The 68,351-nt window shown below is 42.5% G+C and overlaps 10 protein-coding genes across 12 annotated transcripts; 7 read left to right on the forward strand and 3 right to left on the reverse strand.

Annotated features, from left to right (window-relative positions):
• On the reverse strand, window positions 130-3,221 carry LOC8079046 (EEF1A lysine methyltransferase 2). The gene is made up of 7 exons (XM_002457428.2): window positions 2,770-3,221; window positions 2,445-2,570; window positions 1,488-1,622; window positions 1,316-1,412; window positions 998-1,101; window positions 773-824; window positions 130-496 (listed from the first exon to the last, which is right to left on the reverse strand). Exons 1-7 carry the CDS (start codon window positions 3,048-3,050, stop codon window positions 299-301), a joined length of 993 nt encoding a protein of 330 aa, XP_002457473.1. The 5' UTR covers window positions 3,051-3,221; the 3' UTR covers window positions 130-298.
• LOC8070430 lies at window positions 6,350-8,048 on the reverse strand. Its single transcript, XM_002457429.2, has one exon. The coding sequence runs from the start codon at window positions 7,491-7,493 to the stop codon at window positions 6,627-6,629; it is 867 nt and encodes a 288-aa protein (XP_002457474.2). The 5' UTR covers window positions 7,494-8,048; the 3' UTR covers window positions 6,350-6,626.
• LOC8070431 (eukaryotic translation initiation factor 3 subunit A) lies at window positions 12,175-21,165 on the forward strand. Its single transcript, XM_021456656.1, has 14 exons — window positions 12,175-12,517; window positions 12,947-13,027; window positions 13,748-14,229; window positions 14,663-14,878; window positions 14,969-15,337; window positions 15,423-15,452; window positions 15,878-16,105; window positions 16,200-16,361; window positions 16,878-17,099; window positions 17,186-17,383; window positions 18,387-18,590; window positions 18,674-18,754; window positions 19,286-19,487; window positions 20,195-21,165. Exons 2-14 carry the CDS (start codon window positions 12,982-12,984, stop codon window positions 20,821-20,823), a joined length of 3,069 nt encoding a protein of 1,022 aa, XP_021312331.1. The 5' UTR covers window positions 12,175-12,517; window positions 12,947-12,981; the 3' UTR covers window positions 20,824-21,165.
• Window positions 23,339-25,921, forward strand: LOC110433856 (NKAP family protein UM04995). 3 transcript variants are annotated; one of them, XM_021456719.1, is made up of 4 exons: window positions 23,339-23,356; window positions 23,459-23,588; window positions 24,053-24,124; window positions 24,806-25,921. In XM_021456719.1, the coding sequence occupies exon 4, from the start codon at window positions 24,865-24,867 to the stop codon at window positions 25,693-25,695; it is 831 nt and encodes a 276-aa protein (XP_021312394.1). In that variant the 5' UTR covers window positions 23,339-23,356; window positions 23,459-23,588; window positions 24,053-24,124; window positions 24,806-24,864; the 3' UTR covers window positions 25,696-25,921. The 3 variants fall into 3 exon arrangements, with proteins under 3 accessions (XP_021312394.1, XP_021312393.1, XP_021312395.1); XM_021456718.1 differs by lacking the exon at window positions 23,339-23,356 and having other exon boundaries at window positions 23,412-23,588; XM_021456720.1 differs by lacking the exon at window positions 23,339-23,356 and having other exon boundaries at window positions 23,412-23,588; window positions 24,840-25,921.
• On the reverse strand, window positions 26,168-29,283 carry LOC8079047 (fruit protein pKIWI502). The gene is made up of 5 exons (XM_002457430.2): window positions 28,520-29,283; window positions 27,622-27,721; window positions 27,440-27,535; window positions 27,273-27,353; window positions 26,168-26,694 (listed from the first exon to the last, which is right to left on the reverse strand). The coding sequence occupies exons 1-5, from the start codon at window positions 29,041-29,043 to the stop codon at window positions 26,632-26,634; spliced, it is 864 nt and encodes a 287-aa protein (XP_002457475.1). The 5' UTR covers window positions 29,044-29,283; the 3' UTR covers window positions 26,168-26,631.
• LOC8070432 lies at window positions 29,882-32,049 on the forward strand. The gene is made up of 4 exons (XM_002455243.2): window positions 29,882-30,241; window positions 30,780-30,962; window positions 31,049-31,108; window positions 31,561-32,049. Exons 1-4 carry the CDS (start codon window positions 29,945-29,947, stop codon window positions 31,846-31,848), a joined length of 828 nt encoding a protein of 275 aa, XP_002455288.2. The 5' UTR covers window positions 29,882-29,944; the 3' UTR covers window positions 31,849-32,049.
• On the forward strand, window positions 32,618-35,951 carry LOC110433420 (alanine--tRNA ligase). Its single transcript, XM_021455528.1, has 8 exons — window positions 32,618-33,073; window positions 33,164-33,304; window positions 33,442-33,554; window positions 33,932-34,024; window positions 34,186-34,288; window positions 34,364-34,438; window positions 35,105-35,200; window positions 35,692-35,951. Exons 1-8 carry the CDS (start codon window positions 32,963-32,965, stop codon window positions 35,749-35,751), a joined length of 792 nt encoding a protein of 263 aa, XP_021311203.1. The 5' UTR covers window positions 32,618-32,962; the 3' UTR covers window positions 35,752-35,951.
• On the forward strand, window positions 36,648-46,477 carry LOC8079048 (leucine--tRNA ligase, chloroplastic/mitochondrial). The gene is made up of 20 exons (XM_002455244.2): window positions 36,648-37,053; window positions 37,299-37,443; window positions 37,536-37,592; window positions 38,264-38,383; window positions 38,587-38,691; window positions 38,799-39,022; window positions 39,142-39,208; window positions 39,285-39,439; window positions 39,945-40,206; window positions 40,289-40,483; window positions 41,074-41,153; window positions 41,385-41,447; window positions 41,533-41,614; window positions 43,417-43,494; window positions 43,572-43,673; window positions 43,760-43,932; window positions 44,003-44,180; window positions 45,084-45,161; window positions 45,431-45,562; window positions 45,989-46,477. Exons 1-20 carry the CDS (start codon window positions 36,707-36,709, stop codon window positions 46,220-46,222), a joined length of 2,877 nt encoding a protein of 958 aa, XP_002455289.1. The 5' UTR covers window positions 36,648-36,706; the 3' UTR covers window positions 46,223-46,477.
• LOC8079049 lies at window positions 46,631-49,264 on the forward strand. The gene is made up of 4 exons (XM_002455245.2): window positions 46,631-47,051; window positions 47,130-47,473; window positions 47,563-47,637; window positions 47,831-49,264. Exons 2-4 carry the CDS (start codon window positions 47,236-47,238, stop codon window positions 49,021-49,023), a joined length of 1,506 nt encoding a protein of 501 aa, XP_002455290.2. The 5' UTR covers window positions 46,631-47,051; window positions 47,130-47,235; the 3' UTR covers window positions 49,024-49,264.
• Window positions 62,993-67,214, forward strand: LOC8079050. The gene is made up of 6 exons (XM_021457155.1): window positions 62,993-63,566; window positions 63,681-63,770; window positions 63,916-64,014; window positions 64,255-64,482; window positions 64,651-64,896; window positions 65,485-67,214. Exons 1-6 carry the CDS (start codon window positions 63,377-63,379, stop codon window positions 66,687-66,689), a joined length of 2,058 nt encoding a protein of 685 aa, XP_021312830.1. The 5' UTR covers window positions 62,993-63,376; the 3' UTR covers window positions 66,690-67,214.

Consider the following 68,351-nt stretch of genomic DNA (forward strand, 5'->3'; position numbering starts at 1 on the left):
AACAAGCAGCTTGTGTTTCTGGTCAGATATGTACCCGGTTTCCACGCTTTAAAATATCCGCATGTCTTGATTGCGTCAGTTCCTTGACATGCTTTCAAAGAGTATACCAAAGTGAAATCCAGGATCCAGCAATACCAAAACAACATATAGTAACATCTGAGCGCTGATGAACCAACCCAACAAGGTAAAGTACTAAAACATTATCCAGATACACCAGTGATTTGGATACATAGTTAATATCGTAGCAGGTATGGTAACTTTCTAGGCCCAACAAACCAAACATACATTTGTGTTTCATTCACTTATGCAGGAAAGCAACGGTCGTGATGCAAGAACTATCCACACTAGGATAACTTTGGACGTGGTCGAGGTAGCTGAACACCGCAGCTTCACTAGCTGGCAATCCTTCTGAGCCCATAGCACCAAGCTTCCTTTGGTTGAAGTTCTCTACCTCCTGCACCAGCTCATCCTTGGTTCTGCTGCATGATGTGATGACCTAAAAAATTGTTGAAGTGACATCAGAGCCTTGAATGGCCAGGGATATGCTATACTACTTTTGTCATTACTAACAGGTAGTCACAAGGTGAAAGCATATAGCGAATTGAGGATTATTGCAGTAAAGCAGTATACCATATGTGCATAGCAGTTTCAAGTAGATACAATAGGGATACATCAAATTTCACTGTCGATGTAAAACTGGTCTTTCATAATTCTGCCATAAATGTACAAATAAAAAGAAAATTCCAGGTTCAATTTGGATGGAAGAACTGACCAATATACCACCAGGGAAAACCAAGCTAGCAACTGACTGCCAATACATCATTCTGAAATGCAGGAGATGAACATAAATTAGAGGCTTAGACATGTGTGCAAACAAGTGATCTTGTTCTTTCCACATTAAAAAGTCTCAGCAATTGAAAACATGTAAGCATTGGTGTGAATACTGCACGAGGACTAAAAGGACACATCAACATCTACACAGTAAACATTCATTTACCTCTTCACAGGTCCATCAGGATGGAGCCCAATTGCATCAAGAGTCCCTTCATCCATTACAAGTTCAAATCTTCTCTCCAGCTTCGACTCTAATACATCATCAACCTGCAGAAGGACCAGTCATATAAGCTGAAATAGTTCTTTTCTGATCTTACAATATTAAGGCTAGTTATGCACCTAAGATAAGATACAACGAGAACCATTGGGGATATATTATAAACTGAAGCACAAGAAGGACAGCAAATGCGGGCATGCAATATGGACATGCACGTCGATGTGAATATACAAACTACAATATATGCTTAACCGGCTGACTCACCAAGAAATTAATGTGCTCAAACCCATCACGAATTGCTAGGTTCCGAGCAAGCTCAATCGCGCCTTCACTGTAGTCAATCCCAGTCAGATCAGAAAACCTGTATATTGTATATTAACAGGTCAGTGCTAGCATTAACAATGAAAAAACAAAGTTTCACACTTCCTTAGCATACCCCTGCTTCGCAAGCTGCTGCAAGAGTCTGCCACTCCCAGTCCCAATGTCAAGTACGCTGCAGCTGGGTAAATCCCTGCTTGAGCACAAATTTTTGGTCCAACCTACACGGATATCCATGATCTCAGTGCCAAACCTGCAAACCCACACAGGTTTTGGCCAACAAAAATATAAGCATCAAATGCATAAAACGAAAGGGGGGGGGGGCACACAATTGAATTTGCATCACTTCTTTTTCTGTTATCGGTATTTACATCTCCTCTTGAAAGGGAAAATTGCTGCAAACAGCTGTTTCCCCAAAACCCAAATCAGTAATCCGATACAAGTGAAAAGAAAAACTACTCAGCATATTTTGATCTCCTATTTCACCAACGGCTGATGAACATAATTTATAACAGCCAAGCCTAAAATAAAAGATAATGATCATCATATTTCCTGGAAAACTAAAAGCAGAGATGGTAAAGTTACACATGGATAAAAGACGGTTTATTATTCCCATCCTGAAATAAGTTCCTTGCAGCGCGAGGTCTTTGGCCAGTTTGTGGTTGCAAAATGTTGTGATGTGCTACATCGCAGCTGTGGAATACAGTCTTTTACGGGAAAATTTACTGGCTCCAGTTCTTTTTTCTGGTATGGATCTAAAAAGATGCTTCAAGCCAAATGCGACATTATAGGATCTAAAGAAAAGGTGCTTTCAAAAACCACAATGCCAAACGCTAATGGCATGGCAAATGTAGAAAGTTTGTCCAACCCAAGGTTGCTCGAGTCGTCTTTACATTCTTTACTAAAGTAATGCTCCTGATCGTTCATATAAGAAAAGGTCAAACCAGTTTTGTTATATAAATGACAATGAAGCAGAGCACTCATCATCCAGGCAAAAAAGGCTGCCACTCTAGGTTATTGTTTATGCCACAAACAATTTTAGATGCTACCAATACAATAGCTTGAAGAATAGTACCAGTCATCAGCGTGGCTGCGTTCATGGAAATTTGCAAGATCCTCAGCATAAGCACCATCCTGAAAATTCTGCAACCCCAGCAACCGAGGCTCAACGTCACTGGAGTCAGGGACATCCTTGTCGAAGCTGTTAAAGATCCAAAGCAACGAGAACTTGAATACACTAGGCCCAGACAAAATTAGATCGTTTTGGACCAAAATACAATAACCGACAGATCAATGGACCAAATTAAGCTTAATCAAGGGGGGAGAGAATTGATGCCTTTGTTTCCCCAAAACTAGGAATCAGATTACTAGGAATCAGAAATGGAGTAGAATCAGTTCACCTGAAGTCGGAGGAGGGGTGGACGGCAACCGACGCGGAGGGCGCGGCCGCGGAGGAGGCGGAGGAGGAGGCGAGGAGGACCTCGGCGGTGTCTGCGTAGCGCTGATCGTCGTCGAGGGTGCTGCCGTAGTCGCTCTTGATCGACCACGAGTCCGCGGCCACCGACCGGTCGTCGTCCGACGCCATCTCTCCCGGGGGCGCGACGGGGATCCAGGCCCCGCCGCTGACCATGCGAGAAGGGAAGATCTCCGGGTCCTCCGGCGGCCACCGAATCCCCGCCATGGCGCTCGCCGTCGCCTCGCCGGAACCCTAGCCCTTCTCGTGCCGCTCGCTCGCGTGCTGGGTTGGGGTTGTGCCGGGAGGAGGGGAACGACGGATGCGAGGCGGCTCGGTGATGACAGGTGGGTCAGCGGAGAGGTTGGCCTACGTGTCGGTGTCTCGGTTCGTTGGGATTGGCACGGGGGTACTGGGAGAGGGACGTCGGACGGTTGAAGCTTATTCAACTGAAATGTGGGGGCACATAACTGCGGGACCATGTATCAGTTACAGGGTAGAATCGGTGGTGCGCACGAGATTGGGTTGAAGGCCGTTAGCCGCCCGGACTGGACCGGTTTTTATTTGTTTCGCCCTGATTAAATATTTAAATCAGCCTTTTTAGAACAAAATTAGTGGATTTCTTTTTTAAAAAAAAAAAGACAAATTAGTCCTACAGTGAAAAGAACATAATGCCTTCGATATCTTTTAAATGCACGTTAAACGGTGAGACTCTTTGGCCATCCTCGAAGTTTTCAACATATTTATATTTTGAAAACAACACAGAAGAGTTTTATGAGGATGAAACTTTCTCTACTCTCATGAAACTCTTATCATCTCTCTCTTCAAGTGTCACATCAACATATTTAATGTGTATGAAACTCTAATGAAACTCCATAGACACTGACCTTAGGCTAGTTTCAATTGAGAGTTTTATGACGTTATTTCCAAAACTAACATAACATATGAAACTTGATGAAATACCCACTCTCAGTAGAGAGTTTCATTCTATGGTTTCACATGCCTTTACTTTCAAGAATCATAAAGAGTTGTTAATCGTGCCAAGAGATGAAACTCATTTTTTCTCTCTTTTCTTTAAATACACTATCATGTCATAAAAAATGCCTATGTGGCATATTATTTAATGTAAATGAAACTCAAGTGAAACTCCTATTGAGACTAGCCTTAGACCTGTCTCATGATCATTAAATATGCTAGGTTTGTTGAAAACTAAGGTATGAAACCTCCGATGACCTTAGGTCGGTCTCAGTGGAAGTTTCATATGAGTTCCATTCACATTAGAATAGGTTAGCACGTACTCCCTCTGTCCCAATAAGAGTGTTGTTTTAGCCTCAGCGACTTGTCCCAGTAAAAGTGTCGTTTTAGATGAAGGTCCGACGTTTGTTGCCTACACCTAGTATGTAGACCTATCCCACTTCCTCCCTCGTTCTGGTCACTCCTTTGCGAAAAGAAAAAAAAAGAAAAGTGACAACACCAACATGGAGCGCGGAGAGGTCCATAGCACCAGCACCATGGTGAAGAGGGCGTCGCAGCCAACCCATCCTCTTCTCCCTCATCGAGATCTGGCACCATCCCTCTTTCTTCTATTCCACCAATGGCCCTCTCCTCCATCCCCAAATCCATGTAGTGGAGAGGAGGTGCGCAAGGGCGGGCCTGGGCGCGTGATGGAGAGGAGGCGCGCGAGGGTGGTCGTCGCCGCACGATGAAGAGAAGGCGCGCGAGAGGAGGCATGGCTGCGCGACGGAGAGGAGGCACACGCGGGTGGCCATGGTCGCGTACTCGCGTGACGAAGAGGAGGCGTGCTCGTCGGGGCGGCCAACTGCGGAGAGGATGTGTGCCTGCCCATGTGTGGCCCATGGCAAAGAGGAGGCACACTTGCCTGTGTGTGGCCCGTGGCGGAGAGGAGGTATGCTCGATCGCCGGCAATCTGGATCTGAGGAGGGAGAAAGTGGGAGGAGGTATTGATTAGAATATAGGGGTATTCATGTCTTTTACCCTTGTCATTGGTACATGTGCCCACTCCTAAAACGTCAGTTTTATCGGGACAGAGGGAGTAGATATTTTTATAACATACCAGTGTATTTAAGAAGAGACAAGAAATAATATTTATCTAAATAAAACTCTCTTGACATGATTATCAACTCTACATGAGTTTTGGAATTAAATATCTATGAAACAATGGAATGAAACCTCCATTAAGAGTGGGTGTTTCATTTATTTTACATTATATGGCAGTCTTGAAAACAAACTCTCCACTTAGACTGGCCTTACACGAAATACTAGTTAATATGGATGTGGCCAGGGTGGCTTCTGTAAAAGAAAGAGCTATTGGATGCTCAGCTCTTGAAGTTAGTATAAGGCTATGACAAAGTCGCAGCCTAGGAATTCCTATTGTAGAGCATGGCATTTTCTTCCTAAAGAAATGTTGTTTGCGAATATATAAAAGTATGTAAATTGCTAGCTTCTTCAGCCAGTAAAATAGCCTGTTTATTAGGAGGCTTGATTATATATGTAAAGTTTATTTCTCTCTAATTCTCTCCCAAGTTGCAACCATTGAGAACCGGTGTGTTGAGTTGTACATCATTACAGACAGATGATACACTGGCATATCATATGATATCTCCTTGTTTGCTTCAAGGCAACCTGACCTAAAATAAGGACCATTTCGAGATATGATGCCTTTGTTGTTCCATAACAAGTTGCATGTACAGCTGAGGTCCAGTCGGCATTCGGCAAACATGTACATCTTGCTGAGCCTCCATACAGCTACGTGCTCCTAGTATTATCTGCAACCTGTGTGCCGGCTGGCTAGTGAATGAAATGCGATAGCTTTTTTTACTTAAACACACTCGGGTATCTATACCTACATTCAACAACACTATAATAAAGTATAAACACACATACTACAAACCATACCCTACAAACACGTAGGTGCATTCAAACTTATGAATCACACACAAATAATAGCACCATTAAAGTCCTATAGTCATAAGCACCTTAAATCTTACTAGTAAAATAATACCCGATTAAGTCCGTCCTAAGATAATTTTAGGAGTTGAACCGGGGTAAGCTTCACTACAAGAAATATGATCAACTGAGCTACACCGAGTTAGCAAAAGTAAAACATATCCATTGCATAGTTGTTAATATCTTGATTCTGTTGTACGGTTTATAACTTTAGGGTTTTAGTTAATTTGATTCTACAGTTCAACATAGTAGAATTTACGATTTTACAATTCTATTACAGTTACAAAGAGACATTTTCCTATGTGCCATTATAAAAGTTATAAACCGTACGAACAGTACTTTCAGCAATGACTTATCAGCCAAGCAAACAGTATAGTAGCGATTTTCGATCATGGTTAGACAGAGAGTCAAATAACCTGTTGTCTATTTATGTTTAATATGAAAATTTATACCTTATTTAAAACAATATATTAAAAAAAATCAAGATACTCATTTCGTTATTAATGTGAAGAAGGCTAATTCAGAAAGCATTTTCAGGATATAGTTCGAGTGATGATTCATTTAAAAAAAAGCTCTCGATTTTCTTATTTCGTTTCCCGAGCACAAAAACTTGACAACCAAATTGCCAGCCGTGCGTGTGTAGACCCGAAAAAAAAAACAATAGCTTTACAAAAAAAAATGGAAAAGGCAAAGAGAAAAAGAATAGCTGGAAGCTAGCTACTGTACACTCGGAAGCCAGCTCAAGCTAGCTGCCGCCCGCCTAACACCAGCGCAACCAAAGCTGCTCACTCCTGTCCTGCGGCGTCCCGCCGGTCAACCGGCCGCGCGCCCGCCGCGTCACGGAACCTCCTCGATGGTGTCCAGCACTGGCTGCCATGGCCGGTGCCGTCTCAACCCGGTGCCGCCGCCGCCGCCGCCGCCCGACTTGGCTGCGGGCCGGCCGGCGCGTAATTGAGGTTTATTGTTATTATCTGCGCCGAGATCGCCGGTCGCCAGCAGGCCGAGCATCGGGTACACCCTGGCGCCATCGCTGCAGGCCTCGTCCTTCGCGGGGCCCCGGCGGACGTGGCGGCGGTCGGGGGCGCCGCGGTGGTGGTGGGGGGCCGTGGTGACCCTGATCCTCTTCCAGGCGGAGGCGGCGGCGGCCGTGGCGGCGTGGGAGTCGGAGAGCGCGGCCATCTCGTCGTCTGTGAGCACGGAGTAGAGCATGTCCATGGGCAGGAGGAAGTAGCAGGCGTGGCGCGGCTGGAGGAGCTCGTCGGCGGCCACCCCGGGGACGCGGCAGCCGACCGCGAGGCGGCGGGCGTCGCAGACGAACTGGCCCGGGTGGTCGAGCATGAGCTCCGACGCGCGCACCGGGCGCGCCAGCCGCGTCACGGTGCCGTCCGCGTGGATCACCTTGGTGGTGGTGTTGGTGGCCGCCGCCGCCGACGACGACGACGACGACGACGAGGCGCGGCCGCCACCCCCCGCGGCGGGCGCCGCCACCGCCAGCAGTATGCACGACGGCGTGTTCCCCATGAACACGCAGTCACCAACTTCGATCGCAGTCAGAGACGAGAGACAGGGGGGGATCAGGAGATCAGAGGATATGAGACGACGCCTTGGGGGCCAGCGAGAGGGAGTATATGTATACGAACGACGCGGCAGGCGCAGGCCAGGGTGGAAGCAGGCAGCCGAGTTGGTGGGGTGCGGCGCATGCATGCATGGAAGAGGACAAGCAAATGATTTTTGATTACTCTGATGGATGCAGACAGGTTAGGAGCAGCTCGCTCGCTTTAATCAACTCCACACAAAACCCCCTCTCGGCTCTCGCTTAGGTTATTTTAGTCGCCAGGCAGGATTAACCAACGCTTGTTGTACGTGGCAGCGAGAGGACGCGAGACAGCTCTCCCCACCATGGACAAAACGTACAGCTCTTGATTCGGCAGAGAGAGCGTCGAGCGACGACGCAGGGCATGCATGCATTTGGAGCCGCTCCGTCTGGGTGGGAGGGATGTCACTGTATATGCCGCTCTAGCATGGCATCTGTTAATCACTTGTTAATTCGGCGGGCCCGGGTCTAAGCTCTGTCAGAGGATCACAGGCACAGGGTAGCTTAGCTTCTTAGTGCTGGCTAGGCTAGCTAGCCAGCTTGCTGTTGCTAATTCTAATCAAACACGCTCTGCTTTTTCTTGCTTGCCTTTTTCAGACCTAACTTAGGCCTTGTTTAGTTTCGAAAAGCTTTTGGTTTTCGGAACTATATCATTTTCGTTTTTATTTGACAAACATTATCCAATCGTGAAGTAACTAGATTTAAAAAAATTCATCTCGTGATTTACACTGTGCAATTAGTTTTTTTTTCGTCTATATTTAATGCTCCATACATGTGCCGCAAGATTTAATATGATGGAGAATTATGAAAAGTTTTTGATTTTGGCCTTAGCTTGCTGCAGCCTGCAGGCGGCTGCTGGCTGCTGCTGCTGCTTAATTAGAATATGGGCTGCGGTGCTTGACAAAGTCCGGCAGACCGGCACCAACGGCCGCTTTGGCAGTGCAGTGCTAGCAAGCTAGCCATAGCCATTGTTGAGTTGGAGGCCACAAACTGATGACAACGTTAACAAAGCTGATTAAGTTGGTAGTAAGCTGGAGGTCGTCTTTTGATCAGATAGAAAAAGGAAAGAGGATAAGCAGAGAGACTAATGCATCATTCTTAGACCACAATGATCGAATTAGGAACGGAGAAACAGGGCTACAAGCAAACTATGCAGAGTAGGGCTGCACGCGAGAACTTGCTGATCGTCGCAGCTCGTTGTATTTCAAGAACTTATCTTATCTAAGCTAAACCCTACTAGATAAATTTTCTCTTCATGCAAAGTGTCCATATCATTCCCCACTAAGTGACCCACTAAATGTTTTATCTATTCATGCAAGGTGTCCACATCATTTTTCACTAAGTCCATGCCATCACATACTAATTACAAAAAATGACCATGTCATCTATATGATATAAAATACTTTAAATTTTTAATCTATTAACACACAAGTCATATACATACACTATTTATTTCATCACCAATTCCTCTATAATGTAACCAAATAATAGTTTTTCTTCTATTAGCTTAGCAATTTTTTTACTAGATCTAATACAATAAAATACATGCAAGTCAAATTCACACACACACACACACATATATATATATATATATATATATATATATATATATATATATATATATATATATATAGTAAGTTATGTATATAATAATTACTTTAAGAAAATTCCGCAGCTAGTTATTATTGTTGTTGTTGTTGTTGTTTTTGTCGTGACGAGCAATTCAGCAATTAATCAGTATTACTACTCTATTACAAATACTTTTGTATTCCACACTAGCTCTGACTTTCGCGGTGGACCTTGAAATTTCTGTACATATACTATAGTGCTAGCTAGTATATAACCAACAGAAGACGATAACGGTTGTTCGAGAAAACTAATTCCTTCCAGCGCGATGGAAAACAAACATTAGCTTCATTGACACGTTGTTTTTTTAAAAAATTGCTAATTGCTATCTCGTTGTGGTTAGCTCATTAAACAAACAGGGTGTGTGGTGTGGGCGTGTGGGGGTTGCGCGCGCTGTGACTGGGCTGAGGGCCGGATGGATCGGCGTGGCGCGAAGGCGACAGATCCAGCTCGCAAAGGCATGCGAGATGGACCTACTGCAAATCAGAGGATTCCGGCGTTTTGCCCCATATATTCCCCCAATCTTTGCTCGCCTGTGAGTCTGTGACCAGTCTAGTGTTGGCGACGCCAATCAAGGCGCTGGAATCTTAGGAGGGGGATTACAGGGTTTTTCTTAATCAGCTTCGGCAGTACAAAAGAAAAGAAAAGAAAAGAAAAGAAAAGAAAAAAATAGAGTTACTACTCGTGTATGTCCTGCTCAAGTGCTGCACGTGTTCGCTCGAAGAGATGGGCATCTTTGCACGAAAGGCGGTACCATTTGTGCTCGCGTTGAGCCAATAGAGTAGGTGTTTTTTTCCCCACGTGAAAAATTTTACAGATGCCATGCCAAGAGAGATATCCCCCACCCTAAGGCCTTGTTTAGTTCGCAAAATTTTTCGTTTTTGGGTACTGTAGCATTTCGTTTTTATTTGACAAACATTATCCAATCACGGAGTAACTAGGCTCAAAAGATTCATCTCACGAATTACAGGTAAACTGTGCAGTTAGTTTTTATTTTCATCTATATTTAATGCTTCATGCATACGATCAAAGATTCGATGTGACGGAGAATCTTGAAAATTTTTGCGAACTGAACAAGGCCTAATCCAGAATTCTGGATCTTGGGCAAGCAACCGCACTGATGCGTGTGCGGACATGATGGAAATGAGCACCACATTGGCACCTTTTCTTTTGCGCGGCACAACACAAAGATCATGTTGGGCGCACATCACACATTATACATCTAGAGCTTGTTTGGAACAAAGGGAAAAAAACGAGGAATAAGAAAAGGTACATATTCAGGGGTGGAGCTAGATAGGTTTTGCGCCCGGTGCTATTTATTGTTGAAAAAATGTTAAACAAGTATCTAACTAATAAAAATTAGACTTGCCTTATGTTAGCTGCAGTTAAGTAAGATTACATTGCTTGGACTGGTGCTACAGATCCCCATACAACTCTGCTCTAGGGAAAAGGTTAGAGTTGTGAGAGTATCTAAAGAGGTGCTTCAGAAACTCCACGTTATTATGTGCAGCTATTATGTAGTGGAGTTTGTATAGCAGAGTTGATGGAGCAGTCACAAACAAACCCTAAATAAACATAGAAAAGGAATAGGAAGAGGTGTTTGCAACGTAAAAATTCAGAATGGTATAATCAAGTAAATTATAGAAACAATGAAACAAAATTTACTACTCATTAGTGGTGTACATATTTCCTCAAACCACAAAGGTGTAGACACTAAGACAATGACTTGCACAAGGTATATGTTAATATTTTTTTGGAGTTGCGGTGACACCATATGTAGGGAGAGGATAATAATACACCTCGAAATATCAAAACACCAGGCCTTGTTTAGTTCCAAAATTTTTTGCAAAACAGGTACTGTAGCACTTTCGTTTGTATTTGACAAATATTATCCAATCATGCACTAACTAGGCTCAAAAGGTTCGTCTCGTCAATTTCGACCAAACTGTGCAATTAGTTTTTATTTTTGTCTATATTTAATATTCCATACATGCGTCTAAAGATTCGATGTGACGGAGAATGTGAAAAATTTTGCAAAATTTTCTGGGAAGTAAACAAGGCCTAGATTGGAAAACCAAAATCCTGTTCCTTTAGGCCTTGTTTAGTTTCCACAAAAAACCAAAAACTTTTCAAGATTCCCCTTCACATTGAATCTTACGGCACATGTATGGAACATTGAATATAGATAAAAATAAAAAAATAATCGCACAGTTTACTTGTAAATTGTGAGATGAATCTTTTAAGCCTAGTTACTTCATGATTGAATAATGTTTGTTAAATAAAAACGAAAGTGCTATAGTAGCGAAAATCCAAAAAAAATTCACAACTAAATAAGACCTTAGGCGAGAAAAAAAACCAAAATTATGTTGAAAAGGATGGCCATATTTTATGGGTCTCTCTACAAGGCCTAGATCAAATTGGGCCAGAGATTTCGAACGCAGTTTTTCTGCTCTTGATGACACATGGTCTCATCCTTTAATTGGATTCGTATGAACATATATCAAAGTGAATTCAATGAACAATGAACAGAAAGATGAGAGCATATGTCTTCGAGAATAGAAAAAACTTTACCTAGAGATCATTTCAAACCAATCCTATGTTTCCCCCTGCCCCCCAAAACGTGGCCCCTACGGATCCCAGCTGCCCGCTCGAAGATCAGACACACCGCAGAGTCCCACCACCTGAAAAGTGAAAACCAACGCCTACAGATCCATCCACGTCGTGTAGAAAGCCAGAAACGCTCACCCCGACCGCCCTGGCATCGCATCATATTTTTCCCTTGCGTCACCGCCGTGTACACCGGCAGTCCCAGATCCTCACCTCCAACCCAGACGGCCCCCTTCCTGTGCTCGTCGCCGGCGATCTACGGGTAACCTCGGCACCCATCGTTCAGTCTCATCTCGATCAGTGGTATCTCCGGTATTTTTATATGGATTTAACGTTCGAAAAATCATGGTCAGACCCACTTGAAATCAAGGGTATTCAGTTGAATACCTATGATTTTTTGCTAATAAAAAAAATCTATAGTGTACTATGCACGAATGTGTTTGTTTTATTTTAATTAAAAAAAATGAAAAATAGTCAACATGTCGGCGAGTTCCTGAATTCAACCCGAACAATCTTCTCCTGATGGCCCAACAAGGTCCAGCTTCTCCCAGAGTCCCCCGCCGCCAGGAGCCCACGAGGCCAGGACTGGTGGAGGCACACCGCGCACGCGAGTGATCGCGTTTTCCTCCTCCTGTCTTCTCCCGTCTCTCTCTCCTCTCCCAAATTTCCCAAACCCCCTAGCGGCGGCGGCGCCGGACTGCGGTGACCTAGGCGGTTGGGCGCTGGCTGCGGGCGACGGAGCCTGACGTGCAGGGCGGGGCAGTCGATCGCCGAGCGGTCAGCGTAGGGTGTCCGGAGGTCTGCCACTCCGCCGATCGGAGCGGATCCCCTGACCCACTGCCGATTGGAGCAGAGCCACCACTCCACCTGTCCTGTCCACCAGCACCAGTGAATTGGATTTGTAAGTTGGCTTCGCGTTTCAATCCATTGTTGGATGCAATTTGTGAATGACTTCGAAAGAGCAGAACTACTACAGCTAGTGAGAATTAATTAATTAGAGCACGTTGGCACTTTGTTATGCTGAATAATTGACACTTGTATGTTAAACAACTCAATGCTATAAAATTATGTTCAAATATGTGTTATATTGCTATATCTATACACTTACGATATGGTATGGTATTATAGACATGCCACATATTAGGTTTTAGCTTTTTTTTTATGACCCTTTATATTTTGAATACCCAACCTCTAAAACCTGGGCCTGCCACCAGTTTGAATCGATCTGTTGCAGGGGAAGCCTTTGCTCGATGGATTTCACGTTACTGATTTCCTGAATACCTGACCTTACCTTTTTTTTTTTGCTGTTTGGTTTGTTGGTGTGGTGCAGGAGTAGATCGCCACCGCAGAACCCTCACTGCAACCATGGCGACTTTTGCGAAACCTGAGAACGCACTCAAGAGAGCTGAAGGTGAGTTGCTGGGACTTGGCTTGATTTTCATCTGCAGCTATGCAGGTGGTTGTTGTTGTGGTAGTGTTGCAGCTATACCTGCCGCATGCAGAATTCACTAGGCACTTGGGAATTAGGATAGCGTGAAGATGAAGCGTTTGATGTGTTTGTTACTTGCTCTAATTCAATAGGAAATGTTTACTGCTGATGAAGCCATTGAGTGTTAGGTTAGGTTCTACATGTTAGGTTAGTTACATTGGCTAAATTGACGCTGTTCCATTAGATACGTGAGCCTCGGTTACTGCATACAAACAAATATTAGCAAGCTGTCTGTTCTGCCTCATTATGTGGGTTAACTTGACCCATTGAGATTTTTTTATGAACAAGTCATGCAATGATGCTAAGCCATGCCATTTTAGTTAAGGCTTCCAGTGGAAGCTGAAGTGAACAGTGGGAGTACTTTTTTCCTTATATCCATGTTTTTACTTGCTATTGCCAACTCCACGAGTACCAATAAGTTACCCCCCCCCCCCCCCCCCCCCACACACACACACAAAAAACCCAAGAGTTTTGACCTCACTTCTATTTTATCTGAACTGGTTTAATTATTGCATGACTCATTGACTCATGACTTTGTACTGATATTGTTCTGAAGATGATTGCAAATTCTAGACATGACTCATATTGGCGATTTGGCGCAAAATATGTGTGTACTGATTGCTTCCTCTGCTTTTATTTCAGAATTGATTCATGTTGGCCAAAAGCAGGCAGCTCTCCAGGCTTTACATGATCTCATTACCTCGAGAAGGTACAGGTCATGGCAAAAGCCTCTTGAAAAGATCATGATGAAGTATGTAGAACTCTGTGTTGACCTGAGGAAAGGAAGATATGCAAAAGATGGTCTTATTCAGTATAGGATTGTCTGCCAGCAAGTAAACGTGTCATCCTTGGAGGATGTCATAAAGCACTTCATGCAGCTTTCCAACGAGAAAGCTGAACAAGCTAAGAGTCAGGCAGAAGCCCTGGAAGATGCTCTGGATGTTGAAGATCTGGAAGCAGACAAGCGTCCCGAAGACCTGATGCTCAGTTTTGTTAGTGGAGAGAAAGGAAAGGACCGATCAGATAAAGAGGTTGTCACTCCTTGGTTTAAGTTCCTCTGGGAGACATACAGGACGGTTCTTGAGATACTAAGGAACAATTCAAAGCTTGAAGCGTTATATGCTGTAAGCTATTCTCTTATGAGCATTGTATTGTTTGTATTTGTTGAATTTACTTCGTATGTGATATGTAATTTGTCCATGATATCGGTACATCACATTTACCATTTATATAGTTTTTTATTTTCTGTTGAATTATTTGTACATTTTTTGCCTCCCCTATATCTATTCAACAATCACCCTATTCAGATGTATGTGATCATACAACCAATTTCTATCTGAAATTCACGTACTTTTGCTATTAAATTCAAAACATATCTTCTGAAGTCAATATCTTAATGTAACATCTAATATTCTGGTTAAATGGTTTGGCATTTCTGACTTTCCTATCGGATCATGTACCTACATTTGCCTGTATTAGTTTTATTCCTTGTACAATTTGTGCTCCGGTAAATACTTATGAGTAGCTTTTGTGACTGATTAACTTCCTAATATGCAGATGACTGCTCATAGGGCTTTTCAATTCTGTAAGCAGTATAAGAGAACAACTGAATTCCGTAGGTTGTGTGAGATCATCAGAAATCATCTTGCCAATCTCAACAAATATCGCGATCAAAGAGATCGGCCTGATCTGACTGCACCTGAAAGTTTACAACTGTATCTCGATACACGTGTTGAACAGCTTAAAGTTGCTACAGAGGTTTCCCTATGGCAGGTTTGTTCCAGAACCTATGTATTTTAATTAATTCTTTATCCATGTAAATGTTACATTCCTCTAATTGTCACCGAATGTACCATCTTGCAGGAAGCCTTCCGATCTGTGGAAGATATCCATGGTTTGATGAGCATGGTGAAGAAAATGCCCAAACCTTCTGTCTTGGTGGTGTATTATGCAAAATTAACTGAAATTTTCTGGATATCTGATAGCCACCTTTATCATGCGTATGCATGGCTGAAGCTTTTCAACTTGCAAAAGAGCTACAATAAGAACTTGTCACAGAAGGATCTACAATTAATAGCATCTTCTGTCTTGCTCGCTGCACTATCTGTGGCACCTTATGACAAGAAATATGGTGCATCTCATTTTGAGACAGAGAATGAGAAGGAGCGTAACATGCGGATGGCCAACCTTGTTAACTTCTCGCTTGATTCCAAGCGTGAAAATAGGGAAATGGTTTGTTCTCCAAACTGTTCGTAAATTAAAGAGTGTGTTCAGTAGCACTTTTTTCACCCTGATCAGTCTGCTATCCTTTTTGCAGCCTTCAAGAGCATCTCTTCTATCTGAGTTGGTACGTACTGTAAATCATACTGTTATTCCTGCAACTGTGTTTTCTAATTTCTGTATTTGGTCTTTGTTACCACATGCATTCCTTTATAAGCATTTTTTTATTATTTTTTATCACTCTAGAAAGATGTCTTGCTCAGGAAGGGACATTTTAATGCGTGTGATATTGTAATTACATCAAAGGGTTCAGCATGGCCATGACACTTTCAAAGACCTTTCTTCTGTGGCAATTGTGCTGCTAAGTTAATTTTTATGTTATAATTAACTGCTTATTTGCAGCACTTAACATGATTCTCCTTTTTACTATGCGAGTTGGATAGCTGAAATTTGAAAGCATTGTCATCTCTTTACTCTGGTCCATCAATATAAAATCAATGCTATCTCTCTTGCTGTCATAAATAGCTACTCAGTATCTTTGATGACTTGTAGGTGTCCAAAGGAGTCCTTTCATGTGCTTCCCAAGAAGTGCGAGATTTATACAACCTTTTGGAACATGAGTTTCTCCCTCTGGACCTTGCATCAAAAGTGCAGCCACTTCTTTCAAAGATTTCAAAGATTGGAGGGAAGCTTTCATCAGCTTCTTCTGTTCCAGAGGTTAAGTTATCTCAGTACATATCAGCATTGGAGAAGCTGACAACATTGAGAGTGCTGCAACAGGTCCTAATTCATGTTCTGCTATATACGTTTGTACATATCTTATATAATTGCTATATGTTGCAATAATGATTTTAATGTCTCTTCCACTTTTCAGGCCTCTTTTATTTTCCAGTCCATGAAGATTGATATGCTCTCAAGAATGATCCCTTTCTTTGACTTCTCTGTTGTGGAGAAGATTTCTGTTGATGCTGTGAAACACAATTTTGTTGCTATAAAAGTTAACCATTTATCAGGAGCTGTTCATTTTGGTACTGTGGTATGTGATCCTGACTCTGTTCATTATCTGTTCGCAGTTGCCTCTTGGTTGTAAGCTTCGTGTAGATCTCTGTTATATCGTTTTCTTTTCATGATTTAACTATTTAAGATTTTGTTCCTTGATGTTTTATCTTCTAGAAACACATGTATGCAGTGCCGCATGGGTCAAGATTTTGTACAGTGGGTTCACATTGTCACCGTGGTCATTACTATTTCTTAATGTTCTTCAATTAATTTACTTTTAATATATAGATACTCATCACCCACTATATGTATTTTATGACTTTATGAGCATGTGCTCCACTGTGGTACCCCTTTCTTTCAGAATATATGTAATAACCCTTTAGCTCCTCAAATTGTGTTTGAACATATTTGTCAAATCTTGAAGATCTTGCTGGTGTTCTTATGTGCTTGAATTTACTTTCCAGCTATCTGTCATATTTTTGTGTGATGCTGAATGCATTACTTCATGATGAGATTGAACACTGACATTATTATGACCAATTTCTCTTTATAGGACATAGAATCTGATGGATTAAGTGATCACCTTAGTGTTCTGGCTGATTCATTAAATAAAGTGAGGAACCATATTCATCCACCAGTGAAAAAGCCGACTAAACTCGGTGAAAGTCTGATTAGTTTGGCTGGAATAGTGGAGAATGAACATAAGAGGCTTCTTGCAAGAAAGTCCATCATTGAAAAGCGCAAAGAAGAGCTTGAGCGCAAAATATTGGAGAAGGTATATGTTATTTGATTACTCTTCAATGCTTTCTAGTTTTTACCTTTTATATTAAGTTTTTGTTTATGGTTGCTCTCTTTTTCCAGGAAAAAGAAGAAGAAACAAAGAGAATGAACAGTCAAAGGAAAACTGCGGACGAGGAAAGGGTGAGGCTTCTCAATGAACAGAAGCAGAGGGAGCACGAGCGGATTCGTAGAGAGATAGAGGAAAAAAATAAAGCAGAAGCAAAAAAGTTGCTAGAAGACTTGAAGAAAGCAGGGAAAAAACATGTCGTTGTTGAAGGGGTAAGAAACAGTTATTGCTTTACAACAACTAGCACTGCTTGCTATCTATATTTGTGAAAACACGTTCTTTATTTGCTTTAAGTTTCTATAAGGATATTAGTGGAGGATCAGATAACCAGTAGGTGAAAGGTGATGTACATGTAGACATGATCAAGGTTTCATTTGGGAATTTCTGGCTCAAACAAGGCGGTGAACTCCATGCTGGGCTCAGATCTTGTATTTCGTGCTTCATTTCAGTATTGTACAAACGTGTTGGCACCTGTGCTCCTTTGCTTTTGTTAGTGTGGGCAACTTAGATGTCTTGCTCCTTTGCTTTTGTTAGTGTGGGCAACTTAGATGTCTGATATGGTGCATGGGATAATTGAATATTATTTTTGGATGCGGACTAAAATTTGATGGTACAAGAGTATGATAGAACTTAATTTCATTTTTCATCCTAAATATGCTACTCCCTCTGTCCCAAATTGTAAGTTATTCCAAGAATCTTGGAGAGTCAAAGCATTTTCACGTTTGACCAAAATTATAAAGGAAAATACTAAGATTTGTAACGTAAAGTGAGTATACTATGAAAATATAATTAAGAAAGAATCTGATGATACTTAGTACCATAATAATAATTATTTTATAATATAAATTTGGTCAAACTTAGAAAAGTTTGACTCTCCAAGATTCTTGGAATGACTTATAGTTTGGAATGGAGGGAGTACATGCTAAGGCGGATGCTTGTATTTATTGATTTTCAGTTTTGTATTATCTTGCTACATGTGTCCCTAATGGTCTATGAGCTTGTAATTACTTGTTTCTTTTAAATTGGATATTGTCACTATATTTGGCCCGCATGTACTATCGATCACATTGTGCCGTTGTACTGAAGTAATGTTGATCACACTGCCAAAAGCCTAAAATCCTCTATTCAGAGTGTTGGCTAGAACTTGAATTACCATTCTATCTTTGAATTGTAAACCTCTTCAATATTCTTATAGATCTGAATATTTGGGTGCAGGAGCTTACTAAGGAGGCCATCATGGAATTGGCATTGAATGAACAGTTGAAGGAGCGCCAGGAAATGGAGAAAAAACTGCAGAGGCTTGCAAAAACAATGGATTATCTGGAAAGGGCAAAAAGGCAGGAAGAGGCACCACTGATCGAGCAAGCTTTCGAGAAGCGTCTTGAGGAAGAGAAGATCCTTCATGAGCAAGAGCAGCTTGTCAGTTTTCTACTGTTCTTTTATTGTTTATGCAGTTCAGATACATGTGAGCACTTTAGTCATTTATTTATTTCTGCTTGCAGCGCGAGATTGAACTCAGTAAGCAACACCATGCTGGCGACTTGCAAGAGAAAAATAGACTTTCTCGAATGTTGGAACACAAGGTTTGTATGCTACTCATGTCTTTGTTATTAAGCCTCTACATCACAATGCAGGTTGCTTCTGTTTGGTATATATTTAACCTGTGATGCTGTTTTGATCCAAAATCACCTCTTATTACAAATGGTTATTTTGATATACACTTGGACTAATCTGTTACCATATAGCAATGAATTTATGGTTGCTTGCTACTTCCTCCGTTCCAAATTGTAAGACACTTTAGCTTTTCTACATACGTTAGTTTTGCTAGGCGCTTAGATAGTATCTTGAAAAACCAAAACGTCTTATAATTTGGAACAGAGGGAGTATTTGTTATACATAGAATGCCTTACCCTATAATCAAGATAAGATTGCTCAGGATCTAATGCTGTCCACTGTAATTTTTCATTGAAATTTACAGAACATGATGCTTGAATTTGAGATTCTTTTGTGCCTCTTAACTAACGAACTGTCAAGCTGGCCATATATTCCAATATCTTTGTTCATGACAAATAACCTTCCCTTTGTCTTCCTCACTTTCTGTTTCGCTGTTGCAGAATGCTTTCCAGGAGAAAATCGTCCAACGTCGTGAAGCTGAGTTTGGTCGTCTGAAAAAAGAGAGAGATGAACGGATCAGTCAGCTGATATCATCAAGAAAGCATGAAAGGGAGACAGTAAGGAAATTGATGTATTATCTGAACCTGGAGGAACAGCGGATTGAAAGGCTTCGTGAGGAAGAGGAAGCTAGAAAACATGAAGGCAAGCGAATTCTGAACCCTCATATTCATCATTCGTTGATTGTACTTGTTGGCACACTTCTGCTTGGTTTTTCCGGGTACCTTTCGAAAGCAAAACTTTGACCAGTAAAATATATTTTGTGTTATCCTGTAATTGTAGTCAAAATGGCCGTGGTGCATTGTTAAGTAAGAATAAGCAAACTGTGGCCTAGTTTACCTTGAAAGTTGCCCACTGGCTATTTCGCCATAGTTCAGTTTGATCTTCTGCGAAACTACGGAAATTGAACCATAACGTTGTAGTTCTTTCACCTAAAGTTAAAAGTTTACTTATAGTTATAGGTATAAATGTATAATGTTAAGTTTTCAGTTTTGCATGCTTTGTTTTAATACTAAAAATAATTGTCTGAATGCTGTTCACATGATTTCATTGGTTTTGATGTCTCGTAAACAATGAATCAAATTAGGTAATGTTCCCTCTTTTTTTTCCACCATTGCAATACTAAAATTAGTTTTTGGTCAGCATATGAAGAGGTCCCTGTTCAAACTGATCCAACGCTAACCTAGCATTGATTTTTGATACTTGATCAACAAATAGCATAAACTCTATTTGCTACTGTGTAACTAAATGTGGCTCAGTCTCTATATCATTCCATATTTGGCCAAATGGAACTTAAGGATTCGAATCCTGTTTCATCCATATTATTGATTATATTGTTTACTCTCCTGCAGAGGAAGAGAGGAGGAAGAGAGAGGAGGCTGAAAGGAAAGCTAAGCTTGATGCTATTGCTGAAAAGCAGCGATTGAGAGAGAGGGAGTTGGAGGAGAAGGCAAAGGCGAGCAGGGAGAAGCTCTTATCTGAGGCTGTGCACACTCCTGATTCTACACCTGTTGCACAGCCACCTCGTGAGCCAGCAGCAGCCCCTGCTGCAGCTGCGGCAGCCTCTGCTCCAGCTCCTGGTAGATATGTTCCGAAGTTTAAACTCGGCAGCGATAGCGGCGGCAGCTCTGGAGGCAGCCAGAGACCAGATGTGCGCTCCCGTGATGAAGACCGCTGGGGTCCACCCGGTGGCAGCCAGAGACCAACAGATGCGCGCCCACGAGATGAAGACCGCTGGGGTCCACCTGGTGGGAGCCGGAGACCATCAGATGTGCGCCCACGCGATGAAGATCGCTGGGGTTCACGTGGAGAGCGCTCACGCCTTGATGAGCGTTCACTCAGGCAAGATGGCCCTCCTGCACGACAGGATGCACCTCCACCCCGCCAAGATGGCCCTCCTCCAGCTACTGACCGCTGGCGCGGTGGACCAAGATTTTCCTCAAACTCTTCATCAACCTGGTCCAACAGGCCACGGAACTGATGCCATGCCCCTGAGATGTTTTGCCATAAATGTCATTGTGGAGACATCCGTGCACAATGTCTGCTAGTGATCTCGGCTAGAATGGTCACTTGAAATTTGTTTTCTGTTTTGCCGACTGCACCCAAATTTTTGGAGCTTGTCTTTTTGGCTATGGCACCTTTCCGGTCAATGTTTTGACGTTCCAAGTTGCTATACTCCATGGATATTTGTGTCGCTGTTTGTCAGTAATACTTAAATCTTGTGATGTTTTTATTGGCTCGTATCCTTGAGTGTGGGTTAGTGTTTAGTATTGTAGCTATTTAAATTGTGAATTCTGTTTTCTACTCATACAACCGTTACTAATGGGACGGTATGTTTTTTTTATTGTTTCCAAGAATTACCAAAACATTATAGTACACGGGATTGGAGATTATAGGTTGAAATTAATGAGACTTGTTACCATGGTGGTGTCAACTTGTTTGGAAATATTGAAACACTATCAGTTTCATCCTATCTCTCAATAACTACAATCAATGCCATGTTTGCCTATGTAGTACTACTTCACTTGCATTGCATTTGATTAGATCGAAACTCCAGGACTAAATAAGAGTATCAGACTATCTCCAACGATCATCACCCAAAATATAAAAGACCCATTTGTCCTTTGGTAGCGCTACAGGTAAAAGGTTCTATACATATTTTTAGTCTTCTCCAACAACAAGACCTAAAAGACAACACTCTCTGCAAATAGGTTTCGAGGAGAGAGGATCTCTGCAAATAGGTTTCGAGGAGAGAGGATACCCAAATTTGGGTTATGCCTCTCCTGATACCCAAAATAGATCTTCTGTATGGGTACTCTGTTGGAGACTATAGGTATTGTGTTGGAGATCCATTTTAGGTTTGGGTTCCTACCAAATGAGTCTCCTGTTGGAGACAGCCTCACTCCCTACATAAAAAGAACTGTATACAATATTATTTATTTTCTCATGGCTTGGTTTGTTAATAAAAGGTTCAAGAATGACTTAAATTTGACTATAAGACCGATAGTTAAACTTGGTGTTAAAAAGGTAAACTATTTATAATTTAGAAAGGAGGGAGTATTTACTTATTTCTAAAAAAACAAATTATGATTAAATAAGAAACTATTAACATTTATGATACATGATTGATAGAAATATATTTTCATAATAATTTATTGAGAGGTATAATTTTTTTTATTTTATATAAACTTAGTTAAATTGTACGACGACATTTGACTGGCTTTATTCGCTTAAACTTATCAACCAAAATTTTATTACTAGTCACTAGTGTTTTTTTTCATGCAACAAATCAGAGTAGGAAATGGTCCTTCGCTTTTGTTGCAGTGTTTCTTTTCCCCATGGAAAAATGAGGTTTTTACATGTATGTCATTATAAAAATTTGTAATTACTTACAAGTCATTAAAAAAAAGTTGAGTTTTTATAGGTGCCACTGCTCTAGATTCTTTTGCTCTCTATGCCACTTCCATTAGATTTGACTCTAACGGTGTTAAACTGCAAGTATGAAAATTTAAAAATACCCTCATGTTTGAATATATAATTAATTTAGTTTGAACATTTTTTAACGATCTCAGATGAAAAAACTCAAAACTAGATAGTTGTAGATCTCATCGAGATCTACAATATTTATATAAAAATATTTTTATTTGATTTCGTATAAAAGACATATTAACCGTATGAAATTATATCTTTTCTGTATAGAAATCAATGAAGATAATTTTTATAAAAAAATTATAGGTATTGTTGAGATTTATAACCTTCTAGTTCTGAGTTTTTTATTTGAGTTCGTTAAAATGCTCAAAAGAAATTAATTACATATTTAAATACGAGAGTATTTTTGACTTTTCATACCTGTAGTTTAACGCTCTCAGAGTCAAATTTGACGAAAGTGGCATAGAGATTAAAAGAGTTCAGAGTAGTGACACCTATGAAAACTCAATTTGTTTTAATGGCTTGTACAGTTGTACTCCCTCCATCCACGAAAGAATCAATTCCTAGAATCCGTACCAGATTTGACTAACTTTATATAAAAGAGTAACCGCATCTATAACATAAAATGTGCATCTTATAAATTCTATGATCTATGATAAATTTAATGATAGTAATCTGATATTGTAAATCTTAGCATTTTTTTTCTATCAATTTGGTTAAAGTTTGACTTAGGACAATACGAGAAATTGATTCTTTCGTGGACGAAAAGAGTAGATAACTACCAACTTTTATAATAACATAATAAAAGCCTCGAAAAAATATCTATTACGATGTTACTAATTATTATATAGCGCTTGACTAATAAGCCATGAGTTTGCTGATTTGTTGTTTGAGAAGCTCGAGCGAATAGAGGGTGAAGTTGCGCGCGTAGCTCGCCGAGTCGTACTTGTCCCTCATCGCCGCCTTCGCCCGCAGCGGCCGGGCCACCCTCCCGGCAACCCACAACCTCCGCGTGCACGACCACCGCCCGCCGCGTACAGCTGGGGGTCGGTTGAATGGAATGTAACGCGGTTCCTCAAACAAAGGTACTCCAACCGTTGGGACGCCGCAACTATGCTCGCACCTGCCGTCCTACTATAAAATAGTCGGCCTTTACCCAAGCCAAGTTTTCTTCCCTCTTCTCTCAGTCTGCGACTAGGCGGCGGCGGGCGGGCGGGCCAAGTTTACTTTCTCTTCTGTCACCAGTCTGCGACTAGGCGGCGACGCGACGACCTTCACGCACGAACCTTCGCCGCCTGCCCGCGCTTCGCCAATTCGGTGAGCCTGGCTCTTGCTCGCTTGTTCTCCGGTTTTCCCCCAATCTTTCCCCGAAAAAAGTCGTCTAATTTCTGAACTCTTATGATGCTATGATGGTAGCGCGCCTAGGCTCAGATCGCGTCTTGTGGTGGCGTTGGCTCCAGATCGGGGTGACTGCAGCCAGATCTGTGAGCTGCAGGGGTTGCTAGGGTTTCGGGGCGGCGGTTCTCCGCTGTTGCTTTGGGTTCAGATCTGTCGTGTTTTCGGGAACTCTCGGGTGTTTGAGCTTCGAATTTTGTTGGCTCTCTGTTGTGCGATGTACCAGCACTAGGAATTGGAATTGAATGCGGTTGGGGTTTGAGTATACTTAGTTGTGCTTATGCACGGACGTGTTTGTCTTGGTCGAGAATACCTCTTTCAAATTGCCAGCCGTTTTCTCTTGATTTCATATTTTCCAACTGCGTTTTTTTTGGCTGCTGTTGCAGGTGAATTGCGGTCAGCAAAAGAAAAAAAAAAGGAAGGATCTTTCTTCTGACTTCGGAATTTTGGACGACAAGGTAAGAAAGTGTATAATTGTGCATAGTTGCATACTTTGTTCGTTTCTTGGTGGCAGACCGCAATTAGCCTTAGCTTCTCCTAGTGATAACCTTCATGCTTGTGCAGTGTCTGCTCGTATTACTGTCATTTCGAATTCTAGGATGTCGGAGTTAAAAATTAGTTAGAAGCCTGTGTCTCTTTTGCTGCACCAAGATTCATAAGCATGATCATGTTTGAACAAGTTCTGTATGAAGAGCCATCTTTCATTTATGGAGGGCAACTGATTTTGGTCTACCATATCTTTTATTTCTCACACATGTTATTTTTTAGGATATTGTGTATAGCTGTAATACCTCTGTGATCCCTTTTGTTACATAGTTTTATGAGCTTGAAAGCTTATAAGCCGTTTAGCTTTGAACATGATTGATTGGCCACTCCCCATAGAAAGTTGACTCGAACATTATTTGAACTGCATGAGTATTATTGAGAATACATTGGTTACATTTGAGGCTTAAACTAGCTCAAAGTGCATCCAAGTAATTTGCTGTTAGGAATTAATTCACCACATTTTGTTATGTCTGTACATGGAAAATTTGTTGTTGAAAGCTTTCAATCTATCTGATTAGATTTACATCTCTACTAGTGCGCTATATAATTTCAGTCATTCAAAAAACTAACAGTGTTTTTGTCTCTTCTATGAGATGCACTTCCTTGCATCATTTCACGTCCCTACAGGTTTTGTGTTATCTGATTTTTCGGGATGGATGCCAAAAGGTTTCTGCAACTGGTCGAGGAGAAGAAAAGAAGGATCCTCGAGAAGAAAGAAGCCCCACTAAAGTGGGAGCAGAAGCTAGAAGCAGCAGCTAAGGCCAAGGCTGATGCAGAAGCGAAGGCGAAGAAGCTAAAATCAAGAAAGCACAGGAGGAGAGGAGATTCTTCCTCGGACTCTGACAGTGACTATGACAGCGATATTGATCGGAAACATAGGAAGAGGAAGGACCGCAGAAGGAACAAGAAGCATGAACATTCTGACTCTGATGCCAGGAGACGCAAGCGTAGGTCCAGAAGGAGCACAGACTCAAGTGACGAGAGCAACAGTGAATATGAGAGCAGGTCTGAAGAAGAACGTCCAAGGAAGAAGCGCTCGCACAGAAGAAGGCATCACCGACACTCTTCAAGGTCAGACTCTGAAGACTACAGCAGTGACGAGGAAGAACAGAGATCTGCCAAGGACCATTCTCAGAGCCGCAGACGCCACCATAGGTCATCCGATGATGACTCGGACAAGGACAAGGTCAAGTCGAGACATGGGAAGCGTCTGAGATCAAGTGACGAGGATGCAAGGTCAGATTCCAACAGCCATAAGCATCTCAGGAGCCAATCCTTGGAGGAGTCATCAGACGATAGAGATGCTGCTGAATCAGAGAAGATGAGAAATGGCAAAAGGTCTCACAAGAATGGCCACCATCACCACCATCACCGTCACCATCGGCACCACCATGAAAGACATCGTAACTCTGCAGAACCTAATGACAAGAGGCAAGTATTGAAAGATGGCCAGAGGGCCATTGGAAGTGACAGCGCAAACTGAAGATACACTGGAAAGATCGATTTTTCATTTGTGATGTTCTCAGTTAATAATTGATGTTGTTAAGGACAGAAAGATCAATTTTTTGTTCCTGATGCTGATGTTCTCCGTTAATTGTTGTGCTGAGAACATATTTCTTCGATTTGTGCTTTGAAACGTTAGAAGATGCTTACATTTGCTTACATTTGGTAAAACTGTTGATAAGCCATCGCAGAGTACTGTTAACTGATTTGTTGTGAGAGAAAAATACTCTCAATGGTTGATAGATTTAGCTGATAAGTTTAAGCAAACAGGCTGAATGAGGCGTGATTTTTTAGGTACGCATTTGGTTAGCTGTTCGACCTTCGAAGGCTGAAGTCGATAAAAGGGCTAGAACGGAGGCATTGTGTAGTGATCATTTTTTTGCGAGATACTGTAGTAGATCAATTTTTTTTGCAAGATACTGTATTATAGATCACGCCATAGTGCGACAGGCTCTTCGAACGCGTCTCAATTAAACGACATACATTGATACGCTACATTCCACTCAATTAACACAAAATTCTGACAACACACACCAAAATCTCAGCGCTGCAAAAGAGACAGCGATCATATCTTGCTCCTTTCTCTCTCCAAAAGGGGACCTTTCTTAGTACATCAGCGCCTTATATCTATATCCCCTGAATAATGTCTCAGAAGCTACAAAACAATCTCAACTATGGCCTTTGGTTCAGATGCTTAGTGCCTGTTGAGATTTACATCAGTCATTCAGCAATAAGCCAATATGGTGATTGTGGTCACATGGGGGGAAAATGAACTGCCCTTATTTGTAACTTGTAAGCAGGGAACTGTCTTCCTGTTGCTGCACTCTCGCTGCTTTAAAGAATAGCTGCTCGATTGTATTGTAGTACAAAAATGGTACAGCCTCCCAAAAAGGATGGAACAGTGTCCTACTAGCGGTCAGAAGTTAGTTAAGATCCTATCTTTTGATAAACCATCGGCAACAAGAACTCTTGTGATTTCCTACATCATACGAACATTTATAGAAGATCAGCAAGGAAGCACGGAAGACAACATTTATCATAAAGAAATTGGATGGGTGTTAATCCTAAATGACAACCATCAAACAATGTGGAAAGAATGTACTAGGCGTACAAATTTCTAGATGTATGTGCTGCAAAACTTGCAGTTCTAGAGTTCTAGTCATTTTTGTCTACCACAAATGGACAGTATGAACTATATATTAGCATAAACAAAATATGGTTCAAAACATGACAATGGTGTGCAACTTTATGATTTATGTGAACTTGTGAAGTAGATGACCTAACAACGAACAGACTAAAACCTTGTAGTAGAGAAAATTCTAAGCTTCCAATAATTAGCCTATATTACATATCGATGCAGGCCCCTATTATAAGAACATTTCTATTGTTTCCATGTTCAGAAGAGAAAAAACATGTTGAAGTAGAGAACATTGTGACACATCAGTACAAAAAAAATAAGTGCTGAATGTAGAAGGTGCTACCAACTTATGTTATGTTGAATAGTTAACTCGAGTGTCTAAGATAAAATTGGGAGGAAAACAAGAGAAATTACCATACCTCAGTCATCTGTTTATGCCCACACAAAATTGCTCCCACTGATGAAGGGTTTACAATATTCTTCATCCTTGAGAACACATTCTACAAAATGCAAAAGGAACTCTATAAAACACAAAAACACAACAAACAATAAATAACACTAACAAATTAGTCAAAGATAACAGCACCTGGACATAACCTCGCTCGCCTGTCCATTGACCATCTGGTCTTGAGAGGACAGGCACAATTTTAACTCCTCTGGATTCCCAATCATCGAACCTCTCCTATCAGAGCACATAACCACCAGCCATCATATATGGAATACGACAATATACAAACTGTACAACTAAGCTGACATAAACCTACCTACCTGATATGCCATCCTCTGAAGATTTCTAACCCCATAAAAGAGGTTTACACCAGTTTTCTTGTTTTCAGCAAAACCTGACTCAATAAGTGACCGTATCGGGCTGCAATTAACAAATGTAAAGGAGAGAGAGACTGAGAATAATTATATATTCCAATGTACTGCATGCATTGTACAAGTGTACTTGTATGTATTTGAATAGATAAACTTATACGTACTTCTTAGGACAAGGGTGTATCTGTGCTGTCATAACATAGATATAGCTTACTTAGAGAGCAGGCTTCTAGAGGCAATGATGTTTGCAGTTGCAGGTAAGTAAATCTGACAAAGCTATTCATGGGAATGGTATTCCTCATGCATCGAAAAGATAGAGCAATCCAATAAAGAATAGGGCATGTCATTAAATTGATTGACATTGCATGTGGCAGCATAGAAGGATAGAACAGACATGCAACAACTAAATGGCTTATTTATCTGAAGAAGTGAAAACCTAATAAATATCTTGCAATTAATGCCTTTTCATGCTTATATCTTCCACTGAGCATGTCCATGTTCTGATTATACCCAAACTCTCAAGAGTACTACTGGTTGGTTAAGCGATTATGAGAAACTTTATGGCTCAAGATTAATTGGAAGTAATACCAGAAATAGCTCGGACAATAGATAATGGATTATATACATAATATAACACTCCAGATGTCACCCCCATATGATTATCGCAATCGCAATTTAATAATTGTTCCTTTTTCTCGCCACGACTCTGAATTGCATCAAACTGAGGATTATTTGAGTAAAATGGAGCAATTGTGCACGGTGCAGTGCAATTGATGCCGGTTTAGCCAATGATGATGACGAAGGATAGTCAGTCGGAAAGGGCAGGTCGGCAAGGATAGAAAGGCACCTGATCCCGGATCCGGTGGCGAAGACGAGAACGTCGCGGGCGTCGGCTATCCTGGCGACGTCAAATCCGCGGCCGACGACGCTGGCGCCAACATGGACGAGGTCACCGGGTCGGAGGTCACAGAGGCGCGCGGAGGGGGTTCCCGGGAGGCGCTTGACGAGGAAGTCGAAGCAGGAGGGTGACCCTGACCCTGCTAGGCCGGCCTCGGGCGTGAGGGGTGGGGGAGGAGGGGACGCGATGGCGAGGAAGATCGGGTAGGGCGCGGCGGGGAGGCGGAAGGGGAGGAACTGGCCGGCGGCGGCGTGGGAGGCGAGGAGCTCCCCGTGCGCGGAGAGGTCAAGCGAGACGTGGAACAGCGAGGCGTCGGCGGTGGCCGGGCGGACGCAGGCAAGCGGAGCCTCGGCCCACTCGGTTGGGAGCTGGGGCGGGGCCGGGGCCGCGGAGGCGGAGGCGGCGGCGGAGAGGAGGCGTAGGTGTTGCGGCCGGAGCAGGTGGAGGCCGCGCGGCGCGGACCGCAGGAGCATGGAGGGTGCCGGAGGGGTGGTCGGCGATCTGCAGGGCGTGCAGGTGCCGCACCGCACCCGACCCGCGTGGTCAGAAGAGAACAGACAGGACGGGCGAGCCGGCGACGGCGAGGACGGAGGGAAGGTGCCGGCACGGATCTCCTCGCTGGCCTCCCGCGAGCCTGGAAAGCTGTAGAGGCCTATGCTATGCGATGACCGAATGAGGTCTACGCCTTCGATTTCTCCTTTTCGTCAACGTGAACACATGGCAAAAATAGAAGAGGAAAAGCAAAAATGTACTCCCCTGACATATATAAAGAAAGTCGTTTAGGACAATATTATAATCTTCAAAATCTAATTTTAACTTTTTATTTTTATAAACTTATTTATCAAAATATAGTATATATATATATTTTTATGCAAATATTTTCAAGATAAATCTATTTATATAGTTTTTACATTTCCAAATTTAACAACTTAAAAATTATTTATAATTTATATTTTTAATATTAAAATTTTATCTGAAACGACTTTGTTAATGAGTATGAAGGAGCAGACGGCCGTCCCTCGTGTAAATAGCGATATGCACAATCACGACAGATGAAACAAAGCAATGATCCAGCGTAAACTGTGGAGAAAGCAATTTTCAGTCGGTAAAGTCTAACACCGATCACTAAACTTGCACCCTAAATTTGTACTGCTGTGTTATTCCATCCCCAATAAAATCATTTAGAAAAAAGAGATTAACTCTGAATTTAAGAAAGCAACGTCCCTAATAAAATTGTAAAATATTGATATGCTCTCAAGATATATTTGAATTTATTAGTACTAAAAATTCGCTATAGAGAATTTTTGCACTACCCTGTGGGCTGTGGGTGCTCTGAGGCAAGGAGCTAAGCTTTGCCCACGTCAGCGCGGTGCCATGGTGACCAAGAGTTCCGCGCTCCTCTCGCGTCCTCATTTCTCAACCGCCACACAAACCCAAGGAACGAAGACGACGACGATGGCGTCGTCTGCCTCCTTGCTCCAAGCCTCCACGTCCTTCGCTCCAGTCTTCTCCCCGCTCCCATCCCGACACCAGCCCACGGCGCCACGCCTGCATCTCCGCGGCTCCCCCAACCGTCGTCGCCGCGGCGTCTCACTCGCTGCTTCCTCCGCCGCGTCGCCGGAAGTCGAGAAAGAGTCGTCGCCCTCGTCCTCGCCGCAGGAATCTCTGTCGGTGAGTACCCACGGCCCGCGGGGGTTGTATAGCTGCTGGAACCTATAATCTGGTGCTCATCTGTGTTCACTCTGTGGCTGCGCGATGTAGGCTAGGCCCAAGCCAAGCGTTTCCTTTTTTTTTTAATTTTCCCCTCAGCGCTTAATAAATTTCTAACGTTTCCCCCTCTGCCCATGTTAATGAATTGCTCGGTGCAGTCGCGATGACAAAGCTGCATACTTTCAGCACTCTCTTGAGCTCTTGGGCACTTGGCACTACTTGGCTATCACAAATTTTTAGCATTAATTAGTTTTACTTTCTGCGATTTCAATCTGTGGTCTCTATCAGGAAAGAAAAAAAAAAAAACATGCTTGAATAATGAAATTTCCTACATACTTGTTGAATTGACATAGTGCATGGTTAATTTCTTTAAACGTAGCATTTAGCCATTTATGCCACTGCCTCATAATTTCTTGAAAGTTTCATGGTTCTTGGCAAGGTGCCCTGTTACTGTTATGCAACCAGTAAAAACCATTTTCTTGATGTGGGTTTAGAGTAGGCTGTCGTGGACAGTGTGAAGGTGCTCAAGGAGGCAGCCAAGACAAGGAAAGTACCTGCGCCGGAAATTCTCTCGGCACTGTCCAAGATCAAGAAGGCGAAACTCGACACATCAACATTCTTTGAGACACTTGGTGGTACTGAGTCTCCAGGCAGGACATGGATGCTTATCTTCACTGCAAAGGTGAAGACAAATTTGTTTAATGGGATTCATGGATTAAGTTTTCTGGTTTGCTGCTTGATTGATTGATTCAATGTCTGTATATGTAGGGTCGGCTGGACAAAGGGCAGTATTTTCCAGTGACTGCAGTCCAGCGCTTCGATGCCGCGGTGAGCTTCTCATGGGCTCATGGCAGCTCCTCATGATATGACAGTTGTGATGATCAGTGGTACCTGAATAATCAAGTACTTGAATTTCCATGTTAATAGTTTGTTATGTCTGTTGAAAGTTCAAACAGTTTCTTATCTGCCACTGTAAAGTTCTTTCTGCTGAACAAAGCGAGAAATCCATGTAGACATCTTTTTTGATAGTCATCATATGTTCACATTTCTCTCAAAAGTAAGCAATGCTCAACAACATGACCACCATTGTGCAATATGCTGAGGCATGAAAATGTGATTGCAACTGCAACAAACATTTTATCTAAACCAACATAGCTCTATGTTCCTTAAATATGAAATTTGCAAATTCGTACACTGATAGTTCACTATAAAGTTTTCTTGTTTGCATTTTCCAAATGTGCTGATCTCTGATATATGACTACTGTAATTATCATCTGCAGGGAAAACGGATTGAGAATGGCATATATTTGGGCCCTATTGGGTGCTTAACGTTTGAAGGGAGGCTGTCATGGAAAAAGAAAATACTTGCATTCATCTTCGAGCGGGTTCGCATAAAGGTTGGACCATTGGGTCCCCTAGAAATCGGCTTCGGAAGCAGCAATGATGATAGGGAACCCAGCACAAAGGACCCGTTCTTTGTTTGGTTCTATGTTGATGAGGAAATCGCTGTTGCGCAAGGCAGAGGCGGTGGAGTAGCTTACTGGTGCAGATGTCAGCGTGTCCCCTGAAGATTCAGACATTCGGTTCGCTTCAAATCACTGTACAAGATCAGGATAATGTAGTCTCTAGTTTGTAGGGTTAATGTTCATCTTTGTACTATCTGCTTGGTCTCCAAAAACGAGAAAAGGCAAGGAGGTGTAGATAATGAAACACTATTAAAATCATACGCTTGTGTTTGTGTGGCTTTTACAGTTTGAGCATGTCAGTAATTAACTAGTACCCCTTCCATCGCAAAATAAGTGTACATCTCACTTATTGAGGAGTTAAATTTGGCCAAAGATATACACAAAAGTAGTAATCTTCATGATGTCGTAATAAGCATTTTTATATCAAAAACATATTTGGATATATAAGTATTGATACTGTTTTCTCCCTGCACTGTTTTCACATGTTTCAATTCAGTGGAACGTCAAAGTTCAAAAAGTTTTGGCCCTCCGCCACTGCTTGTTGTGTAGTAATGGAGATATAGAGCTTCATGGAAGCTTGGTCGAAGTCTCGAAGGTGACACTGACTGGAACTCTGGAAGGTGGAAGCTGTTAGCTCCTCCTGGGAAGTCTGTGGTTCGTCAAAGTTCTGGGCGTCTCCAGAACCAAGCGGAAGCTTGAGAGACAGACACATGGTAATATAGGACTACTAGTAGCATTTAAAATTAGAAAAGGTACTATGCGTTAACCTTTCCCAAATTCCCAGTTTATTGGCGGCAATGGGCTGTCAAAGCCGACAAGCCAACCTGCTCCAGCAATAACCTTGCAAAACCCTTTTTTATCTCCAAGAACAAACTTCAGAGACCAACAGAAAACTGGGCAAAGAACGAAGGCACCTCGAAACCAAGCCTGGCCATGATGAGACCATCTGACTGACTGCGCCATTAAAAGTTTCTAAACAGCACGTAATTGATGAAGCATTCTTCCGTGTAGTAGTTTCTGTCACCGTGGGCTATATATTGCCTGTCAGGCCTTGTTCATTTCTTCAGAATCTTCAGTCTTCCGAGCGTCTCGCGCGTTTGATTTGAACCACTTGGCGCTGCCTGACGGTACTCCTCACCCCAACCCGAGTTTCCCTGTCACCGGCGGGGCGGCGAGGCGATCACTGCGAGTCTCCCACCACCGCCTCCACGTTAACATGGCGCAGCAGGCTGCTGCACCGGCGAGGCCTGCGGGCCCCACCAGGCTTGTCTACTTCGATGATATGGGAGCGCTCCGCTACTCCGCCACCGTCCTCTCCGTCCACCAGGTTTTTTTCCCCTCCCTCCTCTTCTCCTCCGCCGGTAGGCGCGAAACCCTAGGCTGGACCTTTCCTGAGCTGAGCTCCGGGTGTCTGCAGGAGGACGGCGGCCGGGTAGCGGTGGTGCTGGACGCCACAGTCTTCCACCCGCAGGGCGGCGGCCAACCGGCGGACACGGGCGTCATCTCCGCCGGCGGAGCCAGGTTCCTCGTCGAGGATGTGCGGGCGAAGGACGGAGTGGTGAGGATCCGGGGGTTTTCGCTATCCGCAACAAAAGCTGCAAACTTGTTCATGAATCATGATATTGTCGCAGGAATTATGTTTTTATTTTTTATTTTTACTTGCCATGCCTCTCTTATCTTGTGATTACCACCCAGGTTTTCCACTATGGAAGATTTGAGGGCACGGAACAAGGATGTGGGATTGGATTTAAAGAGGGTGAAACCGTTAGCTTGGAGGTCGACGCAGAACGGCGCAGCTTTAATTCAAGGTGATGCGATCTGAATGGTTCTGTGGTGTATAACTGTATACTGTGTACTTGTGGCTTTCCCATTTACTTAGAAGAGCTTTGGGTCTTTAAGAACACCCATTTATCAAGTTATATTTGCAAATTGCAATCAAATTAACTATTTAAGCTGCTTGAACCTAACATTAATTCATAGCTGACATCCTGGCCAGATGATCCATACTTGTATTTCCACAAGGAATGCCTATATAAGTAAGAGGTGATGTATTCAGCTCATAGATGCTCAGTGTAATGAGCAGTTTCAGCATTTCATCACCCAGTTTCTGTCTGCTTGTTACCATTTCATTATTTCTGAATGTCTAAGCTTCACTTCTCATTATGCTATCTATATAATGATACAGGCTTCATTCTGCTGGGCATTTGTTGGACATCTGTGTCCACAATGTAGGCCTCTTTCATCTGCAACCTGGGAAAGGCTACCATTTTCCTGATGGGTATGATTACTTATTTTTAAATGTTTTATTCTTTTGTTCTTTGTATTACTAGCATTTGGGTCCAGCTGTTAAAACTAATTGCTGGCATTTCATATCATTTTAGAGTTTAGTTGGATTCCAGTTTTGATCAGACAACTCTTTTGTGTCTCTGTTCTTTGTAGAGCGTTTGTTGAGTATAAGGGAGTAATTCCTCCAGATCAAATACCGGTTAAGAAAAATGAACTGGAAAGGGAAGCCAATAGGCTAATTTCAGAAGGAGCGAAGGTGGATAAACAAGCTGAATATGTTGAAGCGCATATCATCCATTCTGTCGTCTTTAACTGTTCACCCTTTTTGCAGGTCTTAGCTTCTGTTTTTCCTTATGAGGAGGCAGTGATATTATGCGGAGGTTCTCTGCCTAGTTACATTTCAAAGGTTAGTCCTGTAGACTTCTTGGATGCATTGTCTTTGCTTGTATCAAATGTACATTCCACCAGCATCATTGATTGTATACATTTGAAAGAAATGTACATTCCACCAACATCATTGATCGTATACATTTGAATGACTTTTTATTAAATATCATTACAGTTTACTTCCTACTCAAGGATTGCAGAAACATTTCTTATCTCTTGATTTATTGACATCATCACTGTATGATACTCTACGCAATTCAAAATACATGTTTTTGAGTTGTGCACGGATATTAAGAAAGTGGATGAAATGAACTTATTCTCTCATTATGCCAAAATGGAAAGAGATATTCATTTATCTGTGAGAGTGATGATATTTATTTAGCAAGGGCAAGAAATGAAGTAATGAAGAGCAAAAGGTGCCTAGTAGTTCTAGGACGACATGTACTTTGAAAGAAATTGAGAAGGCTAAAACAGCAATTATTTTGAATTAGAGGTATTATATGTGCGTTTGCATCTGAAAAATGCATAAGGTTGCATCTCTATGTGTGAGTATGTCTTGAATTATCATTGTAATCAAGCATCAATAGTTAGATTTTAATCCAAAATATTCTAGTGTAGATGTCTATTGTTTCAAAGTTTTGTGAGTCTCATTAACATTGTTTGCGACCTTATGTTTTCATGGCAGGATAGCACTCCTCGCATTGTGAAGTTCGGGGATAATCCTGGTGGTCCTTGCGGTGGTACTCATGTTGCTGACATTTCAATCATCAATAGCCTTAAGGTAGTTATTATTATTTATGCCACTCTAGTATTCTCACAGTTGGATTTCCCAGGCCTGTCAAAATTTCCTACAGATTTGTCCACTAGTCTTAGAAACTTGGGCATGAGCTGAAGGATAGCTTCTATCATGGAATTTGGAAATTGGAAGTAGATGATTGGCTTTTGTGAATCCTAAGAATGATACTCGGTGCAAATGATAGTTTTAGTGGACGGCACCGTAGTTGGACATTTGGGTGTTTCTAGTAAGCCAATATACATCGCGTCCTGCTAGTGCATTCATGATCCCCGTTTCGTATGGTTTGCATCATTTTTCTCTTTTTCGACCAGATGGTACTCATGTTACCTAATTTGGCATACACAGAAATTGTCAGGACAGATAAACTGACACAATAAGAGTCAAGAACTTTTGACATATGCTGTGCATCATTTTTCTCTTTGTATCTTACAAGTTAGGACTTGGAGGAGCTGACCTCATTTCCTATGTTCCATCAGGTAACAAACATAAGAGTGAAGAAAGGCCTCACGAAAGTCTCATACAGCATCAGCCCATGATCTTCTTCCAGCAGCTGCAACAGACACCAGGAATTTATCGGAGCGAGAATTATTAATTGAATTAGAAGGCTGTAATTAGTTTTGTGGCATCACATGTATACGCAGGGGACAAATAAATAGTTTCACTGTAGTAATTTTATGACTGCTACTTCCCTGTCCCACTACAAGTGTTGTTTTTTAGTTTTCGATTTCTTATTTAATCGTTCGTCTTATTTATTTTTTTATATATAAATAATAAAATAAATAAATTATTATTAAAGTATTTCTAATGACAAAATAAGTCTTAACAAAATCAACAATATTTATATAAATTTTTTGAATAAACCCAAAAACTTTTTGGCCTATCAAATCGACTGTTTGGATACATCCATATAGCATTAAATATAAATTTAAAAATAACTAATTGTACCGTTTGTATGCATTTTGTGAGATAAATATTTTAAGCTTAATTAGTCATAATTGACACTAATTGCTATAGCGATAAATGTGTTACCGTAAAAACTTTTCTTTTCGTGAACTAAACAAGGCCACGGATGTAAAACTGCTACGACACTAAGGCTAGTCCCAATGCATGTTTTATAAAAGTGTCATGCATATTAAATATGGTGTCACATAAACAAAATTGCTGAATTTGCAGGGTCAATTGCTGACTTTGTAGGGTCATTAAATGAAGGAGTTTTATCAAATGAGAGATGAGTTTTATTTTCATAAAACTCATATGGTTCGGTTATCTAGTTTATAGTCTTCGTAATTATGTCATAAAACTATATATTGAGACTAGCCTCGTACAGCAATTTGAATGAAAGAGATTTAAATTTGCTCTCTCGTTTCGTTTCTCCCCACCAGCCAACACCCCCACCCCATCCCTCTCTCCCTCTGCAAATTCTAAAACCTTATCCCAAACGGGGGCTATACATTTGGCCAGCAGGCTTGGGCGCTCAGCTCCCGCTCCCCGATGATGGCCTTGGCGCTGCAATGGCCACTCCAACTCCACCTCCCGCTCCAGCTGCAGGCGCGGCCTCCAGCCGTCACCGCGGGCCATCACCGGCGCCGCCACCGACTTCTCCCCGTCCGCCGCTCCCGGCCGCTCCTCCGAGCTCGCTGTTGTGCCAGCGCCGCCGCTGCGGCCGACACGGGGAAGGCGCAGGCGGCGGCGAGGAGGGCGTACCCGTTCGACGAGATCGAGCCGAGGTGGCAGCGGCACTGGGAGGAGCACCGCACGTTCCGCACCCCGGACATCGGCGACGGGCTCGACACCTCCAAGCCTAAGTGCTACATCCTCGACATGTTCCCCTACCCCAGGTAGGGTGCCCTCTATCCATCTAATTTGCACCGCGCGGATTTGTGTGTTGCAGTCGTTCGAGTTCACAACGGTTTTGTTAGCACTAATTGTAAATTGGTGCCTGTGCTGCCTGTTTTTCTTTCACGAATTAGAAGAGTACTAGGGTGCGATCGGCAATTTGGTTTATCTAGGAACCAAATCTTCCTAAATCAGCACTAGATAGTGTTGGTTGCGTTGTTTAAGCTATTTTGAAAATGTTGTGCAGTGGGGCTGGGTTGCATGTTGGACACCCCCTTGGATACACGGCAACTGACATTCTGTCAAGGTTCAAGCGCATGAAAGGCTTCAACGTTTTGCATCCAATGGGATGGGATGCATTTGGCCTTCCTGCTGAGCAGTACGCTATTGAGGTCGTTTAGAACTTTCACTTTATGCCCTCACATATCCTTCATCTCAAATAGTTATATGTACTGTAGTTATCTGACATGTACTCTGTGCTCAGACGGGAACCCACCCTAAGATTACCACTGAAAGGAACATTGGGCGCTTCCGCACACAGGTAATATGGTCCATGTATATGTATCGTTGCTGCAAATTTTTCCTCTCTCATGCTTCTTTATGCATTCCCACTTTGATATGATTTGCACTTTTCAGTCATTGCATTACCACTTGGTGCCCTCCCCCCCCCCCCCCCCCCCCCTCAGACTGAGCACTTGCCATTGACAATATTAGTCTATACTAAGAGTGTGCCCTGATGCTTGATATGCATTATGAAATGACAAGGTCACAGTGCTGATATGACCGTGGTACTGTCAAGTGTTCTAGAGCAATACAAACCATGTATGCAGGTCTTAATAAGATGTAAAAAGAAGTAATCTATATATCTCCTTTGTGGATCTTTTTTGTAATGGTTGTGGGGTGCTTCTTTGTGTAATCAGCCTGAAAGTTATTAATGCAGTACTGGGCAAGGTTTGATTTGTATCAACTATACAGTTGAGCATTCGAAAAATAATGTGCTACATTTTCTTTTGAGAAAACACAAAAGAAATGTCCATGTCATTCCATTTAGAAAAAAAGGGTGCTAATCTGCCATTCCATTTGTAGTTTCTGTGAACCATGGAGACAATGTTTACTTTTTTAATGTCTCTACCTACTGAAAGAGAAGTAGAAGTATTATTTACCATACTTTGACTGCCAGTGGTTCATTAGGAAGATTTCTCATTTTTGCAGCTTAAATCATTGGGTTTTTCGTATGATTGGGATCGTGAAATCTCCACAACAGAGCCAGCTTATTATAAATGGACACAATGGATTTTCCTTCAACTGTTGAAGAGAGGACTTGCTTATCAGGTCAGAAATACTAATTTCTGCCATTCTTATTGAATCTTAGGTTACAAATATGCTTATCATTTGTTATAATTCCTGTTTCACACTTTATTTCTAGTGATAAACTATTTTGTACTGTTCATATTTAGGGTTCTATTTTTATGTTCTTAGTGTTGCATTTGTGGTTTTCAATGATTTTTAGGCTGGCATTGATATCTTGCAATCAGGCCGAGGTACCAGTCAATTGGTGCCCTGCTCTTGGAACTGTCCTGGCGAATGAAGAAGTTGTAGATGGTGTGAGCGAACGTGGTGGTTATCCTGTTATTCGAAAGGTATGTTGTAGAATCTGTGGAATTTGTTCATTTCAATGCATGGTTGCTAAGTACCTATATGCAGAAAAGTCATATTGCGCCTATCCATTTTGTCCTCTGTTGTATAGCCAATGCGCCAGTGGATGCTGAGGATAACATCTTATGCTGATCGTCTTCTTGAAGATTTGAATGATCTTGATTGGCCTGAGAGTATCAAAGAAATGCAAAGAAACTGGATAGGGAGATCAAAAGGTGCTGAGCTTGTTTTTTCTGCAGTTGACCAGGAAGGACATGACCTAGGTGCCACTTTGTTGGTTTACACAACGAGGCCCGACACGATTTTTGGTGCAACGTGTGTACTTTGGTTTTTCTCTCTCTCTCTCTCTCTGTCTCTGTCTCTCTGTCCTTTTGCATATTACTTGTTCATGGACCCAGATGGACAATATAGAGATGATTTTTTTTCTGCTGCAGATATCTTGTTGTGGCACCTGAGCATGTTTTACTTTCATCTCTAACATCTGAGGAACAACGAGAACATGTATGATCTTTTGTCCTTCATTAACTATAGCATCATAAAAAATTGATGTATACTATGGACTAATTGGAAATGGCAGGTAGAAGAATACAGGGAACTTTCAGCAAGAAAGAGTGAACTAGAAAGAACTGATCTTCAGAAGGAAAAAACTGGGGTTTTCAGTGGTTCTTATGCTAAGAACCCAGCAACCGGGGAAATCATTCCAATATGGGTGGCAGATTATGTTCTAGGAAGGTTTGTCAACATATGTTCCTTGTGTATTCTGATGTTTGTCTTGTGCATTATCATTGTTTTGTTCATTTTATTTCTGAAAGATCAAATGCTAGAAACTCTAGACTAGTTTGCTAGAGAACCTAGGTTTCTACATCTATTTAGTAAATACTTTACACTTCTTATTGTAGTTTGGTAGAGAACCTAGGTTTTTGCATCTATGTAGTAATTGCTTTACTCTTATTATGTAATATTAATGGCTTGAGTCTATGCTCCATTCAGTACTCCATATACATACATTCTTAAATTTGGATCTATTGTTCCTTTTTTACCATGAACTAAATTTTTTTATCCAGTAAGGGACCTGATCACCTGTCAGAATATTGTTCTACTCATAAAATTGACCAATATAAGCCAATGGAATTACCTTTGTAATTTAATAAATATCTGAGAAAGACTTTAAAAAATACACTTATTACTATTGTTTCTGACTGTTTGTGTATTCTAATATTTGGCTGCCTCACTGCAGCTATGGCACTGGTGCTATCATGGCAGTGCCTGCACATGATTCTCGCGACCATGAATTTGCCGTGAAATATGAACTTCCAATCATTAAGGTTGTAAGTCCACCGAATGGTAATTGTGATCCAGTGGAGGCATATGAAGATGATGGCGTCATGATTAATTCATCCAGTTCTTCATCTGGATTAAATATTAATGGAATGCTTTCCCAAGATGCTGCTAAGAAAGTTATTGAGTGGGTAGAGAGTAATGGTTTTGGAAAGAAAAAGGTGCTTTCATCCTGGTTCACCACATAATAACATTGTGCACACTACTTTCATCAGAATTTAATTGAGGAGAACCAAATATCAGGTTAACTACAAGCTACGAGATTGGCTTTTTGCCAGACAGCGCTATTGGGGTGAACCTTTCCCTGTGAGCTACCTTGATGATACCAATGAAATGGTTCCTCTTTCAGAAGATGAGTTGCCCTTAACTCTTCCTGAATTGGATGATTTCACTCCGACTGGTACTGGGGAGCCACCTTTGACTAAAGCAACAAATTGGGTATGTATATAAGCTGTTCGAGACATTACTGTTCAATGGCAATATATTGCTAGAAATCTAAAATAACTACAATGAAAGAAGAATCAGAATGTCAAATGGGAAGGGGAGCATAGAGGCTGGGCTGTTTTAGATAGAAGGGTGTAAGTGGCAAACACTTCTTGAGTTAGATAGGACAAGGGATTTTTTGAAGGCAAGAAAATAGCAATATTAAATTATGACTATTGTGTGAATTCCAAAATTGCATTTGAAAATGTATATAAAGGACCCATCCCAAAAGCCATTTGGGGGGGGGGGGGGGGGGTCAAACATAAGTCCCCAAAAGTTGTATTTCATCTCTCTATTTTGGACTGCATTGCACTGTTCTTCACTATGTCTTTTACTTAGCAAGCTAGAAAGACGATTGTTTGACATGAACATTGATTGTTTGAAACTACAAGAAATATCTGCCTACCAGTGTCATGAAATTTAGTTAAACTATCACTTGACTTCACTCCTTTCTCTGTTTGCAAAACTTGCATTTATCATTCTTTTACTCTTGCACATACTGAGCACATCTATTTACTATTTAACTGTTTTTACTGCCTTTCCAGGTTAGAACCATGGATCCTTTATCTGGAAAGCCTGCAAGAAGAGAAACAAGCACCATGCCACAATGGGCTGGATCTTGCTGGTAACTTTTATCATATTCTAATCGTTGTAACAGTCATGAGGCAATGAGCATTCAGAGAATTTTTTGTAATATATAATAGGAGCCTTATTGTCTCATGGAAAAATGCATCAAATTCTAACATCATAATGTCGTTTGGAGAACTGTTCCCACATTGTTGAAACATATCCTTTCTGGTTTTGCGAGTGGCTTGTGAGCCCTTACACCTTTAGTGTCATGAAATCATTATTTCAGGTACTATTTGAGGTTCATGGATCCCAAAAACGGCAGTATATTGGTTGACAAGGCTAAAGAAAGGTGCATCCTTGTTTCATGTGTCATCTCCAATAAGGGGTGTGCTACATGGTGGAACTAACTGTATTCTGTTTCTCATATCACACAGATATTGGGGTCCAGTTGACATCTATGTTGGTGGTGCTGAACATTCTGTATTGCACTTGCTTTATGCAAGATTTTGGCACAAGGTAATTTTTATGTTCGAATACAAGTTTGTGCTGTTATATAGTTTTATTAAAGGTGATGAAATTAGTTATTTTCTTGTCCCATGCAAACCTTGTAGCTTAATTTGTTGATATCTTGTTGCAAGTGCTACCATGTTTGTATTACTATGATTTTGCCGAGAACATGCTTGTGGCATGGTGGTAAGTCCTCCAGCTGTGAGCCTGTGAGGCTACGAACAAGGGCTCAAACCCTGGTCCTCACAAAAAAAAGTCCCCTCGCTGTATGTTCCCAAAAAGTATGGGTTAAGAGCATCTTCAGCGGTCCCCCAATACCCATAAAACTGTCATATTGGGGGTCACTGTGCTTTTTCCTTGCTCCAGTAGTCCCCCAATACCTCTCCCTTTTTTGATGGCCACCAATAATCTCCCCTCAAATAAAGGGGAAGTTGCATCTTCCCCAATAGCATGGGGCCCATCCCAACCACCACTTTTCAGCCATCTTTTTCCCTACACACCTGTAGGCCTCATCTTGCACTTCTATAGCAACTCTTCCAATATTCACAAAAAATAATATCGCGCTACCCCAATACCTACATATTGGGGATAGATTATTGGGAGACTGGTGAAGATACTCTCAAGAGTTGGCCTGTGGCAACGTTGTCCCCATATGGGTAAAGCTAGCTTTGAGGTGCCTTTTTTTTGCGAAAGGAAGGCGGACTTATATTAAATCTTGGCACAGTACATCCCAAAATTATACATGAAAAAAAATCAGAAATAAAAAATACATAATATTCTATCTAGATTCTTCCATCATCTTCTTCCCCAATGGCTTTCCTTGAATGCCGGAGCCAAAGTGTAGTCATTATGCCCAATCCAACGACCAACTCCAAAACATTGGACACGTCGCAAGATCCAATCTTCGAAACCAGTCCAAAATGTATCTAAATCGCTGAAAGAATATCGGCGGTTGCATCGTTGGTACGACATAGGATGCAGATTCATCACCTCGAGACCTTGATTTCCTCTCCGCGAACATTGACGATGAGATCGATGACCCAGAGTCGTTGTCCTCGTAAGGGGGTCCTAGAAGCACCCCTCCCTTTGTAGATAAAGGCCACAAATTGGCCGCCTGCCGATGAAATCAACGCATGCAATAGCGATCTCGTTGTGGCAATCACCAAAGCATCGCAGGACACACAAACCCAACCGAAAATCATCTGATTTTGTCAGAAATTTATTAGGACTCAACGCTAAGACACTAGAAAACTGCGGAAAAAGGATGGGTCCCCTCCCCTTCTTGTCTCCGGCAGACGCACCGGAGAGGAGGAGAGGCTAGGCGCGACGGCGGCAGAGCGAGGAGCACGCAGGCGGTGGTGGCTCTTTTTGTGGCCCTGTGGCTTCAGTAGCTCCTCAAGTAGCTTTGAGGTGCCTTTTCTCAACTTATCAAGTGCCTTCAGGATGTCTCTCCCTTTGGGCTGAGTTGTTTTACTGTTGATTTTGCTGATTAAAGATGAGTAGGGTTTTGGTGCATGAAGTTTTGAATAATATCAGACTCGTGAATTGGCTATTTTTAAAGTTACACAATATACATCAGAAATTTAGCTCCTGTTAGTCATAATTCATTGCTTTTAGAGAATCTCGGGACCAGTGGTTAATATCTGGGTTTCACTGGTTTTCTCCCTTATCTACCAATATACATCAGGAATTCATCGCTCTTAGAAAATCTGGGGACTGGCGATTAATATCTGGGTTTCAATGGCTCTCTCTTGTTCTACCATACACTATCGCCTGGCCTTCCTTTATTCTAACTAAGTGGTGTTTCATAGGTTCTTTATGACATGGGTGTAGTCTCCACTAAAGAGCCCTTCAAGTGCCTGATAAATCAAGGATTGATACTAGGAGAAGTAGGTGACACGACTCTCTGCCAGAATTTCTACATGTTCATGAATGATTTTATTTTTGCTAATAAGTGCTGTAACAGGTTGAGTATACTGCATATAGAGACAACGAAGGCAGATGGGTTTCTGCAGACTCAGACTCAAGTTTGATTGATTGCTACCAAGAAAAAGTAGCTGCAGATAAGGTCTGCATCTGGTACTTGTGTTCATTATCAATTGGTGTAATAAAAGTTTGGAGTTTGATTTTTTTTTCTGCTTCATTTTTTGCAAGGTTACAAAAGTTGGAGATCACTATGTTCTGAAGGATGATCCAAACATTCGACTGAATGCTCGTGCCTACAAGATGAGTAAAAGTCGAGGGAATGTCATCAATCCTGATGATGTTGTTTCAGAATATGGTGCTGATTCTCTTCGCTTGTACGAAATGTTCATGGGGCCATTGAGGTGTGTATAAATATTTACAGATGGAGTACAATTGCTTAGACAAAGTTGATGGGATATATGGTACTTCCAGAGATTCAAAGACATGGAGCACTGGGGGAATCGAAGGTGTGCACCGGTTCCTTGGAAGAACATGGAGACTCACAGTTGGTCCACAATTACCTGATGGATCATATAATGATGGAACTACGACTACTGAAGATGAACCAACCTTGGATCAGCTTCGAGTTCTTCACAAATGTATTGCAAGGGTAGGTCACAATTGTCACTGTTAGCAGTTAACACTCTTTTCGCTCATGCACTCTGAAATATAAACCATGCAACATGTTTAGCATATCAGCTATTTGTTTCGGCGAACTTTTATGACCAAAGATGATTCTTTGGGTATATTCCATTTCTCATGTCTTCTCTTCACTGCCTCTTACGTTATATGCACACCTCAGGATGTCACTATGCACCAGTGCTTCTGAGGCCTCTGTTAAGCATGTCTAAACCATCTCAATTGATGTTGCCATGTTGGACAAGCTTTTTCTTCAGTTGGTTCACCCCTAACTTATCGTGTATATTGTAGCTTTAGGAACTTCTAATGTAAATGAATTAATATGATCTCTACAGATGAAACGAGTCAAGCTATATAGGAAATATATAAACTTGGTGATGAAGAAACCATCCTCCAAACCATAGCGCTGCTATTGCTACTATTCACGTGAATACTTCGCATGTGCAGTACATCCTGGCCATAACACGGGTGTCCTATAACTTTCAAACACACAACAAGAGAAAATCAGGCCCATCTTACAACATTCAGGTTGGTGTGTGGTAGTAAGCATACACACTATGTCATCCCACAACTTATTCAACCTGCCATTTTAGTTATTTTATACTTTAGATCCAATAATAGAGGTGACTAGTTCTATGCTCATTTATCAGTTTCCATGTGAAAAGTTATGCCCATGCCTAAGTGGAGTTGACACAAATAGAATTGTTATTACATACGGTTTTGCCCTCCTATCTCAATGTTTTATAATGTTCAGTGTAGTCATAATGCAGAACATGATTTGTTCAGCGATCATTTTCATTTTTTGTACTGTTGTGATTGACTAATTGTAGCTGATGACTGACTGACATATTAGTTGGTATTTTGGTTTGTATAGGTCACAGAGGAAATTCAGGAAACAAGATTTAACACTGCAATATCTGCAATGATGGAGTTTGTGAATGCTGCATACAAGGTGAAACCAACTTCTCAATTTCTCTAGTAATATTAGAATTTATAAATATTTTTGAATTGACCAAGTGCAAGTAAAACTAATATGTCATCATCAAGTACTTCCATTCTGCTCTATTGCTTTTTACACAATGGACATTACTAGTCAACATTGGCTCTATAGGATCATGCCATGTCCAAAATGACATGCATTTATATAGAGAGGGAGCTAACTAGCTAAGGTTGTATATTCCATGATTTATGGAATGATGTGACTCTTATTTTCTTTTACAGTGGGAAACCCAGCCAAAAACTGTTATTGAATCCTTTGTTCTGCTGCTTTCACCCTTCGCACCACACTTGGCTGAGGAGCTTTGGTTTCGCCTTGGACATCCACAATCATTGGCCTATGAACAGTTTCCAGAGGTATCATTAAACCTATCCTGCTTTAGTGCATCACCCCTTGTTGCTGAATGACATACATTTATGATTCTTTTAAAGATGTAAATCACTAAATCTAGTTAGAAAGTTTGTACTGCTTGTTTATGGTTGCTAGGTACTGAAACAACCTAATCTGAATAAGCATAGAAGAGACTGCAGTATTTTCCTGCATGTTCAAGAAAAAAAAATGTGGGAATAGTATGCCTACAGTACGTGACAAGGATTTGCTATCAGTTGCTACCATGATGCCTTACTTGAAGAGTATTGTACAATGACGCATCTTATTGGATTAGTATTCCTATATATGCTCCCTTCAACATATTATCTGGTGATAGTGAAATTTCACCCATGCATGAAATATTGTGTTTTATGGCATATAAAAACGCACTGAGCCATTTTTCTTTTGCCCAGGCAAAAAGTGAGTACCTGGAGGAATCAAAGCTTGTACTTCCTGTCCAAATCAATGGAAAGACCAGGGGTACAATCCTTGTTGACAAAGCGTGCTCAGAGGATGATGCTTTCCAAGTTGCAGCCTCAGATGAGAAACTCTCCAAATATTTTGATGGAAAAGGCATCAGGAAGAGAATTTATGTCCCTGGAAGGATCTTGAATGTTATCTTAGATCAACAAAAGGCAAGGACCTGATAATTGCTCTTGCTTTTCCATTTATCTCGCTATGAGTCAGGAGTAGTTGATAGAGATTAATGAGACATGACAATTCTGTAAATTTGTTTTTTAGCACTTGCAGTTTACTGCCATGCATAATTTTTGTAATTAGTAGTGTATTTACAAGAAAACATTTCTTCCTCTTGGGTTAGAATTTCCTGCAGAGGTAAGAGGCTACTCTTGGTTTACAATGCTAAATTAAAAAGCACGGTTGTGCCCAACAATCTGACACAATATTCTCTCCATTTTCCTTGCAGTTTTTCAGATTTAGTTGTTCAGATCATATGTTGCTTCAGATTTTAGTAAGGAAGATTTGACTATGAGTAGAACCCCCCACGTAGTTATTCACTAAAAAAAGGGTTGGACCACCTAACTGGAACAGTTCTCTCTTCAGTCTAACACCTAACAAGCGCTGATGTTGATTGTTGACCTTTTTATCATGTCCTGGTTCATGTGTACCGTAACTGCAACTAATTCTGGACATACACCCATTCAGGTTCATGTGTACCGTAACTGCAACTAATTCTGGACATACACCCATTCAGGTTTATTGTTACTTTGTTCTGATTTGGTTGTGCACCATGCTCTGTTTCGTGTACTAGATTTAATTTGAGTTATAAAAAGCATGTTCTTCTGTCCTTTAATAGTTCAATTTAAAATTTTATCTTACTTTTATCTGCGGATACACTCTGACAAGTAATCAAAACCTCATTTGAGAGCGTCTTCTGCAATATTTGCTTTCTACTGTAACAAACATGCAGCCTTTCAATAGCAGTGCACACTAACCACATTCCTACCAAACCAAAAGGTGAGCGAGACACACAGTTTGCTTGTTTCTTTTCTCCGTGGAGTTTGCTCATCTAACTTTGCATGACAACCCATTCAGGACCTGTGCTTCCTATTCTGCTGTTGGAGCCTGCAGAATCTCTCAACAAACACCACTTGTTTTAGTCCAGATTTCTGAACTAACACTCTAACAGAGGAACAATAGAATGTTCCTAGTATCAGATGGAAACGAATATAAAGCATTGCAACTACTCAAAGGATGGCCTTACTGTTTCTGTGTATCAGTCATAGATGAAGGTTTTAGCATTACAAAGATGGCATACGAGAAGAAACCTGTCAGCAGTTTTACTGTCAAGTTTGGATTGGTGCTTCTTGCAGGATGCATTCTTGTGCCGATATCACTTGCCACAATGTTCCGGCATTGCTCGGTTCCTCTGCAAACATGTAAGTTCCTTCGCTAACCCTGACTTTTAACCTTATTTCCACGAGTCGCAGTGATGCTTATGTGACTTCTCTTATCGTTGTGTTTGCAGTGAGCTTGTTGTTTTCAGTAGGTCCGGCTTCTTCAGTAAAGTGGGGAGAGGAAAGATTAGGCTCTCATCGTTACGGTATGTCGAGCATATGTCATACTCAGTCACTCAGACACGAAATATTCAGAGAATTTAAGTTGACAGTTCATGATTCATGCATATATTCAAGCAATCTGACCTCCTGGAACCTCACTCACTCGAGATAGAGTATCAAACAGAAGCTTGAACAATGTCGGCCAGTAGACTCAGTTCTTGTCTCTGATGTTGGCAGGTAGAAACAAAGGGCCCGTGCTTTGCGACTTTTCGAGCTCGAGATCCGACATGTGCGAGCTGAAAGGCGACGTCCGCGTCCTGCCCAACGCCACGATCGTCCTCCGCCATCCGTGGGCGAGGCGTCAGTCATGGAGGATGAAGCCGCACGGCAGGAAGAACGACCGGCACGCGCTCGCCCGCGTCACTGAGGTGACGGTGGCGTCGTCGCATTCGCATCACACCGCCGGCGCTGCTCCCCGATGCACGGCCAGCTACACCGCCCCGGCGGTCGTCTTCTCCGTCGGCGGCTACGCGGGGAACATGTTCCACGACCTGACGGACGTCCTCGTCCCGCTGTTCATCACCACGCGGCGGTTCGGCGGCGACGTGCACCTCCTCGTCAGCGACGCCCAGCCATGGTGGCTCGACAAGTTCCGGCCGCTGCTCGGTGCACTCTCCCGGCACGCAGTAGTGGACATGAACAGGGGAGGAAGCAGGGGCGTGCTCTGCTACCCCCACGTGATCCTAGGCCTCAAGTTCCACAAGGAGATGAGCGTGGACGCCGCGAGGACCGCCGGCGAGTACTCCATGGCCGACTTCACCCTCCTCGCCCGACGATCCTACGGCCTGACTCGGGACACGGCCATCCGTCTCGGCGACGGCAACCGTTCCTCCTCCGCCGCCGTCCGGCCCAGGCTGCTCCTCATCTCCCGGAAGTCGACCAGGGCGTTCACCAACGCCGGCGCCGTCGCGCGGGCCGCCGCCGCGCTCGGGTTCGAGGTGGTGGTGGGCGAGCCGGCGCGGCACGCGGACCTGCCGTCGTTCGCGCGGGTGGTGAACTCGTGCGACGTGCTGGTGGGCGTGCACGGCGCCGGGCTGGCCAACCTGGTGTTCCTCCCCGCGGGGGCCGTGGTGGTGCAGGTGGTGCCGCTGGGCGGGCTGGACGCCATGGCCGCGGAGGACTTCGGCGCGCCCGCGACGGACGCGGGGCTCCGGTACGTGCACTACGGCATCGCCGTGGAGGAGAGCTCGCTGGCGAGGCGGTACCCGCGCGACCACCGCGTGCTGAGGGACCCGGCGGCGGTGAGAAGGGAAGGGTGGATGGCGCTGCGGGCGGCGTACCTGGTGGGCCAGAACGTGACCATCGACGTCCGCCGGTTCGGTGGCGCCTTGCGCCGCGCCATGGAGCTTCTCCGCCAGACGGAAGAGTGACTGGGGCGGCCCATGTTCGCTTCTGTAATTACGGCCCAAAGCCTCGAGGGTAGTCCCAGCCTTGATGGCCCATTATGCTGTATACTACGGCAGCCTAGTAAGGTAGTCCCAGGTTTGATGGCCCATTATGCTGTGCCCGTGTATTGCTGTCAGGTAATCAGGCTTATCTTCCACTAAAAAAAAGATAATCAGGCTTATCTTCCACTAAAAAAAGGTAATCAGTATATTCCCCCGTCTCAAATTACAGTGCGTTTTGGTTTTTAAGATTTATTGTTGTATTATATCTAGATGTAGTATATATTTAAGTGTATAGCAAAAGCTATATATTTAAAAAAAGCTAAGGTCTATTTGAATCTAGAGAGCTAGTTAGTCAATTGTTAATAATTAGCTCTCTGGATCAAAACAGCTATAGCCAATCTAACTGTTAACAGACATCTCCATCTTCCCTAACAATTATTTTATATCTGGATTAAACTAGCAAACAGTACCTAATATTAGCTACGAACTACTCCCTCCATCCCAAATTGTAAATCATTCCAAGAATCTTGGAGAGTCAAACTTTTTAAAGTTTGACCAAATTTATATTATAAAATAATAATTATTATGGTAATAACTAAGTATCATTAGATTCTTTCTTAATTATATTTTCATAGTATACTCACTTTAAATTATAAATCTTAGTATTTTTCTCTATAATTTTGGTCAAACATGAAAATGCTTAGACTCTCCAAGATTCTTGGAATGACTTACAATTTGGGATGGAGGGAGTATTAGTTAGCTAACTATTACTTTTATCTAAAGTCAAGTTTATCTTATTCTGTTATACTAAAAAACACCAAAGACTTTCGTCCAAACAAAGAATCCGCGTGTGCGCCCTCCAAACTCATCAAATCAAGTGTACAAACGGATTCGTGTGTGTGCACCCTCCAAACTCAGTCTGCTCCGAGTAGGATCTTCGAGTCTACAATCTCCACTAGGCTAGTCTCTCAGTATATACCTGTCTGCTTCGAGTACAACTATTTGCTCGTGTCCCTCCAAGAACTGGTTCCTTCCCATAAGTAAGTACGTAATTAGATTTGAACATTCCTTAATATGTTTGTCTAATAAGTCACAACCCACGGTGGTGGAGGCAGGAATGATTTTCAGGTGTGGCGGAATCAAAAATATCAATTGATTAAACATGTATAATGAAGCTCACTAGAACATTATTTATAAATATATACATTACTTTATGATCAGAAAATAAAATACAAATAAAAAATAAAGCATTGTCACTTAAAATACCTTGCTAAATAGATGATTGATCACCAATTTATCACTCCATTAGGGCCCACCAGACACAAGTCGTCGCCCGACATCACTACGTATACTCGCGTTTGTACAGTGCAGCGGTGGTTGGTGTGAAGTACCGTAGCCGTAGGCCACTGATTGCGAATGATTGGGCGGGCGGTGGCTGCTTTGCTTTGTCTGCTTGCTCTTCTTGCTGCAGGTCCGGTCAGTTTGGCAGCCAAACCGGCAGGCTGCAGGGCCATCTGGCCGCGCATCGTGCGTGGCCTATAGCTCGTCCGAGTCAGTGATACACCCACTAGCTCGGTGTACAGATGGCGCCCACGGGTCCCTCGATGGTTGGTTGATTTGAAACGTAGGTTTTTCACCTAAAATCTTTTTTTTTCAAAATTTCTCATCGAATCTTGGAATATTAAATATAGATAAAATAACTAATTACATAATTTATCTATAATTCATAAAATAAATTTTTTTAACTTAGTTAATCTATTATTAAATAATAGTTATTAAAATAAATGAAAATGCTACGGTACACGAACGGTAGCATGTGTGAAGATTTCCGGTGCCTAATCCAACCCCTTCCTCATCCGAACCGTCCATAGGCTGTTGGGCTTTCCTTTCCCTTTCGCCGCCTCCAGCAAAGCCCATGACACCAACCTTGCACACCATCACTTTGCTGCCACTCACTCGGTCGGCATTCATCGACAGGCAAGGATTCAAGAAAACTTGCAGCCTGTTCGTCGTTCATTCAATTTCGATTCATCATCATCCAAAGGTTGGTTACGCGTGAACAACTTTAGTTTTTTTCTTTTTTTTGAGAAACGTTACGCGTGAACAGCTGCCCGCGAGATCTTTATTGCAATTTGTATTTTATATTCAAGCTAAAAAAAGGCCAATAGGCAATTATTTGTTTTTGTCCCCACGAGGCCTTGTTGCCTCACGAAGCAACAGCTAGTTTTTTTTTAAAAAATCACGAAGCAACACTAGTGGACGCCACAACGGACGGACGCAGCGCCATGGGCCGAAAAACGGCGACGCTGGATTTTCCTAATCACGGCCCAAATACAGAGCCTACTTACAGGGCCGTATTGGAGGTCATTTGTACTCTTGTTTTTTTTTTCCTTTTTTATTGTTTGAAGAAGAAATAAAATAATTTTCCAAAATAGAGTGCTGGGAAGGAAAAAAAAAAAAAGGGGCTCCGCGGGGACCTCGTCGAGTGGCCTCGTGTGACTTACGTTTCCGTTTCTCTCGTGCTACCCGACAAGAAAATAAGGACGCCCAAATTTTCATTTGAGGGGTCCCTGTCATTTTCCGTTCGAATTCACGATGCGACAAAAATGACAAAATGGCACGTACTGCATGCCTGGTAATACAGAGCCACACATGGGACCGGGGCCATGTAGTCGACCGTCGGTGGAACCTCCAGCGACCTGAAACTTTACGGTTGAAAGCGAAAACTAAGGGCCTGTTTAGATTGTAGATGAAAATTTTTTGGATGTCACATCGGATATGTCGGAAGGATGTCGGAAGGGGTTTTTAAAAACTAATAAAAAAATAAATTACATAACTCGTCAGGAAACTGCAAGACGAATCTATTAAGTATAATTAATCTGTCATTAGCACATGTGAGTTACTGTAGCACTTAAGGCTAATCATGGACTAATTAGGCTTAAAAGATTCGTCTCGTAATTTTCAACCAAACTGTGTAATTAGTTTATTTTTTTTATCTACATTTAATGTTTCATGCATGTGTCCAAAGATTCGATGGGATGGATGAAAAATTTTTCGGTAGGAAACTAAACAGGGCCTAAAAATCGGGAACGCTTTCTTTTCCGGATTTTTTTTTGGAAAGGATACAAATATGCTAGGCCCTGGCAAGTTTCCTATACATTTTTTGGTAAATAGCTAGTATTTTTCTTAATATCTGGATTTTTCTTGAAATACTTTTTAAATATTTGGCCGTACATCAACTCGATGTATTGATGTTGAGATGAAATAAATTCTTTCTTTTCTAAAAGATATTTCTATTTATTTGTTTTTTATTAGTTATCTCGTTATTCATTCAGTTGCATTCGTGGCACCAACAACCATATATCCATCGCTAATAATGTTGTCTTAGCTTAAAGCTATTTTTTGTCATTCTTTTATCTTCATTTTTTCCACTCCGATTGGTACGGTTGTGCAATTTTTCACTGGTTTTAAAATTCCGACGCTCAGCCCACTCCAGTAGACTAGCTACATTGTTTGACTTTGTGCTTTATTAAACAGAAGTTGTCTTACAAGCATGTTCGCCCTTTAACTCCTTGAAGATTATAAGAAAGTGGCAACAGTTAACGTGCAAAATGGCAAATCTTGCATTCTTTGGTTTGACAATTGGAATGATCAGCTTCTGAAAACAGCTCTCCCAGAATTATATTCCTTTGCCAAAAATCAAAACCTCACAGTTGCAAAGTGGTTCTCTCAGCAACAGGCTTTAGCACTATTTAACCTGCCTCTCTCTGCTGAGGCTTTTCAGCAATTCCAAATATTAGAAGACTTGAAGAATGGACTGCACATCGTTGATCAGAATGACATCTGGAAAACTATCTGGGGTACCTTCTTAGTATCCAAAATGTACAAAAAGCTCAACCAGCGGGATCAGGTGCCACATACAACTATTTTCTTGGCTTTGGAATAACTATTGTAAACCGAAACACAAGGTCTTTTTTTGGCTACTAATGAAAGACAGGTTGAGCACAAGAAATTTGCTAAGCAGAAAAGGAATGCAGCTTCAGTCTGTCGAACTGTAGTAGAAGAAACAATGGAACACCTGTTTTTGAACTGCCCCTTCTCAATCCAATGTTGGGACATGATTGGAATCAATATGCATAATCAAACAGACATCTTGCAGGCAATAAGGCAAATAAGGCTTCAAGCAAACACCTCTTTATTCATGGAGGTTGCTATCCTAATGAGTTGGGCAATCTGGTGCAGCAGGAATGACTGAATCTTCGAAGGAATTCAACCTCAGCTAAGCAGGGTCAAAGATAAGTTTGAAAAGGAGTTGAGGATTGTAGCAACGTTTGACTTATGGATCCAAAATTTGTTGTAATCCTACTTTTTCACTTATTTTCTTCCTCTCTTTCTTTGTCCCTTAATTTGGCTATAATTTTTTGTTGTTTGTTCCTTTTTTTTGTACCTTGTTCTTGTAAGACTTCTGTTATTTTTTCAATAAAACTCCTGCAGGGGCCTCAGCCCCTCCAGTTTCGTAAAAAAAATGTAAAGCTCATTTTGTTTCAAAGAATTGTATTTGGATCGATAAACCCTCATAATTTATTCATAAAAGCGTTTGTAAACGATGTAATCTTATTTAATAATCAATAAAGTGTGTCACATGGCTTTCCTCAAAAAAGTCAAACTCTACCGATTTTGACAAACATTTATTAGTCAAATTATATACAATTTGTAGTGGACAAAAATTGGAACCACTAATATCTGGAAAACATTGTCACTCTAAATATTTTTTTGCTGATACAGAAAGATTATCACAGACTATGTGACTTGTGAAATGTCAGTCTCCTTATTTTTTTGGATAAAAAAGCTTTTGGCCTTTTGCATCATTCATCAGTTGATACAAACCAAAGTGCATTATATATTAGAATTCAGAAGAAAAAAATCTAAAAGAAGGACAATATGGGGCATCAACCACTTAGGTTTAAGAGCATCCACCCCACTAAAGCTCTTGTCCTTTTCTTTGAAAAAAATCCTGTTCTCCTAAGTCAATCCCTTTCATGATTTCAATTGGCCGTTTCTATGTAGTAGTATTTCACAACCGTCAGTGTTTCGGCTATTATTTTGTGATAATTAATTTCGTGGCGTTTTCTGTTGGTCGTTCGGTCATCGTTCATATGCAGTACATATTTCGCTGACATTCGATGTTCCCCGCTGTTTTCGGTTGCACACATTTTTCTATTACCAGTGTCGTGGTAGTTATTCGTGATTCACCTTCTGATTCGTAGTTCATGCCTAGCTACTGTACCTTATTATTCTCTAGCTCATGGATTCACCCTTGTGATTGGCCATAGAGGTCTCTTGTTCGTGCCTTGTCAACCGCACAGCATATTTAGCTAGTCGCTGCCTGCTGGCACTGGACAACAACCACTGCGCACTCACGTAGTCACGTTTGTATACACGACGAGCGAGCATGCAAAATCCGTACCAACATCATATCATTTACGCAGCAAGAGTCGGAGATGAAAGCATTCGATGGCCTCACCACTGCAGTACATAATTGTTTTTTTAAGAGGCAGTCACATTTTCGAATTCAGAATAGTTTCTGCAGTTGGATGGAAGAAGCACCAATCACCTCTACATAATTCACGGAGATTGTGGTTTGCACTAGATATGTTCCTGTAATAAGAAGCACCACTGCAGTTGGATGGAAGAAGCACCCATCACTGTCATGCACAACGCTTTTGTCCTTGAGAAGTGCTTCTTATCATTGGCCAGTTCTTGAGAAGAGAAAAATATATAACAGTGTATTGCATAGCGTTGCTTGCGAGCTTCTCACACATAGGGATGCCAATGGTTTTATTTACCGATGGGTATCACCAAGCAAACTCACACTCATCAGGATCTTTTTTACCCGTGAAAAAACTCATACCCATGTACGGGTACAAATTTGTGCCCATACTCATACCCATGCATGTACTGGTTACGTACGTGCTACGCACAGGTACGTGCAGATCGTGGGTGTATCCGCTGTATGGACATAGACACAAACAGACAAACTTGTACCCATACATAGGTATGGATTTCTTTGTGAGTGTAAAAAAAAATCTTAATGGGTGCGGATATGGATGAGTGATACCGTTGTGTGTAAACACATTACCATTCCTAGTCTCAAACAAGTCCAACGGTCCAGCTAAAGTGTTTGACTTTATGCTTGAAGTAGATGTTGTCTTACATGTGTATGTTCGCACTACTTTCATCTGTGAATCTATGAATGATATATAAAGCGCATTTTGTTTCAAAGAAGTCAAACTCAACTGATTTTGATAAATGTTTATTGGTCAGATGAGCTGGTTGGGTTCCTTGTGATGGAAACTGTCCACCCAGGTTCAAGTCCTCGACTTGACATAAGCGCTCATATTTTCTTAAATTTATTTCAGAATTTAACGCCGCTATGTGATTTAGTGGTAGGTGACGTGCCCATTAACAGTGAGGTGCCCGTGGTGACTTCGTTAATCTCGAGATTTGCCGGTCCAACTCGGTTCTTCGGAGGTGCTCCATAGGGGTAAGATGTGCGTACGTGCATGCGATCATATGAGTAAGTGTGCGCTCGCGTTTGTGAGTGTCTATGTCTGGGTCTCGCAAAAAAAAGACTATATACATGTTCAGTGGACAAAAAATGTGTCCATTAATTAGTATCTGAATGGTTGATGGGATGATGTTGATTATTTTTGATGAACCAATAATATCTGAAAACTTTCTCACTCAGTCACTCCAAACATTTTTTTTGTTGATACAGAAAGATTGTCACATACTATGTGACTTGTGAAATGTTAGCAATTATTATTATTTGGGTTAAAAAATCTCTTCCAACCTTTTGCATCGTTCACTGCATACAAACCAAAGTACATTATATATTATGAATTCAGGAAAAAAACATACTATAAAAGAAGGACAATATGGGGCATTAATCAACTACATATACAACTTAGCTATATATAAGGTCAGTCTCAATGCATAGTTTCATAGCACAGTTACCAAGACTAACCGAGCCACATGAGTTTCATGGGGATAAAACTCCTCTCTCATCTGATGAAACTCCATTTAATGATCCTGTCAAGTTATCAATTTTGCTTATATGACATCCTATTTAATGTGCATGACACTCCTATGAAATTTGCGTTGAGACTGGCCTAAGAGCATCCACCCCACTAATAAAGCTTTTGTCCTTTTTTGTTTGAATTTGTTTGGTCAATCATCCATGATATCGAGGTGTTTTCAATTGGTCGTATTCCTATGTAATAGCCGTCAGTGGTTGGGCTATATATGATTTTTGTGATAGTTTCGTGGTTGTGCTATATAAGAAAAAAAACACTACCGAATGGCTGACAAATTCGGCTGAAATTGACTTCTGCTCGTACTTCAAGTCTAGCGCAGAATACGCGTGAGCCTATTATTCTTATATTATTATTAGTAGATCATGGATTCACGGCCTCTTTTGTTGCCTTGTCAACAGCACCACGTCATATTAGTCGCTGCCTGTGCCTGGCCTTGTTTAGTTCTAAAAAAATTTGTAAAATTTTTCACATTCTTTATCACATCAAATCTTTAGACGCATGTATGGAGTATTAAATATAGACGAAAATAAAAACTAACTGCACAGTTTAGTTGGATATTGACGAGACGAATCTTTTGAGCCTAGTTAGTCCATGATTGTACAATATTTGTCAAATACAAACGAAAGTGCTACAATGTCGATTTCCAAAAAAATTTAGAACTAAACAAGGCTCACAACCACTGTACAGTGACGCACGTCTGTAACGCGTACACGAGGAGCATACAAAATTCGTCCAACACAAATACACAACAAGGAGAAACTGTAGTATATCATTAATAGTACTGTATGCAACAAAAAGAATCGGAAATGGAATAAAAAATGGGAAATGGAAGTAGTAATTGATCGCTGATGGGCGTGTCGAACAAATTTGAACAGATTAGGCCTTGTCTAGATGCCAAAAGTTTTTGAAGTTTAATATAGGTAGTATTTTCGTTTGTATTTGACAATTATTGTTGAACTATAAATTAGTTAAGAACTATAAATTAATTAAGATCAAAAGATTCTTTTTATAAATTACAGTTAAATTGTGTAATTTGTTATTATTTTTATCTATATTTAATATTTTAATGCTACGTCTAAAAATTTGATATGATAGAAAATCTTATAACTTCTAAAATTTAGGTGCATCTAAGCAAGGCCTTAGCCCTTAGTAGAGTCGTCGTACTACCGGCGGGCGCTGGGCGGAGACATGGCTGGGTTGGGTGGTTTTGTACGTTTGCTTGCTAATCCTGCCGCCGGTCCAGTTAGGCAGGCCATCTCGGCATCTCCATGCCAATCGCGATCTCCCCGATCACAGTCACTGCTACTGCTGCATGCTGTGCTAGTCCTACACCTCCTAGACCTTGCACCGACAGTGAGCACAGCCGTCGTCGTCTTCCTGTTCGGGCTGATTGTTGATTTTTTTTTTCATTTCGTCAATACTAATTTGTTATAAGAGAAAATTACTGTTCTATAACTGTAAAGTAAGCTTAAGCGAATGCAACTCGTCGAAGGCTACCGCCATACGGAGAAGGAGAACGCTCAACACAGAGCAGAAGATTTTTTGTTGGCAAGCAATCCACCCCGATCCGAGAGTAAAAGCTTCGCTACTCCGTAGTCTGATTTGAGGTGTTTCCTGACCGACAGTGGTGTGTGATGACGACAGGATTATGTTTGTCTATACGTGGCTCCAACAGAAGAAGAAATAGTAATGTCATCTTCAACGCTGTTCCGTTGGGATATCGGAAAGCGAGAGGGCTCGTCTCGTACAACAAGCAAGGGCAGAAGGAAGGAAAGGCCCTATGAGGGGCTGGGGATCTACTCTGCCGTTACCAAGAGGAGTGGAGCAAGAAGCTTCATTTCATTCGTTTGGCTATCACACAAACTATTATTGATGGTTAATTTATTGTGGGAGAAAAGCACCGTTGAACGATTTGCTCTTCCAAGTTCCATCATCCAACTTTTGGGTCCGAGGCTGTGGCCGGCACTGGCACTGGCAGTGGCAGCAACCGAGCAAGCAGTGCCGATGGATGTGCAAGGCCTTGTTTAGTTTCAAAAAATTTTGCAAAATTTTTCAGATTCCCCGTCACATCGAATCTTTAGATACATGCATGAAGTATTAAATATAGACAAAAATAAAAACTAATTGCACAGTTTGGTCGAAATTGACGAGACGAATTTTTTGAGCCTAGTTAGTCCATGATTGGATAATATTTGTCAAATACAAACGAAAAAGCTACAGTGTCGATTTTACAAAATATTTTGAAACTAAACAAGGCCCAAGTGCGACCGAATGGGCCACTAGCTCGTCGCTCTCGTGAAGCGATGTTGCAACCACTGCATCTCCACATGGTGCCATGCTTGCTGATGCCACACCATCCAATTCCAATCAGTGGCCTGCTTGCCCATCGACGATCAATGATCGATCATGGTCATGGACGAGGACGACGGCCCTTCCTAGGCCTTGTTTAGATGCGAAATTTTTTTGTATTTCGCTATTGTAGCACTTTCATTTGTTTGTGGCAAATATTGTCTAATCATAGATTAACTAGGGTAAAAAGATTCGTCTTACGATTTACAGTCAAACTGTGTAATTAGTTTTTTTTCGTCTATATTTAGTGCTTCATGCATGTGCCGCAAGATTCGATGTGACGGAGAATATTGAAAAACTTTCGTTTGTTTGTGGCAAATATTGTCTAATCATAGATTAACTAGGGTCAAAAGATTCGTCTCACGATTTACAGTCAAACTGTGTAATTAGTTTTTGTTTTCGTCTATATTTAGTGCTTCATGCATGTGCTGCAAGATTCGATGTGACGGAGAATCTTGAAAACTTTTTGGATTTCGATGGAAACTAAACAAGGCCCTAGTCTCCAGTTCTCCTCCTCCTGGCTGCTACACTACAGTTGCGTACCCTCTGCCCGTTCCTCTCCGCCGTCATGACGGCGATTCAGCGAGGAATTGAACTACTTGCCAGGTAGTAGGTCTACCTGTATCCCTAATGCTAAACTTCGCCTAGGCCTTGTTTAGTTCCCACCAAAATTTAAAAAGTTTTTAAGATTTTCCGTCACATCGAATTTTGCGGCACATGCATGAAGCACTAAATATAGATACAAACAAAAACTAATTACACAGTTTGCATGTAAATCACGAGACGAATCTTTTGACCCTAGTTAGTCTATAGTTGGACAATATTTACCACAAACATACGAAATTGCTACAGTAGCGAAATCAAAAAAATCGCATCTAAACAAGACCCTACTCTCCTACGTAGGAGTAGTGAAGAGGGTCGGTCATATATCTGGTACGAGTATTCTCATGTTGCAACAGGAGCAGTACTCTACTATTTCACTGCTGCTGCAATATGCTTTTCCGGCTCGTGGTGGATCTTGCCATACAGAGACAACTCGCCTTGCCTGTGAACGGAAGCTATAGCTTGTTCACGCCTTGTTGAGGCTCTGTTTGGTTCTCTTTGTTTTTTTATCACCCATCACATCGAATATTTGAACACATGTATGAAATACTAAATATATACTATTTGCAAAACTAAAACAACAGCTAGAGGATAATTTGTGAGACGAATCTTTTGACCCTAATTAGTCCATAAATAGACACTAATTGTCAAATAAAACAAAAATGCTTCAGTGCCTTTAAATTTTATCATCCTCAACCAAATAAGTTCGCCAAAATTTTTGAGTTTGACAACTGTAACACTTTCGTTTGTATTTGGTAATTATTATTTAATCATGAACTAATTAGACTCAAAAGATTTGTTTAGTAAATTGTAGACAAACTATATAATTAATTATTTTTTAATCTATATTTAAGACTTCATGTATATATTTAAAGATTCGATGTGATGAAAGATCTTGAAAACTTTTGAGAACTAAATAAGGCCAGGCCGAGAACCTGCCGTGCCTTCGTCGTCAAGTTGCCCCTACGTACTAGAACGCATCTTGTCCGTTTGGCAGTTTCAGAATTAGGGCCGGCAAAGCTTTGGTGAGTGGCGCGCAGGAACAACCACGCACGCTGCACGCACCGACTCCTTCCTTCCTACCCCTGTCTGATAAGCAAGATGAAAACGATGGCAAAGAAAGCAACTGATAACCGTGACAAAATAACAGAAGCATTATTATCAATAAATACACGGGCAGAAAAGAAAAGAACCCTCCTACTTAGTACTGGTACGTGGTACAGAACAGCACACTTAGAGCTTATTCGTTTGACAGAAAAATTATAGCAGAAAGATTTATTGTGAGAAAAAAACACTACAAAATAATAGATAAGTTTAATAGATAAACTCAAACGGACAGATCTTATTACTTAGATTCAGATACTCCTCTACAGTGCTACACTGCTACTGTATCCGCCGTACTCAGTTACCATAGCGTAACACGCGTGCTACACAGGTTTTCCGTTTTCACCACAGACACACACACACGAACCAGCAGCGTTGTTATTGTTACTGCCGACAGAGTACTAATCCAGATATCACTGCGTGGCTTTGTACACATTTAGGCCTTGTTTAGTTCATCCCAAAACCAAAATCTTTTCAAGATTCCTCATCACATCGAATTTTGTGGCACATGCATGGAGCATTAAATATAGATGAAAATAAAAACTAATTGCACAGTTTACCTGTAAATTACGAGATGAATTTTTTAAGCCTAGTTACTCTATGATCGGATAATGTTTATTAAATAAAAACGAAAGTGCTACGGTTCCGAAAGCCGAAAAGTTTTCGGAACAAAACAAGCCTCACAGTCACGACGTGTAGACACAATTGTGCTCCCATTTGATTATCTGCTGAGACTGGTTCAGTAAAACGGGGAAGGTTTACTGGCAATTTTTTTTTTGTCAACCTGCAAGACAAAAAGGCCGCGTGCCTTTTTCGCTTTTGCCGTGCTGTTCCTCAGCCGGCGCGGCGCAACTCGCGGGACGACGGGCGCGGACCCCGGCGGCGGCGAAAATTGCAACACGCAAATGTGAAGCAGACGCAGAAAGCACGGAAGGAAGCAAGCTGCAACTGCAAAGCAGCGGCGGCTTTTGCGAGCAATGCCGAGCTCTCTTTCAGATTTTCTTCTTGTTTTCAGCAGCTTCGTCGCCCCCTCATCCGGTCTGCGGTCTTTGTAGTACCTACCAACGCTGCACGCATGGACAAGTTTTCTTCTACTTGTTGTTTTCGCTCCGCGCAGACAAGTTTTTGTCGCCGGGTCGATGAGTCACGCGATTCAGACAGGCTTCCCGAGATTCAGAGAGGCCGCTCGTCCACACACAACACTTTTGCCTTGGCCATCGGGGATTTCCTGTACCAACGCGAGGAGATCGATACATTCTCAGCGCAGCGCATGTGCCGACTGCTTGATGGCCGTGTCACGTTGTAACGACAGTAGAATAGGAGGCAATGATTCCTTCGAATCGTGCAGTGAAGCCATAGATCTTCAGAATGATGAGGTCACCTCTCCAAGGCGACTCCGAGAGAGATTCCCAATCTCGCATAAGAATAAGAACAAGTTCAATAATACAACTCATTTGCTAGCTCTAATGCCTTGTTTAGATGCGAAATTTTTTTCGATTTCGCTACTGTAGCACTTTCGTTTGTTTGTGACAAATATTGTTCAATTATAAACTAACTAGGATTAAAAGTTTCGTCTTGCGATTTACAGATAAACTGTGTAATTAGTTTTTGTTTTTATCTATATTTAATGTTTCATGCATTTGCCGCAAGATTCGATGTGACGGGGAATCTTGAAAACTTTTTGGTTTTGGGGGTGAACTAAACAAGGCCTAAGGTTCTTTGCAGCTTTTCTTTCAGCCTACCCATATAATAGTTAGCTATACACTATTAATATATGGTCTACTTATCTTTCACATAAAGTTTCTTGGTTCCTGTATCTAAGCTCACTCCTTCCCTCCACCTCAACATTTCGCCAGCTTACAGCCTACTATAATACTTAGACCTTGTTTAGATGCAGCCAAACAGCCAAAACTTTTTGAGAAATGAGCAATTTTTGGAAGAATGAATCTAAACAGAGGCCTATAAAACTTGGGTTGTAATAAAAATTTATAATTTGGAACCTTAGAGCCCTAAAACTGTGTAAACTTGCTTAAGAGTACGTGTCTAGTATGTTGCAGACCAAAAAATAAAGATTGAGAAGCATTTAAACACCTATTTGGAATATAGGCCTTGTTTAGTTGGCAAAAATTTTATATTTTGGGAATTGTAGCACTTTCGTTTGTTTGTGGCAAATATTATCTAATCATAGACTAATTAGGGTCAAAAGATTCATCCCGCGGTTTACAGGCAAACTGTGTAATTAGTTTTTATTTTCGTTTAAATTTAATACTCCATGCATGTGCCGCAAGATTCGATGTGACGAAATTTTTCGGGAACTAAACAAGACCATAGTCCAAAGTTTTGGGATATAAAAATTTAGGATCTAAACAGCCCATTACTCGATCATGCCATGCCGCCATGCACCGTCGGTTCTGGAGCTTGGTCGTCCGCTCCCGTTCCCCATGGATCCCACGGTGGCGGCTACTCGAGCTATCAATAATGCGCTGCGTGTCAGCGAGCCTGTCTGTCTGTCTGTCTATCTGCAGCGTTTTTACACGGACTCACGGACCCCATATCCGGGCCAGTCCGCGTCCGGTCCAGCCCAGCGGCCCATTTTTCACGCACGTAGCACGTTACACTTGCCGGTGCTCGCTGGTCATGGTCAGCCATCTCCATTTTTTAATAGTAACCTTTTTTTTGTTTTCTCGGAAAGCTCCAGCTGCGCGCGTTCTTTTATTGGCAGGGGATGAAAATTGTGTTCCCGAAAACACAAGGAGTTAAAATACGAGTGATGGCAGTCTACTGTAAACAGAGAGAGAGAGAGAGAGGGGCCAGAGTTATGGAGAGGAATAAATGGAGGTGGCGAGGTGGGGAGAGAGGGACACGAAACGGACGCCACCCTCCCGGAGGCTCCTCTCCTCTCCTCTCTTCTCCCCACCTCTTCTTCCTCCTCGCCTTGCCGTGTTCACTCGTTCATCCATCCATCCAGTCCCCAGCTCACGAGCGCAAGTTATTGCGCGCCGCGTTTAGCCTCGGCGTGGGGGCTTCTGTTTTGCCTGTGTGGCGCTGGGGGGCAGCAGGTGCGGTGCCGCGTGCTCACGACTCACGAGAGAGGGAGGCTCTGCTACTCTGCTCTTGAGCTGCTGCTGCTCTGGAGATAGAGGAATAGAAGGCGGCCGGGGCAGGGGAGGTGAGGCACGGGCATGGGGATGGACGGCGGCGGCGGCAAGCTGCCGTACAGCTACGCGGCGCACCAGGACGGCGGCAAGCTGGTGAAGAGCTTCAGCCGCGTGGAGCCGCGCAAGTTCGGGCTCGGCCTCGTCGCCGGCTTCCTCCTCGTCACCTGCGCCTACTTCTCCACCGCCAAGTTCGACGCCATCCACATCGCCATGAGTAAGCCCCGCCTCCACACCGTTCCCTCGTCTGTCTCCGCCGTCCCGTCCCGTCCCATCATCCCCGGTTGCAATCCATGGCTGCTGCTAACTCTCTGAGTGTTTGCTGGAGCAGTCAGCCCCATTTCCAGCAATGCGGCTGGGATCGGCTCGCTGGTGGGCGCCGCCGCCGACACCTCCAACTCCAACTCCAAGCAGCAATTTGGTGAGCCGTCAGCTAATCCCTAGGATCTCCTCCAAGTACAGGGCGAACTCCCTACTCACATTAACTGATCCCATCATCAGTAACAAGGTTACTGTAGTACCAATCCACGACCTGACCTGACCTGACGACCTTCTTTCGTGTTCAGATTTGGGCAAGCGAGACCCGTCCATGTCCGAGGAGGGGAGCAAGGCCGAGGTGCTCGAGAAAGACGACGGCAAGGCTTCCCCTTCGGGTTCCGGGCCAGGTAAACACCACCGCCGTCCATCACCGGCAAGGCATCCCCTGTTGTTTTCGAGATTGAAGTGGCCGTGCTTGCCCTTCCATGGGGGTCAAGCTGTCCGGCCTCGTGTGCCACCCGTACTCTCACCGTCCTGCACCGCTGCACGCAAAGCCCAAAATCTGATAAAAAAGACTGGTTTTCCCCCGTTCTCCTTTCTTTTCGTCCTCTAATCGCTTTAGCTTCTTTTTTTCCCCCTCTCATCAGATTCCGGCCGCAATGCGCCGCTGGAGGACACGAGGAGAGACGAGACTTTTGTTGGGGACAGCGGTGATGCGAGCGGCGTCCCCGCGTCTTCCGCGGCGGCGAATCCTGCCGCGGCGGGTGGCAACGGTGAGGCGGTTCCTGCCAAGGACGATGACGCCGCCCCCGCTGCTGCCGGTCTTCTTCCTCCCGTGTCGTCAGAGGAAGCCGCGAACGGCACGCAAGAATCAGGTGAGAAAGCAATCACTCAACCTCCAACTGCTAACTTACTGCTACTAGTATCACTCATTAAAGCAAGATAAATGCTTTGCTCTTTTGTTTGATTGATTGTTTGTTTCCCTCTTTGGGGAAGGGAAGGGTAAATGCAGGATTTTAACGAGCTGCTGTGTTCTTGGTCAGGTGGTCTTGAGGACGAGGAGCTGCAGGTGCAGGATGCTGTTGCCAATCCTTCCAAGAGGAGCAACGACTCCGCCGCCGCCGCCGCCATCACCACCCCAAGCAGCAGCAATGGCAGCTCGCTCGCTGTGGTTCACTCTGACCCTGCCATCCTCCCTGCTCCCGCGCAGCAGATTCCTCCTGCTACGCAAGATGTCAAGGCTCTTGCTGATCAGCATGTTCCAGCGATTCCAGAGGTTAAGCAAGCAGGTATCCTCCCTGATTCTTCTCTTCTTTTGTGGTAAAAAAAATGTTTTCTCTCCTGCAAAAAATTACCCAGCGAAGGAGAGAAAAGACCGTCCTTGCAATTCTTCAGGATCCTAGGCATGTCGTTGCAAAATGCAGATTGGTCAGACTACCAGTCGTAGTGTTTTCCTCCACGCGCAATTTTTTTTTTTTGCAGTCTTGGCCTATCTCAACGCAAGGCCCTATGCTGTTGCTGCTCTTGGACCACTGCTTTTGATTACACTCTCTATCCTCTGTGTCCGTGCCGCTATGTCTCATCTTCGTCGCCTTTCTTGAGATGAGAGCAACGTACTAGGCAGCATCATCCCGTTCCAATAGCTGATGGATTGCCCCATTTCTAGGCCTCTCGTGTGATCATAATTCCGTAGGGTCCGGTGGACGGTGGTCTACCATGAACCTTGTTCATTCTCCGAATCTCCGTCAAGCTCCTTTTCCTGCTACTATTAAAGAAAAAAAAAACACTCTTTTGGAGTTGCTTTTCTTGTCCAGCCGGTCATTCCATGATTAGCTGACAAGCAACGTGCTAAACTGGTTTTTTTAATGGTTGCAAAGATTCGGAGACGACGCCGGCGCGGGAGTGGAAGCCGCTGTGCGACCTCACCTCGAACCGCCGCATCGACTGGTGCGAGCTCGACGGCGACGTGCGCGTGCTGGGCGCCAACGCCAGCGTCACGCTGGTGGCGCCGCCGGGCGCGGACGACCGCACCTTCCGCGCGGAGTCGTGGCGCATCAAGCCGTACCCACGCAAGGCGGACCCGAACGCGATGCACGTCGTCCGCGTGGTGACCGTGCAGTCGGTGTCCGGCGGCGGGGCGCCGGCGTGCACGGACAGGTACGACGTGCCGGCGCTGGTGTTCTCGGACCGCGGGTACACGGGCAACTACTTCCACGCGTTCACGGACGTGATCCTGCCGCTGTTCCTGACGGCGCGGCAGTACGCCGGCGAGGTGCGGCTGCTGGTGACGGACCTCCAGGCGTGGTGGGTGGGCAAGTTCTCGCCGGTGTTCAAGGCCATCTCCAACTACGAGCTGGTGGACCTGGACAAGGACCCGCGCGTGCAGTGCTTCCGCCACGTCCAGGTCGGGCTCACCAGCCACGACGACTTCAGCATCGACCCGCGCCGCGCGCCCAACGGCTACTCCATGGTCGACTTCACCGCGTTCATGCGCGCCACCTACGGTCTCCCGCGCGGCGTCGCGGCCGCCGACGCGACGAAGCGGCCGAGGCTGCTGCTGATCGCGCGCGCGCGGACGCGGCGGTTTGTGAACACGGAGGAGATCGTGCGCGGCGCCGAGAGGCTCGGGTTCGAGGTGGTGGTGTCGGAAGGCACGCACGAGGTGGCGCCATTCGCGGAGCTCGCCAACAGCTGCGACGCCATCATGGGCGTGCACGGCGCCGGGCTGACCAACATGGTGTTCGTGCCGACGGGCGGGGTGGTGATCCAGGTGGTGCCGCTGGGCGGGCTGGAGTTCGTGGCGGGCTACTTCCGGGGACCTTCCAGGGACATGGGGCTGCGCTACCTCGAGTACCGGATCACGCCGGAGGAGAGCACGCTGATCGACCAGTACCCGCGCGACCACCCCATCTTCACGGACCCCAACGGGATCAAGAGCAAGGGATGGGAGTCTCTCAAGGACGCATACCTCGACAAGCAGGACGTGCGGCTGGACATGAAGAGGTTCCGGCCGACGCTCAAGAAGGCCATCGCGCACCTCAGGAAGGCCAAGGCCAAGGCGACCAACGGCGGCGGCAACTAAGAGTCGGCGTCGCCGTGCGTGCATGTGTTCATTCATCCTCCTCTTACTCTACTCTTCTGTTTTTTTTTCTTCCTTCCTTTTTCGGGTTATGTCGGTGTATGTAGCAAGCAGAAATCGACCAAATGTATGATATGGCAGGGAAAGAAGCTAGAGCAAATCATATATTCTCTCTCTCTCTCTCTCTCTCTCTCTCTCTCTCTCTCTCTCTCTCTCTCTCTCTCTCTCTCTCTCTCTCTCTCTCTCTTTTTTTTTCGTTTTTTTGGATGGGATGGATTATGCCAAGTGACCAGGAGTGAGGGACAATGGTGGAGCGGGGAGTATGATCATGAAGCATGACAGCAAGCAGCGTACAAGGTTTAGATGTTTGTTGGGTTTTTTTTATGTAGCATTTGTTCCTTGTGTTTCTTGGGGCTTTGGGTGGTAATAAGCTTGTTTAGGCGATTATTAGTTAGTACAAATGATGTACACTTCAATACATACACGGCTACATATATGAGCAGTAAAAAGGATGGTCATTTTTTCTCATCTTCCATAGTGACCTGTTTAGTTCCAAAAAATTTGCAAAATAAGAATAGTAGTATTTTCGTTTGTATTTGATAAATATTGTCCGATCATAGATTAACTAGGCTCAAAAGATTCGTCTCGCAAATTATAAGTAAATTTTGTAATTAGTTTTTCTTTTATCTATATTTAGTGCTCTATGCATGTGCTGCAAGATTCGATGTGATGGGGAATCTGAGAATTTTGGCAAAATATTTTGGGAACTAAACAAGGCTTGCGCTTACCAGGTGGATATTCTTCATTGTGGATTTTGGCCCCAAGAGACCAAAAGAATCTAAAATAGACTCAAGAGGTACTCACGAGGGCAATAAATTATGTATTTTGGATGGAACTAAACATAACCATAAAAACTTTGACATTTTGTATTCTATCGTTCCAAAGTAGTTGGTATTTTGTATTTTGCATTTTATGGAAAACTAAAGTACTAAACACCCCCTAATTAAAATTTACTATCGGCATTGTAAAAAAACACAATTTTAGATGCATTTTCAGTTAAAATGACTAAATTTTAACTAAATATATAGATAAAAATATTGCTATTTATGACACAAAAAAATATAGTATTAAAATATGTTATATGTGGAATCTAATGTTACCTATTTTGTACCATAAATATTAATAATTTTTTATATAAATGTGGTCAAACTTGGCATATATTTGTATGTTTTTATTTATACTTTATTTGCTTCCCATTCATAACAATTAGGACCCTGTTATAAGGCCTAATTTGGAATACAGGAAATTTTCTTGTCTTCCGCGTTCTGTAAAAAAAATAAACTGATTCTTGATGAAATTTTTATAGGATTTATGTGAAATTCTAGCTTTACATGGAGGCAAACATTTTTGTGTAAACATTTTTACAAAAATCTAAAGCAGCCACCCTGTTCGCTTAACTGAAAACCATGACTAAAAATATTGTTCGCTGAGTTATTATGAAAAAGATATATTCGATAGATAAGGTCAAGCCAACGGGCTAAACATGAGCCGTAACATTTGGTGGTACGGTTAACACGGCGTGTGAGATTTGCAAGTTGGAACGATGCTGGTAGTTGCCAGCTACGGATCAGTACGATCTTGTGTTGGTCTTGGGATAGCAGCTGG

The sequence above is a fragment of the Sorghum bicolor genome, chromosome 3, assembly GCF_000003195.3.
Source record: "Sorghum bicolor cultivar BTx623 chromosome 3, Sorghum_bicolor_NCBIv3, whole genome shotgun sequence".
In the NCBI taxonomy this organism is placed as follows: Eukaryota; Viridiplantae; Streptophyta; class Magnoliopsida; order Poales; family Poaceae; genus Sorghum; species Sorghum bicolor.

Coding starts and splice junctions, on each gene's coding strand:
- LOC8079046 (XM_002457428.2), bottom strand. CDS start 3,050: ATGGCGGGGATTCGGTGGCCGCCGGAGGACCCGGAGATCTTCCCTTCT. Junction 1,623..2,444: donor CGCAGCCACGCTGATGACTG/GTACTATTCTTC, acceptor GTGGGTTTGCAG/GTTTGGCACTGAGATCATGG. Junction 497..772: donor TTTTCCCTGGTGGTATATTG/GTCAGTTCTTCC, acceptor ACAATTTTTTAG/GTCATCACATCATGCAGCAG.
- LOC8070430 (XM_002457429.2), bottom strand. CDS start 7,493: ATGCATGCGCCGCACCCCACCAACTCGGCTGCCTGCTTCCACCCTGGC.
- LOC8070431 (XM_021456656.1), top strand. CDS start 12,982: ATGGCGACTTTTGCGAAACCTGAGAACGCACTCAAGAGAGCTGAAG. Junction 15,453..15,877: donor CATCTCTTCTATCTGAGTTG/GTACGTACTGTA, acceptor GATGACTTGTAG/GTGTCCAAAGGAGTCCTTTC. Junction 17,100..17,185: donor AGCGCAAAATATTGGAGAAG/GTATATGTTATT, acceptor CTCTTTTTCCAG/GAAAAAGAAGAAGAAACAAA.
- LOC110433856 (XM_021456719.1), top strand. CDS start 24,865: ATGGATGCCAAAAGGTTTCTGCAACTGGTCGAGGAGAAGAAAAGAAGG.
- LOC8079047 (XM_002457430.2), bottom strand. CDS start 29,043: ATGCTCCTGCGGTCCGCGCCGCGCGGCCTCCACCTGCTCCGGCCGCAA. Junction 27,722..28,519: donor GCCACCGGATCCGGGATCAG/GTGCCTTTCTAT, acceptor TGTTAATTGCAG/CCCGATACGGTCACTTATTG. Junction 26,695..27,272: donor GGCATAAACAGATGACTGAG/GTATGGTAATTT, acceptor CGTATGATGTAG/GAAATCACAAGAGTTCTTGT.
- LOC8070432 (XM_002455243.2), top strand. CDS start 29,945: ATGGTGACCAAGAGTTCCGCGCTCCTCTCGCGTCCTCATTTCTCAACC. Junction 30,963..31,048: donor TGCTTATCTTCACTGCAAAG/GTGAAGACAAAT, acceptor CTGTATATGTAG/GGTCGGCTGGACAAAGGGCA. Junction 31,109..31,560: donor TCCAGCGCTTCGATGCCGCG/GTGAGCTTCTCA, acceptor TATCATCTGCAG/GGAAAACGGATTGAGAATGG.
- LOC110433420 (XM_021455528.1), top strand. CDS start 32,963: ATGGCGCAGCAGGCTGCTGCACCGGCGAGGCCTGCGGGCCCCACCAGG. Junction 34,289..34,363: donor TAATTTCAGAAGGAGCGAAG/GTGGATAAACAA, acceptor CCCTTTTTGCAG/GTCTTAGCTTCTGTTTTTCC. Junction 35,201..35,691: donor CAATCATCAATAGCCTTAAG/GTAGTTATTATT, acceptor ATGTTCCATCAG/GTAACAAACATAAGAGTGAA.
- LOC8079048 (XM_002455244.2), top strand. CDS start 36,707: ATGATGGCCTTGGCGCTGCAATGGCCACTCCAACTCCACCTCCCGCTC. Junction 43,933..44,002: donor ATGTTCATGGGGCCATTGAG/GTGTGTATAAAT, acceptor TGGTACTTCCAG/AGATTCAAAGACATGGAGCA. Junction 44,181..45,083: donor TTCACAAATGTATTGCAAGG/GTAGGTCACAAT, acceptor TGGTTTGTATAG/GTCACAGAGGAAATTCAGGA.
- LOC8079049 (XM_002455245.2), top strand. CDS start 47,236: ATGTTCCTAGTATCAGATGGAAACGAATATAAAGCATTGCAACTACTC. Junction 47,474..47,562: donor CTCGGTTCCTCTGCAAACAT/GTAAGTTCCTTC, acceptor TTGTGTTTGCAG/TGAGCTTGTTGTTTTCAGTA. Junction 47,638..47,830: donor ATTAGGCTCTCATCGTTACG/GTATGTCGAGCA, acceptor TGATGTTGGCAG/GTAGAAACAAAGGGCCCGTG.
- LOC8079050 (XM_021457155.1), top strand. CDS start 63,377: ATGGGGATGGACGGCGGCGGCGGCAAGCTGCCGTACAGCTACGCGGCG. Junction 63,567..63,680: donor CGCCATCCACATCGCCATGA/GTAAGCCCCGCC, acceptor TTGCTGGAGCAG/TCAGCCCCATTTCCAGCAAT. Junction 64,015..64,254: donor CCCTTCGGGTTCCGGGCCAG/GTAAACACCACC, acceptor CCCTCTCATCAG/ATTCCGGCCGCAATGCGCCG.